This window comes from Euphorbia lathyris, chromosome 5 (assembly GCF_963576675.1).
Source record: "Euphorbia lathyris chromosome 5, ddEupLath1.1, whole genome shotgun sequence".
Classification (NCBI taxonomy): Eukaryota; Viridiplantae; Streptophyta; class Magnoliopsida; order Malpighiales; family Euphorbiaceae; genus Euphorbia; species Euphorbia lathyris.
Window position 1 is genome coordinate 43,312,580 of NC_088914.1, and position 72,089 is coordinate 43,384,668.

The following is a 72,089-nucleotide window of genomic DNA, read 5'->3' on the forward strand; positions in this document are numbered from 1 at the left end:
CCCTTTATTTTGCATTTTGTTTTTGTTTTCTTTTTATTTTCCGACGTCTTTGGAATAAACGCCGTTTTAATCACGCGGATGGTCGTGCAACCTCGCACTTACAGTTTGTTTTGCACTAACAAAAAAAATAAAAATAAAATAAACAAACTTAATTAAACTAATTTATTGGCTCTTAAAATTTTTCGACACACTACCTTCCTCGGAAAATAATTAAAAGTTCTGTTATTTGTCTTCAAAAGTAAATACGTGGAAACACAAAGGATCGGTCTAATTAAGGGATTTAAGTCTTAATTTCGAAACTAGGGAATTTATGCAAAGTCGAGACTCGTACTATACAAAAGCATTGAGTCCTAACCCACGAGTTATCTCTATAATGAAATTTAAAAAGGCAATAAAGACGGGATTTTTGAAAATTTTACGAGAACTTGAAAGTACACAATTTAACCCGAAATTCATGTGAGGTATTTTTGAGCCTAAAAGAGTTCGTATGAGAACTCTATTTCTTTCATAACATTTCGAGAGCTTTGACTTCACTCAACTCATAGAGTTTGCATCTAATATCGGGTTAAGTACACTTGTTTTGGTAAGAAGGGCAATAGATGATAAAACGAACCCAATTAGGTTAATTCTTTTCTAATTAATTTTTCTCGTTTTTCATAAACCTCTAGGAAGCCCCCTTGAGCCTATTAACCGACTTCCTTGCTAACACCCTTCCTAACATATAACCCTTTTTCCTCTTGTTCGAATACCGAACTCAAATGCATCGAAAATACCCGAAATAAGCTAAGTCTCTAATAAGTAAGCATAGTAAATCTTTGAAATCGTTTTTCTGCCACTCTCAAATAAAAAGAAAAAAAATAATAAAACAGAAATGGAGAGCAAATAGAGGCATTCCCAAGCTCCACCCGAGCAATTTCAAAATATATTTTACATGCTTGCTAGGACAAGACAATGGGAAATGATGCAACAACCAAAAGTGTTATTCGGACTCGAGTTTCTAAAAATTAACCACTTGCCGCTAAAAAGCCACCCACATTACAATCCCCCTCCGGGTTCATTTTTAATGTTGCCTAACCATAACATAGGTGGAAAAACCCGGATGAACATGCAAACTCGAGTTGATTTTGAGTAAGTACAAAGAATAGCGTATAAACACCAACCCACCAAAGTTTGAGCGTTGAGAGTGAAATCCCTTGGTGAGGTATAATCGGGTTCTCAAAAGATAATCATCCCCGTTAATATTACCTATTAAGTTTGATCATGGAGGTTTCGAATAAGTTTTGGTCACTCATTTTCTTGCGTAAGTACTTGCTAAAAACTTTTCGTAAAACCTTGGTTTTAAAATCACCGCTTGGTTAAACCAACCGGAGGTTTGTTTCTTAATTGTCTCAATCCCTTGTCTTTCGACTTCTTTTACTTGAGGACAAGTAAAACTTTAAGGTCTGAGGAGGTTGATAGGGACATTTTGTCCCTATCTTTTAGCGTGATTTACGGTATAATTTCGAGCTTAATAAGTAAGTTTAATTACAAAAATAGCATGTTTTCGAATAAATTACAAAATAAAAATAAATTTTATATTTTTAGTTAATTTCCTTAGTTTTTGATTAATTTCAGAAAAATAAACGTCAAGCTAATTCGGTTTTCGAGGATCGTATTTCGCAGGTACAAGTTAGAAACAATCAAGCAATAATTCACAGGACACGCGGGGCACGGAAGCCAGCACGCGGGGCGTAGAACAATGCCCCCAACGCACGACAGTCAATTGCGCGTTCCCACATGGTCAACACCTACCACGCGGGTCGTATGTCCCAATACGCGGGGCGTCCATAGTGTGAATTGAAGACAAAAGTCCCAGGAGCTCAACCATGCGGGGCGTCCCAACGCATATGCGGGGCGTCCAAGGCACAATCTAGCATGAAAAGTTCCAGGAGCTCAACCACGTGGGGCGTACTCCAGTCTACGCAGGGCGTGGTTGAGTCAACGAGTCTGAAATTGGCCCACGCGGAAGAAATTACCAACGGAATGGGCTAAAAATGGCATAGACGCGGGGCGTAGTACCTTCCACGCGGGGCGTGCCTTGTGAAACCTGCAAAAAATAGTGTGAAATCTTACTTGTAACTTGTGTAATTACGATTATACCCCCGAGCTTGATGTGTATAAATAAGAGTGACTAGCACTCATTTCATTCATTCAGACTTTGTATAACTAAACTCTACCACTTTGAGAGCTTGTTCGCTTGTTCCTTCACTCCATCGAAGCTCCGTTCCATCCTCTTCCACCAAGCTCGAGAAGTTCCACCTCCAAGACCTAAGAGACGGCCTTGAGTCTGGTTAGCTAGTTCCAAGGGCCGATTCTTCCCTTTCTACTTGCTAATTAGCTTGCACTCTTCCTATGTACTAGGCTTGGTTGTATTTATATTCTTTTCATTCTATATTTATAATATATGATTTGCAATTCTCGTTTCTCTATACGTGTTGATGTTTACTACTTGTTTTGATATTTGTAGTTGATTATTGTGTAGGGGGACACGATACCCGGCGCCCGTAGGGACGGGTTATCCTTAGGGAACCATATAGGTGCTGCCCTATCGGAAGTAACACACCGGAAACCGTAGGAATTGACAAGCCACGGAACTTGCGGGCCCTAGTTTCTGATCCCCAGCATTAGACACACCATGACTAGGAACCACGTAGTTTAAGTACTTCACGGGTCGGTCCGTCTACACGTAGTCGTCTTTGCAAGAGTAAAGTATCAATCGTATATTTTCGGAGTCATTGCTCTTTATATTTATAACTTATCGCAACCCATAGAGTTCATTTACACAAGTCTGTCTCACCATAGTTTAGGAGTAGTTTGTACTTGTCACCCAAACCAACCTAAAGTATTCACCGCCTAGATAACGAATAGAACCGAGTAGTTTAATACTTGTGGTTATAAATCTCGTGGATTCGATACCCGGTCTTAACCGGATTATTACTTGATACGACGGGGTACACTTGCCCCTAAGTAGTCGCGTCTAGTAGAACCTTCCATTTGCACACACATCTTTTACACCACTCTAATCCACACTTTACACACCTACTAGGCTTTACGTTATCAGATGACAGGCAACATATCAGGGAGGTGGTGCGAGAAATTTACGGGCCTAACTTAAGAGAAGTTTATCGCCCCGAATCTCTTAAACTTTACCCTAGGCGGATTGACCAAAATTTCCCTTTTCCGTATAATTTTAGAATTCCAAACTTTACATTGTTTTCAGGGGAAGAAGGTCAATCCACAATGGAGCATATCACACGATTCACTTTTTAGTGCAGCGGACTTAGCTCGGAGCTCAATTTTGACATGTTTAAACTTCGGCTATTTGCTGGTTCTCTAACAGGGCCTGCATTTTCATGGTATGCTGCATTGCCTGCAGAATATATTGATAGCTAGAGGCGGATGGAGGATGCTTTTTGTGCCCACTTCTACAGGACAGAGCCTGAGGTAAGTATCGCTGAGCTGGCACGTATGGTTCAGCGCCAAGGTGAGTCGGTAGAAGCTTTTGTTAATAGATTCAAACGAATGAGGTATAGATGTCGTGTCAATTTTCCTGAAGTTAAATTTGTTAGGCTTAGCCCAAAGGGATTTAGATTTTGAGAACCGTAAGAAGTTCTAAGGAATAGAATTCCGTGACTTTTATGATCTTATTGCTAAAGTCATGGAATATGAGGAACTGATGCGAGAAGATTATAGGAGAAGAAAGAATTCAGTTGGTAGCTATCACTAGGAAACTCAAAATTATGAGGCTGTAGTGGCCGAGATGGTTGCTACAGGCTCTAAAGTCTGTCCTATGTTAGCCAAGAATTCGCAGGTACTGGAGGTGGTAAAAAGGAACACCAATGTGCAATATACATTCGACACCTCCAAAACAGAGGAAATATTTGATTACCACCTGTAGGAGGAATTCATTACCTTACCCTTCGGACATGTCATTCTGAAGAGGGAGGAGATTCATGGAAGGACTTACTGTAAGTATCACGATGCATGGAGTCATAACACATCCTCTTGTTTTATTTTCAAGAATGTTGTACAGGACAGGATCGACCGAGGAGTTCTCCAGTTTCCGGCAAAGAAAGTGAGCATGGTAATTGACGATGATCCAATGCCAGCAGCGGCAATGGTCAATGCCACCTTCGTGCAGCTCAAGTCCAGCAAACAGGAATTTACGAGCTCAATCCACCACAAGTCTAGCAAAGCTCCAGTGACGCGGCAGGTATGGATACCAAAAGGAAACATACCACCAAAGTCAGTACGGAAAAGACCAAGGAGGACTTGGGGGTAAGAATAAAAATAAAATAGAAACACCCCAACGTCCTCCTAGATTCATTGTTCCATCTGCTACAGTGCTGAAAGGCCAGTGGCAGGTGAATCAGCATAAGAAATTTCCAAGACCTCTCTCAAAAAATAAGAAAAGAAAAATAAGAAAGAGAGAGGCAGAAAAAAGAAAGAAAGAACAGATAGAAGGGTTTAGTACAAGCTTAGCCCGGAAAAAGAATATGAAAAGAAAAAGTCTGATAAAATAAAAGTAGGGGATTTTGTTATCCATATTAGATGTGCAGCTACCTTGTTAATTTTTCCCTCAAGCTTTCGAGGTGAGAGTCCCAAGAAGAGGGTACATGAATGCTCAGATGAATCAAGTGGAGTTACGATTAAGGCTTCGACTGAGGATCGTGTAAAGAGGATTTATTTTGATAAACCTACTCCTAAGATGACACGTGGTGCTCGCAAAGTATATAGCAATTAATAGGACAAGTGTATCCTATCGCAACAAGTAGTATAGTGCTTAAGCACAAGATCGAACCACAGAGACTATTTGTTGCAACTAATTGGTCTCAGGAAGGAAACGTAATCGTTTGGAAGGTTGAATATGTTGTGGAGTGATTAAAGAGATAAATTTCTAAAACAAAAGATGAAAGCGGTTGAAAGGTAGGATTCGAATTAATTGATGAAATGATCTAAGATGGGGATGCTCTTAATTGGATTCCATGTATGACTAACTGGGATTCGGGTGTATATCCTAATGATAATTGACGGCAATCACCTAATTAACCACATGGATATGGTCAATCACATGTAGTCTATTCGCATGCAATCGGTTGACGGCTTGATTAGGCATATAACCTAGGGCATGCCAAGCATTAGGGTTTGTGGTGATTGAGGCTAAAGTCGTAGCCCAGCCATTAATCTGCACTCCTAGTGGTCTCTAGCGAGGTTAGATCATGCTAGTTCCGATTAGACAGTTCCTTGGCCAGGTAACTCCCTATCTGCGATCCTAAATTCATCAGATTCAAGGCATTAGGTTCATTAATTTCAGGCTAGTTGGTCGTCATCGAGTCTCATTCTAGCAATGATCCTATTTCTAATAAACCTAGGACATTAAGTATGCACAATCTGATCAATCGGAAGTGATTCCATACCCTTAAAACCCCAATTATACAAGGTTACACAATCAATTTCATCCCCATCCCAGATAGGATGGGGATTAGTTCACTAACCAAATAATTGATACACAATTCATCAACAAGAATCTCCATTAATTAAAGCAAGCAAAGAGTAAAAGACAGATTTAGGGATTAGAAATCTAAAACCCGGAGTGTCTGATTCTGATTACAACAATGGGGAGAGAACTCTCTCCTCTACCAGTCTTCAATGAATTCCCAATAAAATATGCTAAAACAAAACTATGGTGAAAATATGCTAAAAAGGAAGAGAGAGTGGAGAAGGAAAAGAGAAGGAAAAGGGAAAAAGAAGCCAACCCTAACAAAGGAGGCAAAATGTTCTATTTATAGCCCTCCGAATGTTTGGGGGCGATTTGGGAATTTTATAAGCTAAAATTCGTGCCTGGTTGATGAGAAATCGCTGGGAAATGACTCCCCAGCGTCTCATCTCGTCGAGACATGAGGTGTCTCGACGAGACACTGTGTGTCTCGTCGAGACACCACGCGATGGTTCCCTTTTGGGAACTATCGGCCCGCCTCGTCTCGCCGAGACAGGTGCTAGGGGTCAAAAAACCCTATCTTTGGGTACGGTTTTAGGACGGCTTTTAGCGTTATTTCATGAATAAGCGAGCAATTCCCGCATTTATATGCTTTTGTGTGAGTTAGTTAGAAATTGGATATGTTCTATTTACTTTTCGTTGTTTAGGCTCGTTTTTTTGTTATTTTAGGCAAATATGGCCAAATTGGCATGTACGTTAAATTTTCATTATCTTTTATAGCTAATTGATCTGCCAAAAGTCGCACCAAACGGAGTGTTTACTCAAAATAAGCGATTGGCGGGTCAATTTAGCCTCGGAACTAATGTTATTTGGAGTTTTCGTGCACGTGCAGGCTAAAACAGGAACGGGTTCGGATGAAAGTTGCGTTTCAGGACATCTAGCAGTCGCGCAAGGCGTTATGGGCAATCCCGCTCGTCGAAATGGCCTTTTTGGGGCCGGATCAACGAGCTGGCACTGCCAGCCCGTCGAGCTGGCCCTCGCCGAGCTAGCTCGCCCAGCTCGCTGAGCTGCCCTGCAGGAATCAATCAAAAGAATGATTCCCGATCCCACGAAGTCACGATTGACCCCACGACTTCCCACCTGTAAAAAGAGGGCCCGAACCGCGTCTATAAATAGGAATTTCCAATTGTAAAATAAATATCTTTCATTCTTGTAATTACTTTAGCCTTCACCCTTGAAGAATCCTCTCCACCTCCTCCATCTCCTTCAACCTCCATTGAAGCACCTTCGAAGCTCCGTCCACCGAGGATTATTCAAGGTCCGTCCTTAAGACCTAGGAAGCTGGCTGCAGGGTAGACAGGTTCCCTGAAAGGGATTTTCTTATCACCTTTCATCTAATTATGTTTGTACCCTTTGATACAGTCTATGAATCCTAGGCTAATTGTATCCCGTGACAATGTTCTTCATCTTTAATAATATTTTAGCTCTTATTTTGTTCTATGATTTATCTATTTAATATTTGTCTTACGCTTTATTCAATTGGTTTAACTCATTCAAAAGCCCCAAAATCTAGTTGGCATATATTATGAGCTGAATCTGACCTAGTCAGAGCCTAGGAGATTGACGACCTCTTAGTTGATTAAGCCCAAATTGATGAGCCTTAGACCTAGGTTCGGCCTTACAACGGAATCACGCACTAGGGACTTCAGGAGGGTAAGTAGGGTTAATTGCCTTGAATACAAGTGACTTAGATTAGGTTTTTAATCTATTGACCTAATAATCTATCTTCATTATTATCGTTCATACCATGTTCCTTCGGATAATTGCATTAGTGAAAGATCACCTAGGAGTAGTTTAACTTAGATAGGAGTAGAATAACTTAATTAGGAGTAGAATAACTTAGTTCGAATTAGTATAACTTAACTAAGAGTAGAATAATTCAACTAGGAGTAGATTAACTTAATCAAAACAACTCAAAACCCACATAGCCTAGATAACACCTGAGACCAAGTAGCTCGATACTTGCAGGAATAAATCCTGTGGATTCGATACCTGGACTTTCCAGATTTTATTACTTGATAACGACGGGGTACACTTATCCCTTAGTCAGCCTCGCGGTACCGAACGCCGCGAGGCGCGTCAAGTTTTTGGCGCCGTTGCCGGGGATTTATTTCTTCTGCAATATCGAACCAAAGGTCGATTTGTTAGTTTAGGCATTCCTTTGTGAATATCCTTTGTTTATATCGTTTATACCTGTTATATATAATTCTTTATAACTTCTATACTTGTTCATATCTTTTGTATTTGTTCATAACTGTATACTTTTACTTATTAACTTTTGTACTTGAACTTCACTTTTTCTCAGCATTCTCTGATCAATGAATTGGCAAGAAAGAGTCGAGTGGCAAGCTCAAAAGTTTACTATCCCATCAAGACAATACATTCATGCCCTGGAGAATGAGGCTCCCAATCCCTCCATGGCCGAGTTAAATAAGAAAATGGATATCCTGATGGCGAAACTGAGCCTCAACACCAATGAAAGTGTAAGTTTTGTGGGTAATCACCAAAGGTATAATTCTAACCCCAATTCTTACAGCTTTTATGGTAGTGATTGGAGGAGACCTCAACACTCAAATCTGTCCTACGGGAACCCTAACATGTTGAGGCCTCCAAATAGGTTTGTTAATGAGCACAGGGAAAATGAATTGGGAGTGTTTCCTTACGAACAAGCAAGCCAAGTTTCTCCATAACCCTCTAGTTCACAAGATGAGGTGCTGCCCCTTTTGAAAGGAATATCAGCCCGACTTACAATCAATGAGGAGGTTTGCAAGGACTTGAGCAACCAATTGGCTCAAATAAACCATGAGATGCAAGAGCAATCCCGAGATGCTCTCCCAAGCATAAAGGAAAACATAGAAATCCCACAAAGGGAATCAGCTCAAGCCATCTCTTTAAGGAATAACAAAAAGGTAGAACCAAGTCCACTGTCACATGCATCACTCAAGGTAAGTGAGGAACCGGAAGCGGTAAGCAACCCCGGTTCAAAATCTAAAATTCTAAATCATGTGAAAGAGATAAAAGATCAAATCAAAACTTGTGTATCTCAACTACCTTTTCCTCAAAAGTTAGAAAAGTTTAGGTTTGCTTCATACTTAGAAGTTTTCACTCTCTTCGACCTACCAAGAGAATCCAAAAGGGAGCAAACCAAAATTTTTCATAATATGTTTAAATTTGGCCGCTTATTTTCATTAAACTTATTTGAGGCCCCTAATCCGTTTTGTAGGTACGGATTATTTGTTAAGGAATTTGAGTTCCTAACGCGGATAGAAGCTTATACTTAGGAAGGAACTCTATGTCGAGCTAACCGACTATAAAAGTAGCGCTTCTTGGGAGGCAACCCAAGTTTGGATTAAACTTTTTCTAGGTTTGTTTTTCTTTTTAACTCAATTCTAGATTTCTACTTTTAACTTTGGTTAGTAAGTTGTCTTCTCCACCCTAACTTCTTTCACATGTGTTTTATTGTTTTATATGCAATGTTGGAACTTATTGCATGATTTAAGTGTGAGGAGGAGGGGTAGACAAACTTACAAAAATTTGTAATTAGGGAATGTCCTACAGTGATTTGGGCTGCCTTCGAGGATCCTCGCGGTTCTTCATTCTCGTCTCTGTGTAGGGAGCGGTCCTTGTGAACACTCCGACGATCTAGACAGTTAGACGTTCGAGAAGACTACTAAAGGAAATATTCGAAGAGCTTAGGGGTTACCCGATTTAGTAGTGAGTGTGAGAATGCCCCTTTCTTCCCTCTGTTGGGGGTATTTATAGTGAGCTGAGATGTCTTAATGGGCCTTTCTTCTTGGGCCTTTGGGGCCTGTTTGGGCCTTGAGATATTCCGAATCAAGTAGTCCCCCCCCGTGAACAGGTACTTCGAGCATTTTATGCGAGTGGCAGAGGGAGTACCATAAATCAACGTGATCGACTAGGGAAAAGGAGGCAGCGCAAAGTGTTCCGTTTTGAATTTGAAGAGATACCTCAATTTCCATGCTTGTGCTTTAAGGGCTACTGTTGTAGCATTAAATGCAACATTTCCTTATTTCACGCGCCGTCAGACGTCTTGGAGGGAGTGCTTTACCGGCTCCTTTACTTTTTGCCCTAGTATAAATATTGGTGGAATGATTGCTTCTCATCTTCTTTCTGCGATTTTTCTTGGTGATTCGTCTCTCGCAACTGGAATCCCATCTCTGTGACAATTGGGCTACCGTGCCGTGGAGTTCGACCGTCTGTAAGTTTGAGGTGTCCGATTGTTGGCGCTTCTCGTGTTGTCTGGGGAGAGCTCTTTTTTATCGTTTCATCTCTTGCTTTTCTCTCGAAGGTCAGTCACACCTTCCTATTTCTGCTTTTGTTTTGCTATTTTCTTTGGGGAGAGGGAGTATGTCAGAAGGTTCTTCCCGGGGAGCCTTCAGACGATTGTCGCCTGTTACTCCGGGTGATTTCACGCTTCGTGACGCATCACGGACCTGCTCCTCGAATCGGAAGAGGCGGCTAGAATCGGAAGGGGAAAGAAGTTCCCCTGTTGTAAAGGCGAAGAAGAAGAAGTCGGTCGTGCTACAAGCTGTACCGAGTAGGGAAAGACCTGCTCGTGGTGTACGTCTCGAGGTTCTTGAGGTTGTTGTGGTTGTTCCGGACGGTTTAATAACGCTGGCTCGCCATTTGGGTACCTTATACGAAGATATGAGGGCCAAGTTGTGGACGAGGCAAGCGGTGCGGCAAGTATCGATGGCAGGCGTTTTGAGCGGGCAGAGCGTCCGAGGAGGCCAGAGTCATTCGCTGTAGAGGACGCCCATAGTATTATCGTAACCACTGATCTAGCTTCTATCTCTGCGGTTTATCGAATAGGTCAACCGTACGAGTTGACAAGGAGGATCGTGCCCATCATGCGGGTGGGGCAAACGAACTGATGGTTTACAAGGAACAGTTTGAGTCGGGGATGCGGCTCCCTCTTCTTCCTTTCTTTGTGGAGGTCCTGAAAGAGTACGACCTTTGTCCCGGCCAAATTCACCCGAACGGATGGAGGATGATGGTCGGGTTTTATTCCCTGTGTGGGTCAGTGGGATTTCGAGCAACTGGGCTTGTGTTTCGTCAGTTCTTCCGGCCGAATAAAGGACCGCGATCACAGCATGTCACTTTTTATCACCAGAAGTTCAAGGTAATAGGGGATCTGAGGGATAAAGTTAATGAATTTAGGCATCGCTTCCTGCTTGTCCGGAAGCTAGACGGGGACTTTCCATTCCGAGTGGTCTGGAATGAGGATCCTATGGATTCTGGTCGGTGGCTGCGGCCTCGGGAGATGATGGAGTCGGAGACCCAGTTGGTGAAGTATCTGAAGGCCTTGCCTGCAGGGGAGGACCAGAAACAGGATGTGGATGAACTCGTCGGTCACTTCCTTGCCTCAGGTTATTACATCTGGAATCAGTGGCGGATGGCTCAGCTGCGGGGTTGGGTGTCGTCAGACTTTGAGAAGTGGAAAAGAGGGTATAAATTCTCATCCGGTGAGCTTGTCGAGTTGGAGTCGATAACCGTAAACGTTGCTGTTGTAGGTGAGGCGTGTGGGTGGTGTAGATGTGATGGTGATTTTGCTTTTTGTTTGGAAATGTGCTAAGTGTTTGACTGCTTTGTTGTTTCTTTGCAGGTGCTGGGAATCCTCGGATGAGCATGGATTTTGATCCGGATGAGTTCGGCATCGATATCGAGAATACTGAGGAAGCTTTTGATGGTGCTTTGGCCTCTCTGGCTTCATTCTCGTCTCTCGAGGATGCGAATCAGGTGATTCAAAGTATGGGTGGGGTACTCTCCGCAGCTGATGATGGGGATATGGCTGCAGAGGTCCCCGAGGGGCTTCCTGTGAAAGAAAACGAGCTGGTCAAGGCGGGAGAGCAGCTCGAGGTCGTGCTCGACGATAGTTTGGTGGATAAGGGTCAGATTGAGGTTGCGTCGTCTCGAAAGCAAAAAATGAGAAAGGGGAAAGAAGTAATGGGGAGTGAAAAGGAAGGGTTGGTTGCGGACGACGGTGCTGGTGGTGCTAGCGAGAGCTCGAAGCGAACACGTGCCGAGGAGGAGGCCGAATTGATGGCAGTCCTGGTCGACATGGTGGGCGATCATCCGGAGATGGTGAAGAGGATGGACGTGAAGCTGGCTAAGTTTCGCGAGTTCATCATGGGCTTATCGGTGCATGCCGATATGATGTCGTTGGACTTACCGCGGGCGATGGCCCGTGTTGCCCGGGTGCTTGGGGAGTCATTTCGGATGGATGGGGCCTCGAAGATGAATCTGGGGATAGAGACTTTGTCGGCGCTTGGTGTGGTAAGTTCTCCTTAATATGTCGACTTATTTAAAAATCAGAGTCCCACTGTGTTGTTTTGTGTGTAGGCCACCGCGAATGCTAATATGGTATTCGACATGTGCCTAAATGATGAAAAAGTGTTTCGGGAGATGGAGCAGGGTCTGCGAGGTGTTGTGGCCGAGCTAGAGACGGCGAATGCAAAGTTGGCTAGTGCTGGCGAGTTGCTCGAGCGTCATGAAGCCAAGATTGCCAGCTTGTCCGGCCAGCTGGTGGAGGAAAAGAAGAACAATGTCGGGCTGCTGCAGGCATTGTCGCATGATGCCGAAGAGCTGTGCCGCCGTAAGTTGCTGTTGAGGTTGGCCGTGCTCTAGACTCGTTGCCTCAAAGAGAGTTTGGCAGATAAAACCCGTCAGCTTGCTACGTGTCCAAGGAGAAGACGGGCGCTCAGTCAGAGAACGAGAGACTTCGTCGGGAACTTGAGTCAGCGCGGAAAGAGGCAGCTGACCTTCGTGCCTTTGCCAGGCAGCGCGAAGAGAAACTTGTCAAGATGGACCGAATGATGCTGATTGCTGCCGCTCATACTGCTGGATATGCTATTCCTCCCGAGGTGATATTCTCGCCGGACGTTTTTGACAAAGAGGCCCAGGCCAAAGCTGTCGAATTTTGTGGGCGCTTCAAGAAGAAAAAATAGACGAAGATAGTTTATCCCTTTATTGCTTTCCTTTTGCAATGATGTAATCGTACTCTTTCGGATTTTGGAAGATCTTGTTGAATTCTATTATTACATTTCTGCAATTGATCTGATGTTTACTTTTATTGAACTGTCTTTCATGTCTTGTCTTCTTGGGCTATAAATGGGAGCCGATTTTGCGTTTAATTTGGGTTGCTTCTCTTTGCTGGGATTTATTCTTGGTTGCTTTGTGACTTTTCCTTCTTGCTTCATGTCTCTTCGGGATATCGTCGACCCTGCCAGAGTGCTTGAAGTGCAAAAGGCGATATCGGCGATGCCACATCCCTATGTGTACTATCCGCCGAATGGGGATCATGATGTGAAGCGGAAAGCCCGGTATGCCTCCCCGGTGTGGATGAGACGAGGTGCTAACTGTCCAAAAAGAAATACGGAGAGTGAGAGTTCTACGCCTTATACTGGGTCGGTGACGGATTCCTGTGAAGTGGCTGTTAGTGCGTTCTCTTCGACTGAGAAGAAGATTTGGTCGCAAGATGGTATCGGCTTTCTTAACCCTAACGAGACAGTCGCGCCTGTGTTGAATCCGCATCCTTCATGGATTAAGAGGCTCCTTGCCGATGAACTAGAAAGGGTGACGAACCTTCCTCTCGAATCTGAGTATCGACGAGTGGGACGTCATGCTTCACCGTCTCGCTCATACGGCCCGACGTTTGTTGACCCCCTGAAGCCTCGAAGCGTGGTTTTTCTTGAGTTTGCTAAGCAGGGTTATCTCGGGCCTGTTCCGATGAATCCAAATCACCGTGTGACTCATGTTAGTAAGGCGTGCTTGTATCATAGGCAGAATGGACATAATACTGATGAGTGTGTGGATTGGCGAGCAGTGCATCAAGACTTGATGGATGATGAGGCTATCCCTAACCCTGATCGTGTGAATGTGTTGACCTAGTGGATGTTCGGTTTTCTGTTGATGTATTTAGATTTCTATATTCCATATGCGCTTGTGATGTATGTGTAACGTATTCCTCTGTCAATGAACTTTATGATGCTTTTCCCAGTCTTCGAAATTTGTATTCTGGCTAACGGGTTACACCATCGAGGTGTTTGTTTTAGGTGTTCGGGTTATTCGAGGGGCCTTTAAATAACATCTGGTGTTATTGAGCGAGGACCTCATCGGGTAACTCGTGTTTTGATCAATCGTTGACAACATGGGGTTGCTTACGCGATTGCGAATAGGCGTTCGAGATGCTCGAGAAGCCTTTGAATAACACTTAGTGTTATTGGGCGAGGTCCTCGTCGGGTAACTCGCGTTCTGGACAATCGGTGACAACATGGGGTTGTTTACGCGGTTGCGAAGAGGCATTCGAGAAGCTCGAGAAGCCTTTGAATAACACTTAGTGTTATTGGGCAAGGACCTCATCGGGTAACTCGCGTTCTGATCAATCGGTGACAACATGTGGTTGTTTACGTGATTGCGAAGAGGCGTTCGAGAAGCTCGAGAAACCTTTTAATAACACTTAGTGTTATTGGGCGAGGACCTCGTCGGGTAACTCGCGTTCTGATCAATCGGTGACAATATGGGGTTGTTTACGCGATTACGAAGAGGCGTTCGAGAAGCTCGAGAAGCCTTTGAATAACAATTAGTGTTATTGGGCGAGGAACTCGTCGGGTAACTCACGTTCTAATCAATCGGTGACAACATGGGGTTGTTTACACGATTGCGAAGAGGCGTTCGAGAAGCTCGAGAAGCCTTTGAATAACACTTGATTTAGTAAACACGTGATTTTATTTGTCATTGATAGGTTACATGAGCTATTGATAATATTTCTTCAATGTTTGGATGTTCCAACTATTGTCGAAGACCAACCCGTCTAAGGAGGTGATTTTTTAGGCCCCGTTGTGTAGGACCGTGTCAATTATGTAAGGCCCCTCCCATGTCTGTCCTAGCTTTCCTTTGGCGAGCAGAGATTGAGCGGCGGCTGCGTATCGGAGTACGAGGTCCCCTACTTGGAATGTGCGGGGTCATACCCGTTTGTTGTGATATTGTGCCAAACTTTGCTTATGGGCCGTAATGTGGAGCAGGGCATTAAGGCGCTCCTCCTCCAATCGCTCGCTGGCCTCAGTAAGCTCCTCATCATTACTGGCCTGCTCGTAAGTGATTTGGCGAGGAGATCGAAGGATGACTTCGGAGGGTGCCATTGCTTCCACTCCATAGGTTAGGAAGAAAGGAGTTCGTCCCATTCCGGAGTGCGGGGTTATGCGATACGACCATAACACTGCTGGGATGTGGTCGGGCCATGCTTGCCCTTTGTCAAAAAGGCGCGCTTTGATTCCTCGTAGAATCGTTCGGTTGCTGACTTCAGTGAGTCCGTTACTCTAAGGGTGTGCAACCGATGTGTAGCGTCCCCTGATGCCCCATTCGGAGCAGAAGTTGCGGAACTGACTGGAGTCAAACTGTCGCCCGTTATCTGTGATGAAAAAATGAGGGACTCCGAAGCGGTATATTATTGTTCGTTTCAGGAAGCTTATGACGTTGTCGGCGGTTATTTTCACGATGGCTTCTGCCTCAATCCATTTTGTGAAGTGATCGACCGCGACTACAACGAATCGCTTCTGTGCTAAAGCTAACGGAAAAGGGCCGAGCAGATCAACCCCCTATACGGCGAAAGGCCAAGGTGTGATGATGCCTCTGACGAGGGCCGCCTGCGCATGATGGGTATTTGCGTGCATTTGACATGCCTAGCACATGCGCACTATTCAGACCTTGCAATGGACCGAGCACCCTGATGTGAGTTGCAGACTCCCTAGTGTATCTCCTTTAGACAATGATCTCCCCCCTCCTCGAAAATGCAACGCAGCCAAGGCTGGCTGGATGATTTCCGATATAGGATGCTGCCATGCATTGCGTACCGCCAGGATCGTCGAACCACGAGGGATGCTTGAGTCCTATCTTCCGGCAGGGCTCCATCTTCTAGGTATCTGATTATTGGACTCCTCCACCCGTTTGCTGCTGTGTCGGCCGTGTCGATATGTAAAGAGCATTGCGTGGTGATTGCTGGGGCAGCGGCGGTTTCTATAAGGGTATGCGGATCACTAGACCGTTCACCTGCTGCGAGGGCGTCGATTCCATCTGCTTCTTCATTTTCTTCTCGCGGCACGAGTTTTAGGGTGAAAGTAACTCCCTTGCTTTTGAGATCCTCGAGCTGGGACTTGGCAAGCTCCAAGTATCGACACATTGTTGGGTCTTTTGCTTTGTAAGTGCCACTGACGTGGCTGACGATGAGTTTGGAGTCTGAGTACATCGTCAGGTGCCCTGTTACCATTGTCTTGGCTAGTCGGAGGGCCGCGATCAGGGCCTCACACTCTGCTTGGTTGTTTGTGGTTGGAAAATCAAGTCAGACGGTGTATCGTAAGCGGAGGTCGTTAGGTCCCTGAATGGCGATGCCCGTGCCTGCCCGTCCTGGGCCACAAGACCCGTCCACACTCATAGCCCACTGGTTGTTGTTATTAGCTTTATCTTGGGAGAGGTCGTTGGTTGATGACCCGGTGAATTCGACAAGGAAATCGGAGAGTACTTGAGCTTTGATCGTAGTGCGTGGCTCAAAGCGTACATCAAACTGCGACAGTCGGACCGACCAGTTGGTAATGCGACCGGAGACCTCGGGTTTCTAGACTGCCTTTTTGAGAGGGTAATTGGTATTGACGACAACCGTATGCGCTTGGAAATATGGTCGTAGGCGTTCGGATGCTTGTGTAATGGCGAAAAGAGCCTTCTCAACCTCAGAGTGGTACTCTGCCCCCTTGAGCACCCTGCTTAAGAAGTATATCGGATAAAGCTTTGTACCTTCGACTTGAGTGAGAACCACTGCCACGGTTTCATCGACTATGGTGAAGTAAAACTGGATGTCTCAGCCTTGTTTTTGCACTGATAGTAAAGGTAGCGTGGCGAGGAAAGTCTTAATGGAGTTGAACGCCGCCTGACAGTCTGTAGACCATTTAAAGGGATGCTCCTTTTTTATTGCTTTGTAAAAAGGAAGGCAATGCTGTGCCGAGCAGGAGATAAATCGCCCCAAGGCGATGACCCTCCCGTTAAGTCTATGAACGCCCTGTAGATTGTGTGGTGCCTTCATTTTTAAGATTGCCTCGATTTTTATGGGATTTGGCTTAATACCCTTTTCCGAAACCACACAGCCAAGGAACTTGCCACTGCGAATTCCGAAGAAGCATTTCTCCGGGTTGAGTTTGAGGTTGTAATCCCGAAAAATTTTAAACACCTCTGCCAAGTCACGCAGGTGATCGCTTTCATTGGTGCTCAGGACGACCATGTCGTCGATGTATACTTGTACCGTCTTGCCGATGAGGTGAGAAAACATCCTGTCTATCAGCCGCTAATATGTGGCTCCTGCGTTCTTCAGGCCGAAAGGCATTACGTTGTAGCAATATGTTCCTTCATGCGTTATGAAGGAGGTTTTCTCGGCATCGGCTGGGTCCAGGGGTATTTGCTGAAAACCGGCTATGGCATCAAACTGGGATAGGATTTTGCGTCCTGCTGTTTGATCGAGAAGTTGATCTATGTTAGACAGCGGGTAAGAATCTTTGGGAAATGCTTTATTAACGTCGGTAAAGTCTACACACATGCGGTACTTTCCACTGGCTTTCTTTACAAGTACAACATTAGAAAGCCAATCCGGATAGTGAACCTCGCGAATAAATTTAACAGCCAAAAGCTTCTCGATCCTGCCTTGACCGCTGCCTGTTTGTCCCTTGCTTGTACCCGCTTCTTCTATTTTAGAGGCTCGACAGAAGGATCGATATTCAACTTGTGAGTTGCCTGCTCGGGTGAAATGCCCGTGATATCTTTGGTGCACCAAGCGAACACGTCTTAGTGTTTGGTGAGAACGACCTTTATTTCATCGGCCAGCTGAGGCTGTAGCTTAGTCCCGATCTTCAGTGTCTTGCTCTCCCCAACCAGGCAGACTTCGACCGGCTCAATCGGCGTGGGATTGTACCCCCTCATATCCATCAGACCATCCTCAAGATAGAGTGTCATCCGAGGTTGAGTTTCCTCCCATTGCAGTTTCTTGGCCAAGATGCGGTCTCCCTGGATGGTGATCTTGCTGCTTTGATGCGCTAGGGTCAGGCATAGGTCAGAGATGTCAATCACAGCTTTGAGGCTAGCCAGCAGGGGTCTTCCGATGATAGCGTTGTAGGCTAAGGGGATGTCCACCACTACCCATTCGGCGGTGCTTTCTGTCTCTTCACCACCTTCACCGAGGATCGTAGGGAGAGAGATGATCCCTTTAACGGGGAATTCTATCTCCGACAAACCTACCAAGGGAAAGGTTCTCGCGCGGAGAGCAGTGTGGGTATTTTTCATAGCGCGCAGCGTTGTCCAGGTCAGCAAATTTACCGAGCTCCCCGTGTCAACTAGCACCCGGTGCACCTTAAAGCTGGCGATGTTGGCAGTCACCACGAGGGCCTCCGAGTGGCTGGTTCGGAGTGGTGGCTGTAGTGTCCGGGTCTGATCGGCTGTTTTTCTCTTCCGGGAGGTCTCCGGACGGGGGCAGAGCACCAGTGCTCCCTCTCTTATGACATGAATTTCCCCGTGGAACTTTGGCCTCTTTGGTTCCCCCGCTCGGCCAGCATCGCACTGCTTCGGGCTTTGCTCTCTTTGCCTAATGGGTCTTGGCGGGGCACCTTGCTGTGTGATCCGTTCGACTTCCTTCTACAATTGATAACAGTTCTCCGTGGAATGTCCGAAAGATTTTGAAGTTTCTGGTTTTTGCAATACTTTCCTCATGGGTATACTTGTTCGAACTATTACAGTATGAGCCTGGAAGTAGGGCCTAAGGCGGATTGCTGTGGTGACAACGGCCAGCGCCATTTTATCAAGTTTGGAATATCTGGTTTCAGCATCCTTTAATACTTTGCTCACGTAATAACTTGGATATTGCTGGCCATCCTCTTCCCTTATCATGACCGTGCAAACAGCCTTATCTATAACCGAGACATACATGTAAAGATTCTCACCTTTCAAGGGTCGACTCATCAAGGGGGGGCTTCTGCCAGAAACCGTTTGATTCCCTCAAAGGCCTTTTCGCAATCCTCGTTCCATTCAAATGCCTTTTGCTTCTTGATCACTTCATAGAAGGGTTGACATCTATGGGCTGAACAAGAGATAAACCTGCCCAAGGCCACGATCCGCCCGTTAAGACGTTGCACTTCCCTAATATTCTGTGGCGCTTTCATCTCCAGGACTGCCTTGATCTTGTCAGGGTTTGGGCTCACTCCCTTCTGGCTAATCATAAATCCCAAGAACTTTCCATACGTTGCACCAAAGGTATATTTTTCCGGGTTCAGTTTGATGTTGTAACGTCGAAGTACGCCCAGTACCTCCCTTATATCATCTGCATGCTTTTCCACAGTGGTACTCTTGATGATCATATCATCTACATAGACGGAGAAGTTATCACCTTTGCTTTCCCCCGAATATTTTATTCATCATCCATTGATATGTTGCACCCGCGTTCTTGAGTCCAAAGGGCATGACTTTGAAGCAATAGGTGGCTTGGTGAGTCACGAATGAAGTTTTGATTCTATCCGAAGGCTCCATTGGTATCTCGTGATAACTCGACTTCACATCAGTGAAAGAGTACATAGCGTGTCCTGCGGTCCAATCTACTAGGATGTCAATACATGGTAGGGGATAGTTGTCTTTGGGACAAGCTTTGTTGAGATCTGTGAAGTCAATACACATGCGGTATGATCCGCCTGCTTTTTTGACTAGAACCACATTCACCAGCCACTGTGTATAAAGTACCTCTTCGATGGTGTCCGCCCGTTTAAGCTTGGCGATCTCTTCTTCTATCACCTTCTGCCTTTCAGGGCCGTGGTTTCTCTGTTTTTGCACCACCGGTATCGCGTCCTTATCGATGTTGAGTTTGTGAGTGATCACATCTGGACTAATCCCGGGGAGAATCTCATCCTTCCACGCAAAGACATCTTCTGACTCATGGAGAACCTTGGTGATAGCTTCCTTAATTCCTCCTTTTAGCTCTTTAACCATCCGTACCTGCTTTTCATCCGCCATGAGGTACATCTCTGTTTCACCCAAGGCCATTGTGACAAGCTCTTCCTCGTCCTCATCTTTACCCTGTGGGCGAATCATTAACGAGGCTGAATACGTCTCCTGAGCCACTTTTTGGCTTCCTCTGATCATTACACCTCCCTTGGCCGTGGGGATGTAAAGAGTTAAGTGGCGTATGGAGATAAGAGCTGCTGCCTCGGAGATAAAGGGTCGCTCAAGGATTATATTGTAAGCTAACTGGCCATCCAGGATAGAGAATTCCAGATCGCCTTTCCAAAGTTGATCTTCATCTGCTAACTCACAGTCTAATGTTACTTGGCCCTTCGTTTGGATGGTGTGCCCTGTTACTCCCAGGATGTCCACTATGGTGGTTTCCACTTGGATTGGGTCAACCATAAGCTTGGCAAATGCTCCTCTTGTGATGACATTGCACGAACTTCCGGTATCGATCATCACTCTTTTCATTTCCCAGCCTTCCACCATCATAGTAACGACTAGGGCATCCGCATGAGGAGAGATCTCTGGGCCGACATCTGCAAAAGGGCGATTAAGTGATGCCCTGTCTAGAGCAGTGGTTTTTGCCTTTTTCAACATAGGTTGGTACCCAGGTCCGCCAGCTATGACATTGATGGTCCCTTTTGCCTTCTTCTTTTGATCATCTCTGGATCTGTCACCATCTCCCTTCTTGCCATCATTTTGGACGAACCGGTCCAACTTTCCTCTCTCGATAAGCCTTTCTATCTCTCTGGCCAACTCCCAGCATGCGTCTGTGTCATGGACATTTTTCCTGTGGTATTTGCAATAATTTTTGGGATTTTTCCCGGTGTTGGTGTACTCCCCCCCCCCCTTTTGGTTCGGGGTATGAAATGCTCCGCTTGTGCTGGCTGTTCTCAATCCACATTAGCACTTCGCTTTTAGAGGCATTGAGTGGTGTAAAGGACGACATAAATGCCGATTTGTTCTTAGAGCCCCTTCGCCGGTTTCTAGTGGACGAATCCTGGTGCTTGTCCTTCTCTCTATCTCGATGGTGAGATTCGCCTTTGTCTTTCCTAGGCGGAGACAGTGACTCTCGGCGAATGTCATCTACCTCCATAAAGTCCTTGCATCTTTCGATTATTCTGCCATATCTCGGGGCTTCTTTCGAATTAAATCTTCTTGCAGGCTTTTACACGTGGTGTTTTTCACTAGAGCTTCTACTGCCATGGAGACATCCACATCGACAATTCGTATACACAATTTGTTGAAATTGTCTACATATTCTCGGAGGGTTTCATTCGTCTTCTGCTTCAACTCAAAAAGCTTTCGTGATTTGACCGCTGGAGGAATACATCCGGCGAATTTAGCACAAAACTCCCTACTCAATTGATCCCAGCTGTCGATGGATCCGGGAGGTAAAGATTGGAACCAATCATAGGCGGGGCCTCCTAAGGTGGTGATAAACATCTGGCATAAGACCGCCTCACTTGCACGGTTAAGGCTGAGCAACATTCGGTACTTTCTTGCATGGGCCTCCGGGTTGTCCGCACCCATGTAAACGGGTATATTAGGTATTTTAAAATGCCTCTCTGTTTCTTCAGCTTCGATCCATGCTGTGAAGGGCGAATCACGATTAGCGAATGGATTATGTCGGGCGTTCTCTTCATTAATGCGGAGCACCGCAGCTCTAACACGATCATCAAAATTTTCCGGACCCCTAAGGCGTCCTCTTCGTGGCGATCTACTCGGAGAAGATGAAGAGCTGGAGCCGGACGACGGATCTGATGGTGAACGCCCACCTCCACCACCCTGTCCTCCAGGAGGAGCTTGACCGTTATCCCCTCCGTGGTCTCCTAGAGGAGCGCGTCTATCCTCTCCTTGGTTTGGTGGTGGCAGTGGCCTCTCCGGACGCGGCGTCTCTACTGGTCTCTTGCTTTGTCTACGACCAGTAGATGGGGGTGATCTGCCCCTACGGGAAGATCTCTGTCTCGGGGGCGAAGGTGATTTTGACCGCCTACTTTTCCCCTTTCTCTGCTTTTTGTGCCTTCGACCGTCTGGTCCGCCCTCAGGGAGACTCGATTGCGGGCGACTTGGGATACCTGATCCGCCCGGATTTATCCCCTGGCCTGCGGATCCTCTAGGGAGAGTTTGGTTATCCCTTTGACTTCCTCCTGCGCTATCAGGAAATAATTCCCGATTGATTGGCCGTTCACCAAACGGTAATGTGGTGGTCACCAAGGAGTCCGTAGTGTGAACTTGAAGAAATGAAGAGTTATGGGCATTCGATCCTATAGCCGCCTGCGGCCACTGAGATATCGTAGACGTGGGTGTCATACTCCAAAGCGGGGGAATGATCATGAATGACCATAGTCGATTACCCATCTCAGGTCCAAACTCTCTTCCTATTGCTTCCGCACATATGTCGATGAATGCGTCCGGTGGCACACTCCCTTCAGCTTGCATCGTGGGAGCACTTGAATCAGCGCGACCAGCACTGGTTACAGGTTGGCTTGATGGTGTTACCAATGGCGTTTCAACCCCTGAGGTGGGGTTCTGTTCTCCATTCGTCATATCTTTTTAACGTGAACGAAAACCCTTTATTTGATTAAGGATTCCACCTTCACCGCACCAATTGATGACTAGTGGAGAATTTCCGATAGGTTTCCGTCTCTGTGGGGCGTCGTTTGGTTCGACGGGGGGAAGCTCCGATGCCAAAGTCTGTATAGAAGAACAAGAGAACAAACTGAATTGACAAAGGGTAAGTGAATGTGTACCTTGATAGCATGAGATGCAAGCTATATATGTAGTAGTGAAGTGGTAACCATTTGTAACTAGAAAGTCTCCATTAATGCTCCATTAATGGCGGTTACTAGTTTCCTTTAAGTATGCAGGTTAGCTTATTGATAGCTTATTAATGGTCTTTATTGCGGGATCGGCTCAGCTGTTTCAATGGCGGGTTGAATGGTTATGACGATTCGCCTCAGAGGTTCACCCGCTGATCTCTGACGGTGAGGTGTTGATGATCCGCCTGTCGAATCTCTTTGCTTAATACGCTCTGATACTCCGGTATCAGATGATCAACACGTGGCGCTCTAGGCGAATATCTCTTTTGATCCTTGGGATAATATCACAACGGTATCACACCTTAAAGCTGGCGATGTTGGCAGTCACCACGAGGGCCTCCGAGTGGCTGGTTCAGAGTGGTGGCTGTAGTGTCAGGGTCTGATCGGCTGTTTTTCTCTTCCGGTAGGTCTCCGGACGGGGGTAGAGCGCCGGTGCTCCCTCTCTTATGACATGAATTTCCCCGTGGAACTTTGGCCTCTTTGGTTCCTCCGCTCGGCCAGCGTCGCACTGCTTCGGGCTTTGCTCTCTTTGCCTAATGGGTCTTGGCGGGGCACCTTGCTGTGTGATCCGTTCGACTTCCTTCTGCAATTGATAACAGTTCTCCGTGGAGTGTCCGGAAGATTTGTGGTATTTGCAGTTTTCCTTCTTGATGCGGGTCTTCTCTTTGTCCGCCTGCGGGTCAAGTGTGCGTATCGCCGAGCTGGGTTCTGAGTGACATAGTGCACATCCTTTCCTCAGGACCGGTCACCTCTGCGCTCTGAGTTCATCGACTCTACACGCGCGGGGAAAGGTAAAGGGGCCTCCCTACGGGCCCATCCTCCGTCTCGGGCCTCCCCGGTCAGCTTGCCTTTCTCTTCTCTCCGCGAGTCTCCTCTGGCTTTGTCTTTTTCCGATTCCTCGTACCCTGCAAGTCGATCACAGTCGTCGTACCGGACGAAGGTCTGTGCCATGGTCATGAGCTCTTCGAAGGATCGGGGCATCTTTCTGAAGCACTTTTGTTTAAGGGGCTCGCACGAGGTGCCTTTTGCGAGGGCATTGTGGGCCACTTCTAGATTGAGGCCTTTGACCTGAGAGGCCATGTGGTGGAACCTGGAGAGGAAATTTCGCAGCGGCTCGGTCGTCCGTTGTTTGAGCCCATTGAGGTCCGAGCTGATCTTCCTTACCTTTGCTGCTGCGGCGAACCTAGAGAGAAAAAGGTCTTTTAAGAGGTCGAAGGAATCGATTGACTCGAGAGCCAGTCCTCGATACCACTCCTGCGCACTCGCGGAAAGTGTGGTGGGAAAAACCTTGCACATGATGTCCTCGTCCATGGAGTAGAGGTTGATGGTGCTCATAAAAGAGGCCATGTGATCATTCAGGTCTTCGGTTCCCGAGTACTGGGACAAACGCGGGGCTTTCCAATCACGAGGGAACCTCGTTTCAATGATTCTCTGCACCAGTGGAGTTTTGCTGGAGGTGATGCTTCCCCCCATCACTCCCCCGAGCGCCCTCTTGTCCAAAAATCGCTGGATTTTCTGCTCCAGTAGGTCCTCGTCTCCGGTGGTTGCTGGTCCCCCGGATGTCGCACCTCTTGCTCCTAGTGAAGTCGCGGCGGGTTCGTGTTGCCTGTCGGGGAGCGCCTCCAGGGGGGTTGATCTGCCCGCAACCATGCTTGTTTGCTGTGGTGTTGCGGCCTCCTTGAGGTATTGCCAGATTTTAGCGTTCTCCTCCTGCAGGCTTTGTTGCTGCTCCATGACCTTCATCTGAGCCGCAGTGTGAATGGCCTGAGTCATCTGAAAACCTCGTATGGCGCTGAGGAGTTGCGAGGTGTTGTACGCTCCTTCCTCCTCGGGATCCACTTCCTCCATCAGCGGAGCCAGGTTCCTGGGAGAAATTAGGGTGGACAGCGTGGGACGTGCTTCGCTGGTCATGGAACTAGTGGCAGCGACGTTTTGTACTCTGGTCGGAGTGGACTCAGTTGGCGTCTGCATCTTGCTGAACACTTTGAAAATCACTTGTAGTCCACGATCACCGCACCAAATAATTAGGGAATGTCCTACAGTGATTCGGGCTGCCTTCGAGGATCCTCGCGGTTCTTCATCCTCGTCTCTATGCGGGGAGCTGTCCCTGTGAACACTCAGACGATCTAGACAGTTAGACTTTTGAGAAGACTACTAAAGGAAATATTCGAAGAGCTTAGGGGTTACCCGATTTAGTAGTGAGTGTGAGAATGCCCCTTTCTTCCCTCTGTTGGGGGTATTTATAGTGAGCTGAGATGTCTTAATGGACCTTTCTTCTTGGGCCTTGAGATATTCCGAATCAATTTGTAACAAAAATTTGTATAATTTTTAAATTTTTATTGCGTCGTGTCTAGTTTAGTTTAACGTTTTTGGGTTTTATTTATGCTTCTTTTATGTTTTTGCATGTTTAGGACCTAAAACCGTGAACCTCCTTCGAATCTAAACTTCTTTATTTGTCCTTGAGGGCTGAGAACCAAATCTAAGATTGCATGACAACTAGTTTAGGTGTAGGACACAATCCTTGTATCTGTCAAAGCATGAGCTAAAGTTTGCATTTAGACCCTACTTTTGAAGAAATGCTAAAATCATTACTTAGGTAGATAACTTAAGAATTGAAGACATCTGATATTAAACTTGAGTTTGGGGAGAACTAGTAAGCACAAATTTGAAACCCAAGAACTGTGAGTTGAATTTGAGCCCAAGAGCGAACATCAAAAAGCTCTTTTTCTTGACATTTTTGTGTGAATGCTTTGACTTGTGGAAAGATTACAGATTTTGCACCTAATACTGAGTTGAACCTACATGCGATGATTTGAGATGTTAAACGATGAATCAGCCTCATTAGAATTAACCTTTTCTTTACCTTATTTTCTCTTTTTCATCTACTCTAGGAAGCCCCTTTGAGCCTGTATTTTTGTATCTTGTAGTTTTTTTCTTTCATTCTAACCCAATTTTTGCAAACCATCACTTGGTTTGTTACTTAACCCGAGTTTTTGCAAAGCTGGCATTGAGCATTTGTTTTCTTCTAGCGCTTTTATCTTTGTTTATGGCACCATAGTAGCAAGCCAAAAGGCTAAGAAGTGAATGAACATTACTATTGATAGGGGCGTTTCATCCCTATCTTTTAGCGTGATTTACGGTTTAATTTTAGATGAAATAAATAAGTTTAATTGCAAAAATAGAATGTTTTAATAAAATAATGAAATAAAAATAAAATCCGTACTTTCGGTTAATTATCTTTATTTTTTATTAATTTAGAAAATAAAAACGTCAAGCTAACTCGGCTCTCGAGAATTGTATTTCAGGTACGAGTAAGGAGCAAAAATCCACCGACATACGCGGGGCGTATCACTCTTCACGCGGGGCGTGGAACACTTAGTCAGAGATAATTGCTCAATCCGCAGGCACCACGTGGGATTCAACAACTGATACGCGGGACGTACCCCAATCTACGCGGGGCGTAAATGCAATGATAAGGCCCAATCATGAATGTCAGACTGCATGGCCTCCTAAATCAACCATCGACACGCGAGGCGTGTTTTAGGATACGCAGGGCGTAAATGGTGTATTTCGAGCTCTTTAAAGCCAGGAGCTCAAACACACGCGGCGTATATCAATATACACGGGGCGTGGTTGAGACAAAAAAATCCGAATTAGGTCCACATGCAGGAAATTATTGAAGGAATGGGTCATTACGCGGGACGTCTTCTACCCCACGTGAGGCATGTCATGGGAAATCTGCAGAAAATCATGTTCCTCCATGCTTGCACCTTGTGAACTTACAATTTTACCCCTAGCTTGATGTGTATAAATAAGAGTGACTAGAACTCATTTAGATAGCTTTGGACATACAATTCTTGTTATAGATTAAGCTCTTGCTACATAGTTTTAGATTTTATTTTTAGATTTTACATAGCAAAACTCCCTCACCTTGAGAGCTTGTTCGTTGATTCCGGCATTCCGTTCGTTCCATCTCCGTTCACCAAGCTCGAGAGTTCCACCTCCAAGTCCTAAGAGATGGCCTTGAGTCCGGTTAGCTAGTTCCGAGGGTGGATTCTTCCCTTTTCAATTGCTAATTAGCTTGTACTCTTCCTATGTACTAGGCTTGGTTGTATTCCATATTTACATTCTCCATATTTATAATTTATGATTCATAATCTCTTTTTCTATATATGTGTTGATGTTTATTGCTTGTTTTGATATTCGTAATTGATTATTGTGTAGGGGAACGCGATTTTCGACGCCATTCGGGCTATCTTTAGGGATTCATATAGGTGTTGCCTTACCGGAAGTGACGCTCCGAAAACCGTAGGAATTGACAAGCCACGGAACTTACGGGCCCTAATTTCTAATCCCAAGCATTAGACACGCCTTGACTGGGAACCACATAGTCTAAGTACTTCACGGGTCGGTCACACTACACGTAGTCGTCATTGCAAGAGTAAATCATTAATTGTATATATTGGGAGTCATTGTTTATCGTATTTATAACTTATCACCATCAATACCACTTCGTAGAGTTTTTGTTATGTAAATTTGTCTCACCCGTAGTTAGGAGTAGTTTGTAGTTGTTCCCCGAATCAACTCAAAGTATTCACCGCTTAGATAACGTATAAAACCGAGTCGTTTAATACTTGTAGTTATAAATCCCGTGGATTCGATACCCGGTCTTAACCGGATTATTACTTGATACGACGGGGTACACTTTCCTCTAAGTAGTAGCGTCTAGTAGAGATAGAGCATTTAGAAAGATCACATCCATAGTCATAACGAACTTATCATAATATACATTTCATAAGCTCTACCTAGGCGCCGCGCACATCAACTATCCAAAAGAAAAAAAAGAGAAAAGAAAAAGAAAAGAGATGAACAAAAGAAGGAGAACCCTAGCTCCCAGTTCTTAAAATTAGAACGTCTCAGAAAAATATATGTGAATAAAAAGCTCAATCACTTCGCAATTTGCTAAAGCCATTTTTAAACTTTGTTTTTCTAGTGCTAGAACTCCTAACCTTTGTTGTACCGTTAACCCTCTAACCACATTACAACCCCAATTCGAGGTTGTTTTTTATACCATCGGAGTCATATAGCATAGTAGAGGAACTCGGATGAACGTGCAAAATCAACGTAATCCTAAGCAAGAACATAAGCCGAGAGTAAACACTTTAGCCACCAAAATTGTGTGAATTGAGTGAACTACCTATGGTGAGGTGTTTTACTTAGCTATCCCCTTAAGCTCGTTTACTTGAACATGTGTCCTTTCTCTTAAACATATGACCTGTGATAATTGAAATGCGGCTTTTGGATATCGTGTCTCTACTTTGTAATTCCGAATGCATGTAATTACAGATGCTCGAAATTGTGTCAAGCACCTAGTCAAACCAGGAGGTTTTCTAGCTTGCTTGTGATTGCGGGTTTAGTTTTTTAGTTTACTTGGGGACAAGTAAAGTTTTAAGTGCGAGGAGGTTTGATAGGGGTCAAAAACCCCTATCTTTGGGTACGGTTTTAGGACGGTTTTTAGCGTTATTTCATGAATAAGTGAGCAATTCTCGCATTTATATGCTTTTGTGTGAGTTAGTTAGAAATTGGATATGTTCTATTTACTTTTCGTTGTTTAGGCTCGTTTTTTGGATATTTTAGGCAAATATGGCCAAATTGGCATGTACGTTAAATTTCCATTATCTTTTATAGCTAATTGATCCGCCAAAAGTCGCACCAAACGGAGTGTTTACTCAAAATAAGCGATTGGCGGGTCAATTTAGCCTCGGAACTAATGTTATTTGGAGTTTTCGTGCACGTGCAGGCTAAAACAAGAACGAGTTCGAATGAAAGTTGCGTTTTGGGACATCCAGCAGTCGCGCAAGGCGTTCTGGGCAATCCCGCTCGTCGAAATGGCCTTTTTGGGGCCGGATCAGCGAGCTGGCTCGCCCAGCTCGGCGAGCTACCCTGCGAGAATCAGTCAAAAGACTGATTCCTGATCCCACGAAGTCAGGATTGACCCCACGGCTTCCCACTTACAAAAGGATACGAATTATGTCAGAAAGAGGGCCCGAACCGCGTCTATAAATAGGAATTTCCAATTGTAAAATAAATATCTTTCATTCTTGTAATTACTTTAGCCTTCACCCTTGAAGAATCCTCTCCACCTCCTCCATCTCCTTCAACCTCCATTGAAGCACCTTCGAAGCTCCGTCCACCAAGGATTATTCAAGGTCCGTCCTTAAGACCTAGGAAGCCGGCTGCAGGGTAGACAGGTTCCCCTTTCAGGGATTTTCTTATCACCTTTCATCTAATTATGTTTGTACCCTTTGATACAGTCTATGAATCTTAGGCTAATTGTATCCCGTGACAATGTTCTTCATCTTTAATAATATTTTAGCTCTTATTTTGTTCTATGATTTATCTATTTAATCTTTGTCTTACGCTTTATTCAATTGGTTTAACTCATTCAAAAGCCCCAAAATCTAGTTGGCACATATTGTGAGCTGAATCTGACCTAGTCAGAGCCTAGGAGATTGACGACCTCTTAGTTGATTAAGCCCAAATTGCTGAGCCTTAGACCTAGTTTCGACCTTACAATGGAATCACGCACTAGGGACTTCAGGAGGGTAAGTAGGGTTAATCGCCTTGAATACAAGTGACTTAGATTAGGTTTTTAATCTATTGACCTAATAATCTATCTTCATTATTATCGTTCATACCATGTTCCTTCGGATAATTGCATTAGTGAAAGATCACCTAGGAGTAGTTTAACTTAAATAGGAGTAGAATAACTTAGTTCGAATTAGTATAACTTAGCTAGGAGTAGATTAACTTAATCAAAACAACTCAAAACCCACACAGCCTAGATAACACCTGAGACCAAGTAGCTCAATACTTGCAGGAATAAATCATGTGGATTCGATACCTGGACTTTCCAGATTTTATTACTTGATAACGACGGGGTACACTTATCCCTTAGTGAGCCTCGCGGTACCGTACGCCGTGAGGGGCGTCAACAGGCTATGTCTCGAAGAGACGAGGGCCTGTCTCGATGAGACAGGTAGTGTCTCAGCGAGACAGCGCTGAAATTGGCAGCTCCTCTTTGGAAAGTAACTGTTTCGATCCCTAGACTTCCGAAATTCGCTCCAATAGGCCCTGAATTGTCCTGAAATGCTTCAAAAGGCACGGGCCTAGTTCGGAAATGCTCAAATAGCCCTGGAAACACCTAAAAATACCGAAAAGACTATAAATAACTGAAATTACTAGTTTTAATTAAAAGATAACAAAATGATACTGAAATTAAAAGGAAATAAAGCAAAAACGAACTAAAAGGATCCTGAAAACCCTATACAAATGGGACCTATCAGCCTCCCCACACTTGAATCTTGCTTGTCCTCAAGCAAGAAAGAACCAAAAGCAGCGAAAAATCAACAAATAGCTCACGTACACGGACAAGGATCCATTGCACTTTTATTATCATACGGTTTCAGACTACTCAAGTTGCAATTAAAAACAAAGTGAACCTCAAAATAATCTCCAAAACTGATCAAGTAATTTTACCAACCAACGCTTTGCAAAAACGAAAGGCGAGGACTAAGATTGCTAGCTCACAGGTGGTCGCTCTTGCACTCAAGTGTTTAGGTAAAATATACATACGGTAAACGCTCTATAGTTCATTGCACAAAATGGTCACGTTGGGATTGCATCATCCATCCGGTCGAAATTACGCATCATAACTAAACAAGATTATAGGTCTTTACAGGGTTGTAACAGGGCTAAAGGTTCGGGGGTAGGAAAAAGGGAATTTAGGCAAAAAGTTAATGACTCAACTAGCTAGAATTTTGGCAAATTGGCACTTTTCCACTATGTGCGAGATAAAAGCTCAAGGTTGTTTTTATTTTCCAGTTTGGGAAGCAACTAAAGAATATCTTTTATGCTTTCCTCTACAATTTATTCGGTTCCCTTTTTTTTCATAGAGGGGACAAAGAGTCAATGTCGTTGGGTTACTTTTTCTGTATAGGATTACAACCTTTCTATTGTAGCTAACGGAAATTTTAAGGGTGTGTGCCCAAGGATTTTCGAAATTGAGTCAAATAACTAGGGTGAGAAAGGGTATTTAGGAAGGCTAAGGGCTTGTAACTAGGTTGATCAAAGAAAAGGGGTAAATAAGGCTCAAAGGGGCTTATCTAGTGGAATTGGTAAGGGATTTTGGCTAATCAAAGAAAAGGCTAAGTTCACAAGGGGTTATACCTAGATTGCCTAATCATTTCAAGTTCAATTATAACACAACATTCAACTAGTATTGGATGCAATTCCTATCAGCATAATGACGATAACTGTATCCCACACCTAAGAGATCAATTGTTCCTAAAAATGAGTCTAAAATATTGACCTTTAGGCTCTAACTCACAATTTAAGGATTATTTGTAACAATCCTAGCCTCACCTAACGAATCGTTCCATGTCAATCTTAGTTAAATGACACTCTTTGGAGACTCAAATGTTGTTCACAAGTTTTTGCATGCATCAATTTCAACTGAGCTTTCAGACTTTTAGGGCACAATTTCAACTTTAATGTCAGGATTACTAGATGCATCAAAATCAACTGCCTAGGATTCTTTTTATTCCAAAACACTAAAAGAAAATACAAGAAAAAACACAAAACTCAGAAATCCTAAAGGCTAACAAGGAAAACAAAAAGTAGGAAAAATCCTAAGAAAAACATGCATATTTGTACATGTACATAATGCCCTATCATATTGTCTCCTCCCCCACACTAAATCATGCATGTAATTCCAACAGATGCATATTTATAAGAGTGAACCATAAGTGAAAGAAAAGAGATAGGATAGGAAAACTCCCTCAAGGGGCGTCTATGTAACGCAGTGTCTCCACTGCGCCCAAGTTATCTTCATAAATTTTCAGACGTTGCCCGTTGACCTTGAAAGGGGCATTATGGCCATCCGTGATCTCAACTACGCCGGAAGAGAATAACTGGGTGACCTCGAAAGGTCCATACCACCTCGACTTCAGCTTACTGGGGAATAATCGCTGCCTGGAGTTGTACAATAAAACCTTATCCCCTACATCAAAATGGCGTTTGGTTATTCTCTTGTCATGCCATCTTTTCGTCTTCTCCTTGTAGATTCATGAATTCTCATAGGCACCAAGCCTGAACTCTTCCAAGGCATCCAGCTGCAATAACCGTTTCTCACCTGCAGCTCTTGTATCAAAATTTAGAAAACGGGTAGCCCAGTAGGCTCTATGTGCGATTCTACAGGAAGATGGCATGCCTTACCGTAAACTAGCCTGAATGGGGACATGCCAATTGGCGTTTTAAACGCGGTCCTGTATGCCCACAAGGCATCATCTAATTTGAGAGACCAATTATTTATAGAGGAATTAACAGTTTTTTCAAGAATAGCTTTGATCTCTGTTGGACACTTCAACTTGACCACTGGTCTGGGGATGATACGGGGTAGCCACTTTATGGGTGACCCCATATTTATGCAGGACCTGTTTAAAAGCCTGGTTACAAAAATGAGACCCGCTATCGCTAATAATGGTGCGAGGGGTGCCAAACCGGGTGAAGATATTCTTTTGCAAGAATCGGATGACAGTTCGTGCATCATTACTAGGCAAGGCAACAGCCTCCACCCATTTAGAAACGTAGTCCACGACTACAAGGATGTACTCGTTATTAAACGATTTCGGGAAGGGTCCCATGAAGTCTATCCCCAAACATCAAAGATTTCACAGACTAGAATTGGTTTCATAGGCATGGCATGTCTCTGTGAAATGTTACCAGTTCTCTGACATTTATCACAATTTTTAACAAAATTAAAAGCGTCATGGAAGATGGTGGGCCAATAGAGCCCACTCTGGAGTACCTTAGCTATAGTTCTGTCTGCGCCATGATGGCCACCTACCTCTTTGGAGTGACAGAATGCAAGGACAGAAGCTATCTCTTCTTTAGGAATGCACCGGTGGATGATGTTGTCGCCACAGACTTTGAATAGGTAGGGGTCGTCCTAAAAGTACTGCTTCGCGTCGTGCAGGAATTTTCTCCTCTGCTGGTAGGAGAACTCTAGAGGGATCAGCTTTCCTACAAGGAAATTAGCAAAATCAGCGAACCAAGGGACATGTCTTATTGACAATAAGTGTTCGTCTGGGAATGTCTCTTGGATGTCTGCATTTGTTTCAGCATCCACCTCCTCTTGTTCTAATCTGGAGAGATGATCAGCAACCACATTCTCGACTCCTTTCTTATCTCGTATCTCCAGATCAAATTCCTGCAGCAACAGGATCCACCTAAGGAGTCTAGGTTTGACATCCTGTTTAGAAAACAAATACCTCAGTGCAGCATGGTCAGTGTAAACAATAACTTTTGAAAGCACCAAATATGAACGAAACTTGTCAAGTGCGAAAATCACAGCCAATAACTCCTTTTCTGTGGTAGTATAATTTAATTGAGCATCATTAAGGGTTTTACTAGCATATGAAATTGGTTGGCAAATTTTATCCACATTTTGACCTAAGCATGCACCTACAGCTGTGTCACTGGCATCACACATGAGCTCGAATGGTAAATCCCAATTGGGACTAACCATTATGGGAGCTTTAATCAATTTATCTTTTAAAGTGTTAAAAGATTCAAGACATTCAGGTGTGAAAACAAAATTGGCATCCTTCAGTAGCAATTGGGTCATAGGCCTGGCAATTTTACAGTCTCATGATCTCCTAATTTTCTCTTTTTAGAGATCAATTCTTTCAAAAAAATTCCATACACAGGCATATTCTCAAGAAGTTCAAGAAACGGAAGGTTAATCTCTATTTTCTTAAACACATTCAACATCTTGGAATAATCCTTGTCTAACTTAGCTCTCCTGGAAGTAGGATAAGGCAAGGTCACCTGTGTTGGTGGTACATCAGTGTCAGTTATCGAAGCTGGATGAGAAACACTTACTTGTGGAGCAGACGGGGTAGACGAGATATTACCAGGAATGGGGTCTGAGGACTCATCTCGTTGAGGCACAAAATCTGGTCCACTTACCTGTGTTCCGCTCCTAAGCGTGATTGCTCGTGCTTCCTCTTCTACCAATTCACTGACCTGTGTTTGAAGTCTTTGGCAGAAAGCTTCATTGTGTGCCAACCTACCTTCTATGGCACTCAGGATCTCTATCAGAACATCTATACTTCTCTCCAATTCAGTCTCAGAACCTGAACCTCGGTATCTGTCCTGCAGCCAATGCGTGCTATTTGACCCATACTGTTTCCGATAATGGATCTGTTCAAGTACCATTGGGCACTCCACGCTCTTGTGCCCTCCGCTGCAAACCTCACAGCTTGCTACTGGTTCTGGTGATTTCAGGTGACTTCCCAGCAGATCCACTTTTTCTGTAAGTGCTGCTATCTGAGGATTTGATTCTGAAGATGTTCTAGGGAACTCCTCGGCTGTTGTACCTCTTCTCGGAGCTGGCTTCTCAACTTGCCAATATGCACTCCGTTCAGCTAATTCTTTCACCAGATTGTTAGCCTGAACTGCAGTCTTGTTGAATAGATTTCCTCCCGTTGCTGCATCAAGAAAGGCACGGCTGACAGGAGATATTCCTGAATAGAACATGTCAACAAGCTGGTACCGCTGGTAACCATTGTGGGGGCACCGTCTTAACAACCTTTGGAACCTCTCCCAGGCTAGATGCAGGTTCTCACTGTCGGACTGCCTAAACAAAGTGATTTCACTTCTGAATTGTGCAGTCTTTGATGGAGGGAAGTACTTTGCTAGGAACGCTGATACTGTAGTGTCCCAGTCAGTGAGAGAGCCTGGCTCGACGGATTGTAGCCATTCTGCAGCTTCTTCTTTCAAAGAAAATTTGAACAGCTTCTGGAAGATTTGTTCAGATGTGACGTCTTCGCACTTGAAGGTGCTGCAATATTCCACGAATTTGTCAAGATGTGAGTTAGGATCTTCGTAGTAATCCCCACCGAACTGTCTCGAGTTCTGAATCATCTGAATCATTGCTGGTCTGATTTCAAATGACGTTGCTGTTATTGCTGGGTCGAGGATGCCAGAGGTGCTTGTAGGCCGCTTTGCCTTCAATAACTCCATGACTGAAAGATCTTCGGCCATTGTGTCCTCCTTTTATGTCCTGCAAGAACAGTTTCAGCTTAAGAGTCAAGATGCAATGACGAGTGATCCGTAGATCCTCGGTCCTAGGAATTCCAAACAATTATATAAACCTCCCACTAAGAGTAAACTAGTTATAAACAAAAATAGTCCCTGACAACCGCGTCAAAAACTTGGTGCTCGCAAAGTATATAGCAATAAATAGGACAAGTGTATCCTATCGCAACAAGTAGTATAGTGCTTAAGCACAAGATCGAACCACAGAGACTATTTGTCGCAACTAATTGGTCTTAGGAAGGAAACGTAATCGTTTGGAAGGTTGAATATGTTGTGGAGTGATTAAAGAGATAAATTTCTAAAACAAAAGATGAAAGCGGTTGAAAGGTAGGATTCGAATTAATTGATGAAATAATCTAAGATGGGGATGCTCTTAATTGGATTCCATGTATGACTAACTGGGATTCGGGTGTATATCCTAATGATAATTGACGGCAATCACCTAATTAACCACATGGATATGGTTAATCACATGTAGTCTATTCGCATTCAATCGGTTGACGGCTTGATTAGGCATATAACCTAGGGCATACCAAGCATTAGGGTCTGTGGTGATTGAGGCTAAAGCCATAGCGCAGCCATTAATCCGCACTCCTAGTGGTCTCTAGCGAGGTTAGATCATGCTAGTTCCGATTAGACAGTTCCTTGGCCAGGTAACTCCCTATCTGCGATCCTAAATTCATCAGATTCAAGGCATTATTAGGTTCATTAATTTCAAGCTAGTTGGTCGTCATCGAGTCTCATTCTAGCAATGATCCTATTTCTGATAAACATAGGACATTAAGCATGCACAATCTGATCAATCGGAAGTGATTCCATACCCTTAAAACCCCAATTATACATGGTTACACAATCAATTTCATCCCCATCCCAGATAGGATGGGGATTAGTTCATAACTAGACTAACCAAATAATTGATACACAATTCATCAACAAGAATCTCCATTAATTAAAGCAAGCAAAGAGTAAAAGACAGATTTAGGGATTAGAAATCTAAAACCCGTAGTGTCTGATTCTGATTACAACAATGGGGAGAGAACTCTCTCCTCTACTAGTCTTCAATGAATTCCCAATAAAATATGCTAAAACAAAACTATGGTGAAAATATGCTAAAAAGGAAGAGAGAGTGGAGAAGGAAAAGGGAAGGAAAAGAGAAAAAGAAGCCAACCCTAACAAAGGAGGCAAAATGTTCTATTTATAGCCCTTCGGATGAGAAATCGCTGGGAAATCACTCCCCATCGTCTCGTCTCGTCGAGACATGAGGTGTCTCGGCGAGACGAGTTGGTGTCTCGACGAGACACTGGGTGTCTCGTGGAGACACCACGCGATGGTTCCCTTTGGGGAACCATCGGCCCGCCTCGTCTCGCCGAGACAGTTTATGTCTCGACGAGACGAGGGCCTGTCTCGACGAGACGGACAGTGTCTCGGCGAGAGAGGCGCTGAAATTGGCAGCTCCTCTCTGGAAAGTAACCGTTTCGATCCCTGGACTTCCGAAATTCGCTCCAATGGGCCTTGAATTGTCCGGAAATGCTTCAAAAGGCACGGGCCTGGTTTGGAAACGCTCAAATAGCCCTGGAAACACCTGAAAATACCGAAAAGACTATAAATAACTGAAATTACTAGTTTTAATTAAAAGATAACAAAATGATACTGAAATTAAAAGGAAATAAAGCAAAAACGAACTAAAAGGATCCTGAAAACCCTATACAAATGGGAGCTATCAACGCGCCATATCAGACCATTATATGTGAAAGCTCACATAGATGGCAAACTAGTTTCTAGAGTGCTGATTGACAATGGATCCGATGTCAACATAATGCCACTGAAAATGGTGTTAGCATTGGGAAAATCAGAAGAGGATATCATGACTTCTGAGATTGCATTGTCAGCCTTTACTGGGGAAGTTGCTAGGACATACGGAGTTCTATCGGCAGAGCTGACCGTCGGTTCTAAGACTTTAGCCATTGCCTTCTTCGTAGTAAATTCATCAGCCAGTTATCAAGCTTTGCTGGGAAGAGATTGGATTCACTCGAATGCTTGCATCCCATCATCCCTACACCAACTGATGTTGTTCTGGAAAGGAGACGACGTGGAAGTAATATGGGCTAACAACTAGCCATTCGATGCCCGATCCAACATGGAAGAATCCAAACTGTATGAGCTTGGCATTGGTCCAATCAAGGCGGGACCTAAGCAAAAGAAGACACAAGCCGAACATATTAAGCATATGTTCGAGTCAACCGCTGTCGTGCCTCTCGAGAGGCAGACAATAACCATACCCATCATCGAGGAAGTCCAATGATTAGGTCGCGATCAGAACAAATAGCAGTAGCATCAGACGCTATAGCAAAATTGAATGCACATAAGACGATCGAAAAATTGCATGGTGAGGAGTACATGGAGGTTGCGGATATAGAAGTACCAGAGGAACCAGAATCAATGGCGTGGTCACCAGAAAAGGAAATCCAAATGGAGGACCTAGAAAAGGCTAATCCGAAGTTAGAAGATGAGGGTACAATGGCCGTTGACCCCCTCGAGGAAGTAAATCTAGGGACGGAGAATGAACCTCGGCTAACTTATGTTAGTAATCTGCTGCAACCCGTTCTAAAAGAAAGCATCATCAAGCTGCTCCGTGAGTATAAGGACTGTTTCGCATCGAACTATGATGAGATGCTCAGACTTGGTCGAAACATAATCGAGCATAAGCTACCTATCAAGCCAGATTTTAAGTCATTCAAACAAGCTTCTAGGAGAATGAGCAAGGAAGTCGAGGCGAAAGTCAATGTAGAAATTGAAAGATTGCTGAAAGCAGGTTTCATTCAACCAGCTAAAAATATGCAGAGTGGCTCTCTAACGTGGTCCCAGTAGTCAAGAAGAATGGGAAGATACGAGTCTGTATAGATTTCCGCGATTTCAACCAAGCAACACCGAAGGACATCTATGTCATGCCCATCGCAGACATGCTGGTAGATGTATCTAAAAATGCAATTATTTCATGCGCTGATTGTTTTGCAGGGTATAATCAGATTAAGATAGCTGAGAACAATATCTCGAAGATGGTATTCCGGTGCCCAGGGTCAATCGGAACATTCAAGCGGGGAATTTCCTTGGTTATCTAGTGCACCAACGAGGCATAGAAATCGACGGAAACAAGACCAAGGCGATCCAAGAAGCTCGACCGCCGAAGAATAAGAAAGAGTTGCAGCGGTTCTTGTGCCAAGTGAATTTTCTCAGAAGATTAATCTCAAACTTAGCAGGGAAATCGAAGGTGTTTTCTGAGCTCTTGAGACTCAAAGACGAAGAAGAATTCAAATGGGAAGACAAACACCAAGCTGCGTTCGAGGAAATCAAGAAATACGTGTGCAGTCTGCCGGTGTTAGCTCCCCCAAAGGACCACTCAAACTGTACATTGTAGCAGCTGAGGAGTCGATTGGCTGTCTATTGGCTTAAGATAATGATAGCAAGCACGAACAAGCTATTTATTATCTCATCCGTTCCTTACTGCCTGTTGAGACGCGTTACAGCTTGATTGAGAAAATGTGTCTCTCATTGTATTTTGCATATACAAAATTACGACATTACTTGCTTAGGTCGAGAGTGTATGTAATTTCTAGTACAGACTTATTGAAATACATGTTGAATCAGCCCATTATGTCTGGAAGAATTGGGAAGTGGTCGTTGGCGTTGACAGAGTTTTCTTTAGTCTATTTGCCGCAGTCGTCGGTAAAAGGGAAGGCTATTGCCGAGTTCGTGGCGGATCACCCAACTAGCTTCCAATATCCAGAAGAACAAGAGCTACCGATCTACCTAACTCGAAAGGAACCTTGGACTTTGAAGTTCGATGGTTCAAGTACAGAGAGTTCTAGCGGAGTAGGAGTGGTAATCACTTCCCCGTCCGGAGCTAAGACAATCATGCGGTCAATCTGGACTTCGAGTGCACCAACAACCAAGCAGAGTACGAAGCTTTGATTATTGGACTCGAGATCCTAATTGATTTAGGCGCAAAGGAAATCAAGGTGTTTGGAGATTCGCAACTGGTAATCTGACACCTGACGGGAGAGTACAAATGTGCAAGCATGTCTCTAGTGCCATACTTTGCTTTCGCCGTACAACCGCTCGACGAATTCGACGATGTTGACCTTATTCATACACCTAGAAGTGAAAACTGGGAAGCTGACGAGTTAGCCCAAATCGCTTCAGGAATGAGAATATCAAGGGAGACAATGTACAAGTTGGTAGTCATCAAAAGACAAGGGCACCCATCAGTTGCAGAAAGAGGAGTTCAATCGGAGTCATTCAACATCGACGCTAATATTCCACAAGATTGGAGAAAGCCGTTCATCGAATATCTCGAAGATCCAGCCCAGAAAGTGAAGTACTCACTCCATGTTCAGGCCAGGAATTACATGATACTTGCAGGAGAATTGTACAGAAAAAGCTACGACGGCATGTTGTTGAAATGTCTCAGTTTTCCGAAGGCAATGGAGGTGATGAGACAAGTACACGAGGGTATTTGTGGCGCACACCAGTCTGGGAGAAGAATGAGATGGGTTATCAATAGACATGGTTATTTCTGGCCAATGGTTCTCAAGGATTGTATGACTTATGCCAAGGGGTGTAAGAAATGCCAGATGTATAGGACAATTCAGCGAGTACCTTCAGAATAACTACATACTATTGTCAAACCTTGGCCTTTTAGGGGTTGGACGATTTATCTAATCGGAAAGATCTTCCCAACATCCTCGAAAGGACACTGCTTCATTATTGTCACAACTGACTACTTCTCGAAATGGGTAGAAGCGGCTCCGATGAAGAAAGTAGGCCAAGAGAATGTCATCAGGTTCATCAAGGAACATCTGATCCACAAGTTCGAAATTCCGGAGTCAATCACAACTGACCAGGGGACAATGTTCACCAGGGAAGACATGAAGGAATTCATGGACGAATACCGAATCAAGTTGATTCACTCAACGCCTTTCTATGCTCAGGCGAACGCACAAGCGGAAGCTTCTAACAAGATTCTCATTGGTATTTTAGAAAAAATGCTAAAAGAGAATCCAAGGGAATGGCATACGAGCCTGTTAGAGACTCTATGGGCAATGCGAATGACTAAAACCAAAGCTACTAGGGTAAGTCCTTGTTTCTTAACGTTTGGTCATGATGCAGTGCTGCCGATGGAGGTCGTCGTCCCATCTTTGCGAGTAGTCTGGCAGAACGAATTGGAGCCCGACAATTACTTGCAGGCGATGATAATGGAGTTAGAAGACCTGGACTATGAAAGGCAGAAAGCTTTGGACTGTATACTGGTCCAAAAGAAGAAAGTAAAGAGGATTTACAACAAGAAGGTCAAAAAGAAAGTCTTTCAGGAAGGTGACTTGGTTTGGAAGTTAATCCTACCAATTGGTCTAAAGAGTCACGAGCTTGGAAAGTGGTCACCTAACTGGGAAGGACCCTTTCAAGTTCACAAGGCACTTCCAAGAAATGCTTACCGGCTAAAAAGTATAGAAGGAGAATTACACCCATGGTATATCAACGGTAAATATTTGAAAAAATATTACCAAATGATTTGGGATGTGGTTAATCCAAGGCAATAAAAGCACTGAAATTGACCAGTATAATCGCACTCTAGCTTAAAACGCTAGGGGGGTAGTTATACGGGGTTGATTTCTGTTCACAATGGAAGGTGAAAATGAAGCATATGGAGAACCTAACCTATTTTCACGTGAAATAAGGAGACTGCAAAACCAGGTTCTATCATATTGCTTTAATTCATTGCTTTTTGTGATGTACATGTGTGATTAAAATCTTGGGTAAATTCCAAAAACAACCCATGTGGTTTGATGTTGTTCAAAAAAACCCTTGTGGTTTGTTATTACCAAAAAAAAGGACTGTGGTTTGCGCCGTTACCCAAAAAACAGAAAAGGGCTTAACGGTGTTAAAATGCTGACGTGGCACAAGGGTAAGGTTGGAAAAAAAAAATTATTTTTCTTTTTTTTTATTTTTCTTTTTTCTTTTTTCTTTTTCTTTTTCTTCTTTTCCTTTCCCTTCTCCCTTCTTCTTCCTTCTCTCCTCCTCCTTCTTCATTCTCTTCTTCTTCTTCTTCTTCTTTTTTTAAATTTCTGAAATTTATTTTTTTTTATTTTTCTTTTTCTTTTTCTTTTTCTTCTTTTCCTTTCCCTTCTTCTTCCTTCTCTCCTCCTTCTTCTTCTTTCTTCTTCCTCCTTCTTTCTTCTTCCTCCTTCTTCTTCTTCTTTTTTTCTATTCTTTTTTTTTAAATCCCTTACTCGAAGAAATTTGGAATTTTCCCGAAATCTGGAATTTCCAGATTTCGGGAAAATTCCAGATTTCCGAAGAAATCTGGAAATTCCGAAACTTAAAAAAAAAAGAAAAAAATAAAGGAAGAAGAAGAGGGATGAAGAAGAAGAAGAATGAAGGAGGGGAGAAGAAGGAAGAAGAAAGAGAGAAAGAGGAGAAGGAGGAGGAGGAGGAGAAGAAAAAGAAAAATTAAAAAAAATAAAATTTCAGAAATTTAAAAAAAAAAAAGAAGAAGAGAAGAAGAAGAAGGAGAAGAGAAGGAATGAGGAGGAGAGAAGGGAGAAGAAGGGAGAAGGAGAAGAGAATGAAGAAGGAGGATGAGAGAAGGAAGAAGAAGGGAGAAGAAAAAGAAAAATTAAAAAAAATAAAAAAAATCGAATTTCCAACCTTACCCCTGTGCCACGTCAGCATTTTAACACCGTTAAGCCCTTTTCCGTTTTTTGGGTAACGGCGCAAACCACAGTCCTTTTTTTTTGTAATAACAAACCACAAGGGTTTTTTTTGAACAACATCAAACCACATGGGTTGTTTTTGGAATTTACCCTAAAATCTTTTACAAGGCTTTAATTACATCATTTATATTTTCTATGCTACTAAAATATATATATATATATTCGAAAAGTATATAGTAGCTCAAAAAACTTTTTCTATATATATATATATATTCGAAAAGTATATAGTAGCTCAAAAAACTTTTTCTTAATTTTGGGCAAGATTAGTTAATTGTCGTTGCTTATCAATTGCAATTTATTAATTAAGTCCTAGTTTTACTTTGCTGTAGTATCCTTAGTCATTCTTACTTTTCAGTCATGCATAAGTTAGAATTAGCTTGTCAGTTTTCATTCACTAGCTAGTTATCCTGTTTATATACATAGACTAAGACTACAGTGCTGAAAGTGATTACATATATCATGAGCTTATGCTCTACACTTCCCAAATATTAGCAAAAGAATAAAAGAATAGGTAAGAAATGTACCGGTCAAGGGAAAGTAGAGCAAGGCGTGCTCTAGACTGGGCCAACCAGGCTGCACAAATGTCATCTGCTAGCCGTTGCTGCTGTAAGCCTTCTGCATGCTTCTTCTCCAAATCCTTGTACTGGGCCATCAGACGAATCTTCTCTGCCTCTAACTCCCGGTGCTCGAGCGGAAACCAATGTCTGAACTCAGCTGCAGCTCTCAAAAGACTCCCACGCTTTGTCCTCAACATGCTCAACTCAGTCTCCAGCTCTCGGATCCATGCATCTCTAGCCTCAATCTCCTGAAGGCACTGCTAATCCTGCTCCTTGTTCGCCTTCCACGAGGCATATCTAGCCTTGAAGTGATCAAAAGCAGTGGTGCCAGATCTCGCCTCTACGACCAGCTTATCAGCAGTCTCTCTAGCTGCAAAGTAATCCACCCAAATATCCTCAAAATACGCCCTAAAATCTGTGACAATCTTCTTCATAGCTTCATCATCGGTGCTATCAAGGATAACTTGGAAGTTTCTCTCCATGTCCCCTATCCCATCTATATCCCAAGTATCCGGAGAAGATTTAACCAATTTGGCAATGGCGTTCTAGGCTTTCATTACTGGGTCGGAGCTAGAAAGAGAAGTAGAAAGCACATCCTTGGAGAAGGAGAAATCCAGGCCCTCAAGTGGATTATCAAGATGCAAATCCAGTGGTCTTAGGCGAGAGTTGGGAAGGACGGATTCCTGCATAAATTTCAAGTAAAAACAAAGCTAGAATCAAAGTTTGAAAGCTTCCATTTTGCACAAACACTAAAAGCAAAATCGGGGCAGCAACAAATTAAAGGTTTAAAAGCAATATAATCAGCTTGAAAATGCATGGAAAGAGCGAAAATCAAGCACACTTTGCATAACACATGTCCTGGGAACAAGTTCAAGTCATTAGCAAGTGTTGAAGTCGAAAGAAAAGCATTGAAATGACAAAAATAAAAGCCGGGCAGCAGCTATATCATGCGGAAAATGAGCAGAAAACAAGTCTAAAGTCATGCCAAGAAGCTAAACGAAGGCACATTGACGATACTAATTTGACTAGCAACAAGTTGGGACATTTACAACGTCAAAAAGCCAAGTTTAAAGGATGTCAAACATCAAGTTCTATCAAGGTATGTGATACGAAAAGTTTATGCATTATTAGCTTTATTGTTTTATTGTGTGCAGGTTTGGCCTCGTGTTTAAGGGGTAAATTTCATCAATGGTGTATAACATTTGCCCAGTTTCACACTTTGGTGTACAACCTTCAATTTGTCTCACTAATATATACGAACTTATAGGTGACCTCCCACTATGGTGTACATCAGGTAAAAATGACCGGTCAATGATCAGTCAACGCGCCACCTCAGCTTTGACCGGTCAAAAAGTCAAAAAAATTCAACAATTTAATATAAAATTAATTCTATGCCCTATCTTTACATCTATTCATCTTCTTCCCTTCCTTTCTTCTATATCTTCAAATTTCTCTAAGTAACAGAGCCTTAGTTGGAAAACTGGTAAATCTTCAAACTTGTGATGGTGTTTATGCTGGAGAATTAGGGATTGCTAAAGAATTGGGGAAATTAACCCAATTGCGAAAACTTGTTGTAAAACGAGTTACTGAAGATCATGCTTCTGAGCTTTCTGCAGCTATTATGAAAATGGAGAATCTTGTTTCCCTTTCATTAGAAGCAGAGGAAGCAGATCAAGTTCGAGTCTTTTGCCAGAATTTGAAGCTTTTTCTCCTCCGCCTCTTATTGAAGAGGTGATTTTATCAGGTGGGTTAATTGAAATCCTAATTGGGTTTTCGCCATTAGAGAACTGAAAATACTGAGTTTATCGGATTCTAATTTGTTGAATTCGATTTCAATGCTTCAATTTCTTGGGAAGCATCTTGCTCTCTACAATGCCTGCAAGACCAAGATCATTGGTAGAGAATTTTGCGAGAATGGTGGTTTTCCGAAGCTGGAAAGTCTGAATGTTTTAACACTTGAAGGATTGAGCTTGATGCCATCGTATAATAATTTAGGAAGAAGATTGAAAGGTGAAGAGAATTACAAGATCAAGCACATTCCCAATGTTATAATTGGTGATCTATATTGAACACTTTCACCATTTTCTTTTCTTTTTTATTTTGAGTTTTTGATTTTTTTTTTTTTTTTTTTTTACTTTTTGACCGGTCAAAGCTGAGTTGGCGCGTTGACCGAGCGTTAACCGGTCATTTTTACCTACTGTACACCATAGTGGGAGGTCACCTATAAGTTCGTACATATTAGTGAGACAAATTGAAGGTTATACACCAAAGTGTGAAATGAGGCAAATGTTATACACCATTGATGAAATTTACCCCGTGTTTAAGCAACATAAATCAAACAAATAGGGTCGAATTATTGGGTGATCAAGTGCGTGAGCTACCATGTGCTTAAGAGTTGCAGATTTCACATACAAACTAGTCCTAAAATTCAGAAATGCAAGGCACGAGGATTGAAGCCTAAAAAAGCAAGGTTCGGATCAAATCTTGATCAAATGGTGTTCGAGTTTCTAGCAAATCAAGGTCTCGGTTTTTGGCTCAAGCAAAACAGAATTTTAAGCAGCAAGCAATGTCAAACTGAAGCCTAAAACATCATGGATCTAATGAAATTTCAGTAGCATTCCGGCGTAAATTGGATTAAGCCCAAAATGCACGAGTGCTAATTCACAAACAAATCACCATTTTGCATCACTTGCAATCATATGCAGACCTCAAACATCAAAGTTAATTACATAAATTAACTTCTCGGGTGCCTCATCCGGCCAAGCCCAAGAAGGATCCCAAAAGAGAAGAAAACATACCTGAGAATGAAAGCCTCAGACGATAATCTCCAGTGAAAAGGATGCAGGAAGCAGCTCACGTGCAGGAGGATCTCGTGCAACATCCGGTGCACTCACCGAGGCATCAACATCAGACCTCTCAAAGGAGAAGGTTGGGAGACTCGCTGAAGCAATAGGAAGAGGACACTGCGCAGGTGTAGGAGCATGGCGGAGCACCACCTCAATCTCATCATCCGCAGCACGAGGATCCTCTCCAACGAACATATCCTCGGAAGGATCAGTCTCCTCCTCACTAACCTCAAATTCATTAACTTGTACTGCATCTTCAGAATCACCAGAGGCCTCATCCTCCGTCTCTATGAACATAATCGGATCAGAGGGGAGATTGTGATAGCCAAATCCAATCTGGCATATCCGAGAAGATCGTCGGGTTCCACAGTTAAAAACAGGTTGTTTACCTCTCAGCGGCTCAACAGCTTGCGGCTTCTTACTCACAGGCTCAGGGATGGAGCTTCCACTTGAAGCTGCAAGAGCAAAGTCCTAGTTTAGTTCTTTATAAAAAAAAACAAATAAAAAGTTTGCACAAAAAGAAAAAGAAAAAGACAAAATATATATACAAGTGCAATCAAGAAAAATGAAAAGTAAAAAATAGAAAACAAAAGAAAATAAAAGTAAAGAAAAGCGAAGCTAATACCCACAGGAGGTACAAGTACAGCAAAGATAGGCTGCCACCACGCATCAAAGGACAGCTGAGCAGAATCAAGAACCATGGGAAGATACCCGATGATATGAGACTATTGGGACTTATCAATATCATCATCTGAGGCATTCGCCTTCTGATCTGCTGTAGGGAACGGAAGAGGAGAAGGAACGCTCTGAAAGAAGCCTAGCTGCCTTGCCCACAAGCACGGGGCATAGAGGACTAATCCTATAACCGGAGCCTTCGAATTCCTATTCTTCGGGAATCCATGTACTAGATGATGAGTGGTGCAGAACTCACTCCAGCAGAATCTATCATGATGGTCTTGAGCCTCAAAGTAACCGGTAGCCCATCTCGGTAGAAAAGACTCTCCAAGTGTACTGAATAAAAACAATCTGGTGGTATTCGGCATCGCCATCCGAAAGAAACGAACCATATCCTCCTGGGATAGCTCTAAAGAAGCATAACAAGCATCAATCCCAACTGAGGCTCTAGACCGGGTTGGCACAAACTGTCGCCAACTCAGGGAAGTAGCAGAATATCCACAGCTGAAAGAACCACAGCCCACCTCTGATCATCGATAAAGGCTTCTCCTTTATCGTCTTCTCTAATCTGTGGTACACATTAGCAAGCAGCATGGAGCACAAGTTCAGACTCTGCCCTGCAACTAAAGCCTTGGCTATCTGGAAGATGCTAGGAGTAGGTCTACCTCCCAGAGGCTCAAAGAGGAATTGGCTCAGCAGAAGCCAGATGAAATAGACATGCCCAACACCACTGGCAGTCCGCAGCTCGGGAAACTGTGTCATCACAGTACAATACTTGCCAGCTGACTGGACAGACAAAGGCTGCAACTCAGGAAATAACTCAATATGGATCTGCCCAGGAACCTCAGCCTCACCCCCTAGGAAAGACAGGATATGTGCTCTTCTTGGAGCCAAGAGGAAACAAGGAGCTGTCCAGAAGCAATGCTTCATCTCCTGAAATCAAGTCAGCTGTAGGCTCGCCAGAAAGAGCCACAGGTCTTATGCCAAAATAGGAAGCCTGGAAAAGAAATTAAGAGAATTCAATTGATTTTTCAAGCAAATTCAAGGCAAAAATTGACTCAAAGGCGCAGTTTTTACCTTCTTCAAGCATAATCACTGTCCGATGTATGAGGAAGGCTCAATGAGATGAGAATAGTCAGTATTAACTCTGCAAATTTATTCAGACACGGAGGACAAAAGCTCAGGTACGCGTTTCTTACTTTAAAAAAAAGAATGCAAAAAATGTAAACCGAATCTGCCTAAAAAAGGGAAAAAACCAAAAGTATATAAATAAGGCAAGAAAAAGATGTTCGGTGTGAAAAAGAAAATAAAATTTGCTGTAAACAAAAAGAAAAACACAAAAGACAGCAATTCACATGTTCAAAAAACAAGCTACAAGCTTGAAATTACGCGGGAAAATCAAAATTATAGGCATTCATGGTATTTCCCTAGCCGTAATTCAGTTTTTTTTTTTTTTTTTTGGTAGAACGTAATTTCAGTTTTTTAATTTAAACGATTAAGTTGTTTTTACACCTGCTGTATTCCAGCCTGCCAACATGTTCAAAACAAAATTCTACAGAAAATTCAAAAACCATAAAGAAAGCCAAAATGCCAAATTGACCCTTTCCTTAGCCTAAAACTTCACTAATTTCGCTTAAAAAAGCCTCAAATTCCAATCCCTAACATCCTAGAACTTCAATTTCACATCTCCTAAACCTAATTTATATCCATTTTCCACCATATTCAAAGCTCCATCACAACAATCATGCCAATTTCGATCCTAACCTTCACAAAGTATGATTTTAAGCATGCCCTAGGTCCTAATTAGGCAAGAAAAACGAAATTAAATCAAAGTTCAGTCATGGCTAAACCTGTAAAATCATGTAAAATCGTGCAAAACCAAGGGAAGAGACGAAATTGGAATGGAAGAGAACTTACCCGTGGAGGAGGAAGCCGACATTGTCCCCGGCGGAAGGAAGCGGCGGTCACGGCGGAAGGAGGCAGCCGCGATGGGTGGCGGCAGAAACTGATTCTGGCGTGAGGGAAGTGGAAAGCGGCGACGTCACAGGGGAAGAAGAAGTTGAAGAAGAAAGAGAAGCGGCAGCAATGGCAGCAGACGCCGACTCTGGTGCGGAGGGAGGAGAGAACTTCGATGTCGCGGGGAAGAATAAGAAATCGAAAAGGAAAGAAGAGGGAAGGGGGAAATTTGGGTTTTTAATTTGGATTTGGGTGTAGTGTAAGTTTGGGTTTTAGTTCAAGCCATTTTTAATTGGGTTAGTTACATAATAGTCAGATTTGGTTAACTATTTACAACAAACCATTGTCTTTGTTAGGCCTTTAATTTCATAAGATTTATACAATTAAATTTTATAGGACATGAGTTAGAATTAGAAAAGTTAGGGGTAAATAAAAACTTTCTCTTATTACGTAATTCCATTACATAAAAGAGAAGGAGGTAATTGTTAGAGGTAAATATAATTTTTACATTTATTTACATTTTTACCATAGGTTATAATGATAACCCATAATTCATAATTTTTACATTTATTCACATTCAAACCATAGGTTATAATTATAACCTATAGTTTGTCATTTTTATTATTTTTTGGTGTAAGAATAAAGAAAAACAAAATAAAAATAAAAGAATATAAAAGAAAAGAAATAAAAAAATATAAAATCAAAAAAAGAAATAGTCAAAAAAAGATGAAAACATGGGTTAGTGGGTGACAAAGTGGCAAAATGCCATTAAACTAACTTAAGTGTGCAGGAAAATCCGAAATAGCTCACTGGCCACTTTTGATTAAATTATTCGGGAGGCTAAACGTTCAAGATCATCAGAAGTGAGCTCCGATCCAAAAAATAGACGTCCCCAACTTTCTGGATCCATCCTTAGCATCATCACATGACGAACACACAGAGAGCATGAATTTTTCGAAGTCAGCTGTAGAAACACAATACAATTTCGGGTGAAAGCTACACAAACCAAGTTGAGACTTATAATCAAAGAAGCACAACTACATTTTGATCAAGGTGGAATCATGACATGAGTAGTGGGTAAGTGTGTGCTTAGTGGGCACAAATCTCACCTATAAATAACCTTCTCCATCTTCATTCAACCCCCCCCCCCCCCCCAAACCAATCAACAGCAACAAATAATCAATCAACAAATCAAATACAACAAATACACAACACATATCAATATTTCTCTCTCAAATATATTCATCCTATTCATATCTTTCTAGCCAATTCAGTCCCTTTTCGGTCCAAATTCATCACTAAATACAATTCTCAAGCTTCCAATCCAATTCCAATCATTAATCTTTCATTCTTATCATCAATTTTAGCTACAATCTCTACAATTTTAAGCTTTTGTTCATCAATTTGAACACCAACTTTCAGCAGCCCCCTTTGTCCGATTTTAGCCACTAAAATTGTCCCTCTAGGTCCCTGATTCGGTATAATTTGCTCTCTTTCTGACCAAACACAAATCCGATTCATTTCTCTACTCAAATTCACACCTAAAAACTCAATTTCCTAGCCAAAATATCAGTTTCATCACGTCAATTCTGATTTAACTATACTCACGTCCAATGTATTAGACGCTTAAAATCTCTTTATCTAAAGAACTGGAAAAAAAATAACTTCTTGATAATAATAATATAATATAACATAATTTATAATTGAAATAAACTTCATTGTAAGTATAATATTTTAATGCCTCTTTAATATTTTCTTCAATATGTCTCCAACTTCAATGAACAACTATTATGTAAAACTTTATATCTATTTGTACCAAAATGCATAAAAATAAAAATAAATACAATCCATATCAGTTAGAAAAACTCAAACTAAAAAAAATTAGTGGATTTCAACAGGTTTCGAATTAGAAAAATTAATCTAACTTCAATTAAAGCTAACAATTGAGTTCATAAAGCCGAAAATCTAAATTTTAGTAAGAGTTAAAAATCAAAACGATAACACCTAGCAACATATACTAAAAAAGAATGCAAATATACAAAATCTTTATTTTAGTCCTTTTGAGAAAAAAAAAATACAAATAAAAAAAGAAAACATGGATTAGGTAGCGAGAGGTATGGAACTGGGTAAAGACAATGGAATTTCATCTCTAAAAGATGAAACTATAACAACCATTGTTTAATAAAAATAAAATAATGTCACAATTGTGAATAAAAATAACTACAATATATGAAAAAAAATCGAATAATTACCTTGAGAAACATAATAATTTCTTGTAATTTTTGACACCTTTGTGTTTTCCGATTTTAGTTATCTATGCATCTTCTATTTCTATCGGATTTCTTCAATTGGAGATATCAGTTTGAAAAAAAAAAGACAAATAAAAAAGAAAAATGGATAATGTAGTGAGAGATATAGAACCTGGGTAATGACAGAAATAGATCTGAAAGATGAAACTATAACAACTATTGTTTAATAAAAATAAAACAACACAATTGAAAATAAAATAACTACAACATATGAAAAAAAATGAATAATTATCTTCAGGAATATAATATTGTTTAATAAAAATAAAACAACAACACAATAGAGAACAAAATAACTACAACATATAAAAAAAATCGAATAATTACCTTCAGAAATATAATACTATCTATCATGGCCAATGAATGTAATGGTGGAATATTATCTATCATGCTTTATATAGAAGTTTATTTGTGATTTTTGGATTTCTTTTGCTTTGTGTTTTTTGTCTTCCTGTAACTCTTACTCTCTTTTATTATTTTAATTAATGGACTAATAATTAGTTAATATATTATAAATATAAATCTATTATTTTTAATTAATTAAATTTTTTTAATTTTAATTTTTTACTACGTTGATAACTAATAAAAAGATCTCTAAAATATTATATTTTCCCCCATTCCTAACTGCTTCCGCTATTATATATATATATATATATATATATATATATATATATAGTAAATAATACCAATAGTACCTGAACTTTACCCTAATTCACACTTTGGTACCTAGATTACATTTTGTCCCGAAAATATACCTGAACTAACGACGATCGGACAATTTAGTACATTTTACCGGTCAATAACCGGTCAATGCGGGTTTGATGAGTAAATTACACTGATGGTACCTAAACTTTACCTTAATTCACATTTTGGTACCTAAATTTCATTTTGTCCAAAAAATACAGTTCAAGTAAAGATGAATCGATAATTTAGTATATTTGGCCAGTCAATGTGAGTTTGACCATTTTAAATTAGAAATTTAGACCCATCATATACTCAATTAACATATACAATATTACCCTTTAGCTCTACATATATATTAAAGGGTAGTATTATAATTTAATGTTAATTGGATGTATTATAGGTCCTATTTTTTAATTCAAAATGGTCAAACTCTCGTTGATTGGTCACTAACCGATCAGATGTACTAAATTATCCGGTCACCTTCACTTGAGTTATATTTTTAGGACAAAAAAAATCCAGGTACCAAAGTGTGAATTAGGAAAAGTTCAGGTACCATTGATGTAATTTACTCAGACAAACTTGCATTGACCGGTCATTTACCGGTAAAATTTACTAAATTATCCGGTCATTGTTACTTCGGGTATATTTTTGGGACAAAATGTAATCTAGGTATCAAAGTGTGAAATAGGTAAAGTTCAGATACTATTGGTGTAATTTACCATATATATATATATATATATATATATATATATATATAAATATAGAGCGCGCGCATAGTATAGATATGAGTAACAATGAGAAAAGAAAAGTCAAATCAAATAATTTAATGCTCCATATTGACTATTTTGAGCAATAAAAGCAAAATAAATAGTAGTATCATGCAGACTTGAGCAGTGCATCAGCTGCTTCTATTATCAAATTCCACGCGGCAACGACGTGGCGTTCCTCTGTAAGAGTTGCCCCTACAGCAAATCTGAGCACGTATTCTCCTCCGACTTTGGTATGAGTCATGTAAAGCCGACCCGTGGAGTTTACCCACTCGAGCAATTTCCGGTTTAGCATCTCTTTCTGACCCGGCTTGTTCCCTTTCAATTGAAAACACACGAGTGCGAATCTTCTGGGCACCACCATTTGGAATCTCCGGTCGGATCTGACAAAGCCTTCAAATATGTTGGCTAGCTCGATATCCGACCGAATGTGGCTCTGAAGGTTTGCTAAGCCATAACTCCGCAGTATCATCCATAAGCGGAGAGACTTGAATCTCCGACCCGTACCCACTTGCCAGTCCTTGTAATCGACAACCGAGTCGAACTCGCTTTGCTTGTTTTTTAAGTACTCAGGGTTTGTGCTCAATGCTTGGAGTAACAAAGTGGGGGATTTGACCCAGAGGCAGCAGCAGTCGAGGTAAGTGAGTAGCCACTTATGAGGGCTAACACTGAGAGAGTCAACTCGTTCGATCCCGTTGAGGTAATGTCTGAACTCGGGACATATGCATGCACTCCCAGCGTAAGCAGCATCGACATGCATCCAGATGTGGTAGTGATTAGCCACGTCAGCAAGAGAGCTGATAGGATCAATGGCTGTGGTAGAAGTAGTACCGAGTGTAGCACAAATGTAAAGTGGGACCATACCTGATTCTAAATCAGCTTTGACAGCAGCTTGGAGAGTGGAAGGAGAAAGAGAAAAGGAATTAGGAAGTGAAGTTGGTAATAATCTAACATTATGGGGACTAATACCAGCTAGTTTGGATGCTTTAAAGAAAGTAGAATGGGTCTGATCTGAACCGTAAACAACAAGATTTGAGAGATTATGTGAACCAATTTTTGAAAGAACTCGGTCTCTTGCTGCAATCAGTGTTACAAGAATTGCTTCGCTACTTGTGTTTTGAATCACTCCTCCACCTGAACCTGAAATTGTAAATGTAAATCAATTAATCACTTTTCACACCATGTAACCAGTAGTAAAGAAATAATAATCAAACCTGAAAACATGAAGGTTGTGGGTAGGTTAAACATATGAGCAAGCCAATCCATAACAACCATCTCAAGCTCAGTAGAAGCAGGCGAAGCAAGCCAATTAAACCCAACAGAATTGAAACAAGTACAAAGCATTTCACCAAGAAAAGCAGCACTACTTACAGTAGCGGGAAAGAAGCCAAAGAAGTTAGGACTCACCCAATGGGTAAGGCCAGGGATAATATGTTTTTCAATGTCTTTCAGGATATTATCAAATGATTCTGGATGATTTGGTGGAATTTTAGGAAGCTCAGAATGGAGATACCCAGGCTCAACTCGAGGGAGAACCGGGTATGATTCAATATTCTTGTAATAATCTGCAATGAAATCAACCATTCTATGAGCTTCTTCTCGGAATTCTTCCGGGTCAAGGGGTTTAAATTGCCTTCTATTACTATTTACGTTTGAGTTTGATTCAAGACTACCCATTTTCCTTCCTTGACGCTGCAGCTCGATAAATCCACTGCAATTTATAACGTTTGGAGGTTGCCAAGTACAATGACTTTACTATTATTGAATATTATTAATAAATTAAAATGTTATGATGTGCGGGATCCATTGAAACGTTATAAAAGTATGTTTTCGTAAGGAGAGTGTTTTGATACGGAATATGTTTTGTAATAATGTTATTTGATGATCAGTCAATGGTTGGAATACTCAACCATTAGGGATACTCTAAGATAAGATGGTAGTTGTAAAGTGGATTTAACTATTAATTTTCTTGTTATCAAAAACACTATTATAATTAAAAAAAAAGGAAAAAGAATTAACTTCATGGTTTTTGTTTATCATTTTTTTTTTGTAAACTACGGCGTGCCTAGGCCCTCAAGAAACAAAAACGAAAAGGAAAAGAAAAAAAATTAAGTAGAGACGACCCTACTTCTAGAGTCATTATTATCTTCAAGCATAATGTATTGGATGTCTGTAGTAATATCATCATACTCATGATAACCCAAAAGAAGGGACTCTGCGAAATTCGATAACCAATCAATCACTATGTTGTCTTTCCTATAAAAGTGAACGAAACAAATCCTTCGATTCTTGTCCTGCAACTCCTTGCATTTACTAATCAACCACGAAAATGAGTGCGTTGGCGTCGTTCTAACCTTCATGAAACCCATAACAACCTCTGAGTCTAACTCCACTCTTTTAGCCCAAGCAGGAAACAAACCATGGTGAAGCTCAAAAATCTTTGCCATTTAGGGATGAGAAATCTCACGATTGATGGTAAAACCCCTTTCCAACTACCAAAACTATCTCTCAAGTCACCCTATTTGAAGCAAACCCATTTTTCTAACTTATAGGAAATGTGAGTGTTTAATTTGATCCATCCTGGTTCCAAGGGGTGCCAAGAAATCTAGAGGAGCGATGAGTGCCAGATATGACTATTGCCCTGGTCATGGAAGGCTCTGATAAAATTTGCCCTGGTCATGGAAGGCTTTGATAAAATCTAATGCATAGGATAAAATCCCATTTCTATCATTTCGAACGTGCATTTCTCCCTAAAAAATCATATAGTTTCCACAATATCCAAACATAGGCAGCGAAGAGGACATTCCAAGGGATGTCATTCATAGGACTTATCATCTGCAGATTGCGGAGCAGTCGTGCGTGAAGATCCAAACCGAAAAACCCCTTGATGGTTACTAGGCACTAGACTTTGCCAAACATGTTTCGTATGATGGCAATCCCGTAGAAGGTGAATCTCCGATTTGGGGTTCCTGTAAAAAAAGCAATTAGCAAATGCATCAATATGTTTGCATTTCCGATTCACATTACACATTAGCCCCCCATTCCCTAGGGTCCAGAGGAAGGTGCAAATTCTTTCCGGAACCTTGAGCTTCCATATACACTTCTAAGGCTCGTCATAGGAAGTAGAAGGTTGAGGGCGCTGAAGTTGTTAGATGCAATAGTATACAAACCTTTTTTTGAGCCCGTCGAAAACTAGGTGGTCGTAGAAGTATCATCTAGAAAATGACATACGCAGCGATTGTGAGGACCCAAAACTCTAGGGCTTATCCTAGAACTCTGACTAATGCAAAACACCATCATCTGAAAAATAAGAACACACCGACCGATGCATATCAACATCAGAAATTACTTTGGTGGCATATCGAATAAGTGGGCTCTCAGCACATAGTGTATTGGATATGGACTTCTAGCGAGTGTACTAGGTCATGTGTAGTCGGATAAAACCAAGTGTCATTTCCACAGGGATTGAGTTTTAAGTCTAAAGAACAGTTACCTTAAAAGCTAGAGTTCAATAATTTGAGGTTGTTTTAGTGACCATACATGAACATATAAATAACCAGGTATGCAAATAGGGTGAATATCAAATTTGAACAAGTGCAGGTCTAGCACTGCACCAAACATGCAATTGCAAGCACAAATATTCCATATAATGAAGAATAACCAAGTTTCATGGTTTGAGTATCTCTCTCTAATTTCACTAAGGTCCAGTGTCCAATTTATAGAGATTCTAAGAATAGAGCTTAACCAAGTGTCCTTGCATTAAGGGTATTCCAACATTAAGTAGAAGAGAACATTCACAAGTGAAACCTCAATATATGGTCATTTCCGTGTCCGTCCACAACAATATATATCAAATGGTTGTTTCCATAACTTTGGAGCATTGTTGTGCCATCCATTATTACTAACCCATAGATTTGATCTTAATCTAAGCATTCACGCATACCATTGATAACCATTCATGGATAGAAATACTTTATTGATGAAAAAGTAATACTTACAATCACCATTTATGGCTGGCTAGACCTACAAAAGATAACTACTCAGTCATATTCATGAGTGAACCATGATGTTCAGACCAAAATATATTTAAAAACAGAAACTTTAAAGTTAGTTGAGTGTCCTGCATTATCTACTCTCTATTGTATTTCTCTTCTCACCTAAATCTCTTCAAGTTAGTTGAAGTATTCTAAAGTAGTATAGAAATTAAATATTGTTGAAAATCAAGGCGCCAAGAAAAAGACGGAGGACTTGAAGGATAAATATGTAATAGTTAGTATTTACCCTAGGGTGACCTTTTATTCCGTTTCTGGCTCAACGGAATAAATTTAGATAATATGTCCATAACCGCCAATGTTGAATGTATGGTCTGATGTATGCTAAAGCAAATCAAGACTAGGTTAGATTATGAGACTTAAAATAAAAATCCCTCACTAAATAAAAGTTAAGTCAATAAACAAGTTATAAAATCGGTTGCCCCCCTAATATTATAATTCAGCCGATAGTATCTGGGGGCCTTTAGGTGTCTGAGAGTCTCAGGGCTCGGGGTCTTATGGATAACACCTGAATTACTGAAAAATGTTTTCACGAATATATAAGGTTAATGACTTAAAGTGGCTGAGAGTAATTGGGCGAGTCGTCTAGATTATTTAAAGCTATTGGGCAATATGGTTAGGATTAATATTAAAACATATTAGTTACTAATAAGGTTAGTAACCCAACAACCTAGGAATCACATAGTTGATGTGATTGATTACATGAATCTACCTATTAAGAGGAGTGAACTTGTTTGAGTCATTCAAGGTAAGCTTCACGAAATAGGATCCTAGCTCACTAAAGAGTTTGTGAAATTCTTCGAATTAATATAGAGGGTTATTAATTTGGCAAAATAGTGGGAGCAATTTAAACAACTAAAGTCCTATATTTAAATTGAATATGTTAAAACAAATTAATAACATTCGTCACTCTATCTCACTCTCAAGTTAAAGTAAATACTCTAAATCATCATATCTAAAATGGATCTACGCAATATTTTAATCGATAACAAATTGAATAGTTCAAAATTCACTGACTATTTTGGCAAACTCAAAATTGTTTTGAAGTTTCAAAATTATTGGGTATGTATTAAGATACACTGATACGCATTATCAAAATTTTTTTGAAGTTCGAAAAGATTGGGTATGTATTAAGATACATCGATGCCCAATGTCCTTGTTGATGATGCTCCTGTCAAGAAGATTGATGTTTACCGAAAGCACCAATCAGATGACGAACGTACAAGATGTATCATACTTGCAACTATGGCACTAGAGCTACAAAGGCAACATGAGAACATGGATGTGTATTCCATGGTTATGCACTTGGAGGAGGTGTTTTGAGAAACAGACTCAATGCGAAAGCTATGAGATGGCGAAGTTGTTGTTTTGCTCCAAGATGCAATAAGGTTCTTCTGTTGTGGCACATTGTGTCAAGATGATTGGTTACATCACCAAGCTTTCTAGTATTGGATTTATGATGGATAATGAATTAAGTGTCGACTTAGTTCTATGATCCCTTCTGGAGATTTATTCGTAAGTTCATCATGAACTATCAGATGAATAACTTAGAGACCTCTAAAGAAGAGCTCTTGAATATGCTCAAGTCAGTTGAGCCCAAATCTTAAGAAAGTGATGTCAGCACTTGTTATTGAGGGATCTCACGAGAGAAAAGGGAAGTTTCCCAATTCTAAAGATTCCAAGAAGAATAAATGCATTAAACCCAAGTCAATAAAAGCAAGAAGTCGAAAGGGAATGCCACCAATATGGTAAAGAAGGGAAGTGGAAAAGGATCTGTATGAAGTACTTAGACTCTCTCGAGAAGAAGGGTCATGATGGTGCTTTTACATTTGAAATGATAGATAATTCAACTTACTTGTGTTAATGTCACATAGGCCATATAAGTAAGAAACTCATGTCTAAGCTACATCAAGATGGGCTTATAGACTCAGTTGATTTTAAATCAACACGCACATGTAAGTCTTGTATAAAGGAAAGATGACAAAGACACCCTTTAGCAATAAAGGAGAACGTGTATCAGACACCCTAGGACTAATACATTCAGATGTATATAGTCATATGTCAACACAAGCAAGGGAAAGGTTCAGTTACTTCATTAGCTTCATAGGATGATCATATCAGATGTGGATTCATCTGCTTGATGAAGCATAAGTTAGAAGCTTTTGAGAAAGTTAAAATTATTTAAGAATGAAGTAAGAAAAACAAACAAGAAAGAATATTATAGTTCTTTGATCAGATCGCTGTGGAGAATATCTTTCTGGTGATTTTTAAATTATCTAAATGAATATGGGATTCGCTCATAATGGACTCCTTCGTATACATTACAGCACAATGGTGCATCTGAAAGGAGAAATCGAAGTCTATTAGATATGGTACGATCTATGATGAGCACAACCTCTCTTTCAAAGATGTTCTAGAGCTACGCCTTAAAAATCACCTTATTTACCTTGAACCGAGTATCCATAAAATCCGCCAGTTCTATTCCATCTGAATTTTTCACTGGAAATAAACCCAGTTTCTCTTTTATGAGAAGTTAGGGGTGTTCATCATATGTTAAACACATAATATCAAATAAGTTAGATCCTAAATCTAATAAATACTTCTTCATTGGATATCCGAAAGAAATGTAGGATATTACTTCTATCATCCAAATGATCAAAAGTAATAGTATCCAAAGACGTTGTAGTTCTAGAGAAAGAGTTTCATCTAGAAACACAAGTACAAAGCGTGATTGAACTTGACGAAGTTCAAGAAGAAGGATTGGCTGAAATAGTGGAAGCGATGGTGGAACCCGAATCTGTCTCACAAGATGAGACATTGATGACACTACTAACTCATAGGTCTGGTCGAGTTCATCAAATCCTAAAGAGATTTGAATTTCTAGTGGGAGCCGATGAAATCCCAAAGAGATTTGGATTTCTAGTGGGAGACGACGAAGAGGTTCCCGTGTTAGACGATGAACCTACAACTTATGAGGAGGCTCTTGTAAACCTATATATGTAAGCTAGTGGGAGCTCGTATGAGCCTTTACATGTAAACTAGTGGGAGCTTAGTCATTTACTTAGTATTATATATCAATGATATTCTACTAATGGGAACGACATAGCTATGCTGCAATCGGTGAAAATTTTGGTTATCGGATAAAATTCTCTATAACAGACTTAGGAGAATCAGCTTGCATCTTAAGGATTAAAATCTATGGAGATAGATTTAGAAGACTGTTTGACCCCTCCCAGTCTAAATACGTTGACAAAGTACTCAAAGCGTTTTGCATTAGACCTAACATCACTTTTGTTTTAAGCATGACAAAGTCGATTATAGGTCAATCCGAGTGATGGTCATTGGATTGTTGTCAAGGACATTCTTAAGTATTTAAAATGACTAAACACATGTTCCAAGTATATGGAGATGATAATTTGAAAGTTGGAGACTTTCAGATACGAGTCATCAAACAGATCAAGATGATTTCATAGAATACAGTTTATTCTGAAAAAGGTACGATTGCTGGAATAGTTCCGAGCAGGAAACCGTAACCGAGCCAAAGATCAAATCAGAGTATATAGCAGCTTCTGAAGTAGCTAAAAGGAAGTTTGGAATGGAAGTTCATTAATGAACTGGGCATGATACCTGACATTGTTAATGAGATTAACAAAAGAGTCGTTGCTCTTGCTAAGTCTCATAATACGTCCAAGCGCTACCTCAGTTGTTACTATCTGCACCGAGAGATAACAACAAAAGTAGATGTGAGAATTAAAAGAGTGCCCATGAAGGGACAATCTTATAGATCCATTTAAAGAATGCCTTACCCCAAAAGGTTCATGATCGTCATGCGAATGCTTATGGGAATGTTTTAGAAACAGTTGGCTTTAGTCCAAGTGGGAGAATGTTGGGGTTTATGTCCTATAGACAATTGTTTTAGGATATAAATATTAATGAATAAATTGTTTATTTAATCATTTGTTTTAATAAGATATAGTATGATTAAAACTATATATGAAAAGCATTAATCTTTTGTAAGTAAAAGTAATCCTAAGTTTATTTAAGTAGTTATAAAGTGTTCATACAAGCATGAAGTGAGACTAGACTTTATAATAAACCAATAAACTTAAAATCAACCCATGTCAAGTAATATGTTAAAGGGGTTGGCATATTACTATTGAGACTTGCATGTAACAGTGTTTTCTGTCGAGACAAAAAGCTGATCTCACAAGCTTTAGATATGAAGATATCTAGACAGTTACATGGATCCAGTGAAAGAGTTCATTAGGATTGGGACCCGATTTGAGATAACAGTATGGATAGATTTATCTAAGTGTTAGTTGTTCATTTCATTAGTGTTAGTAGGTATAAGTAATCCTCAGACTCAAATAATCATTAATTAGTGATTCTGGATTGTGGAGTGTGTGATGCTTTGATTCTGTGCGAGCACGATCCACTACAGGGGAGGCCCTGGGGTGTGTGTGAACAGGGTTGGGTATCATATAAAGTAATTACATGATAGTTAATGTTAGATTGAGCATTCATCACTCTTGATATATAGGAGATATATCGAAAGGGCCGCTTGTGGTGAATTGACTGAAATCATTGCAAGGTGATAGAGTTAAGAGTAGAAATTGAGATTTCACTTAACTTATCTTTCAGAGTAAATTCAACCTAGACAAGTATAAACAGACTATTCATTATATGTAACTTGACACGTTCCATGGTTATAAGAATAGGCTAAAGGATATAATTGATGAAGGATCGAATTATAGTGGACCTAATGCGGAAAGGTAAACGTCAGTATTCAACCTGGCTTCTTATTGCACTAGGGGAATGTCTAAGGTTCTGCCAGTAACAGCTCTCGAAGTCATTCTATTATATATAAGTTGAAATTAATCAGGATGAATTAATTCCAAAGGATATATACGACTAGCAGTAATAAGAACCTAATGGGTCGCACATGGGACTTGGAACCAGAGGACGGAACTGTAATTTAGAGGGACTTAGTATATGGGCCGAAATTCATAATGTATTTAGGGATAAAATATTTTGATTTATAATTATAATTGGATTATAATTATAATTGTAAATTAAATTATATGATTATCTTATAATATTAATTAGAAGTTTTAATGTGATTATAACTCTAATTAATTATCCCTAACCTAATTTAATATCTAATTGGATTAGAATTATTATCTAAATATATTATGATATTATTAAGATAATAATAAGCATTTATTTAATTATCTAATTAGTAATTCTATTCCGAAATGGATTCTAATTGATTAATTAAATAATATAAATAGGATTAGGATTTGGAAGTCTATAAATAGACCCTACCCCCTGTAAATTTCGGCCAATACATTGTTCCGAAATCATCCCGTCTAAATTACTTTCTTCTTTACTCTCTCTTTGATCTCGTGTCAAATCCTTTAGAGGCAATCAATTTAGATTGCTATTCATTGGTTGATTACTAATAGCTTTTCTTTTTTGTGTTGATTATTGTTTGTGATACACAGATTAAGAGTTGTGGGCACTTCGTTTGCAACTGTGGATAATTCGTCAGAAAAATGTATTTCGTTCTATCCCTCTTCATATGAAATAACGATTAACGGATCTTGGAAAAGGGAAATAGATAAAATTTTATTATTCCGTTGTGCCTAGGCTTGTCTATTTTCCTTTATATTCCAGAACCAATGCCTACGAAATATGGCACATCAGCAGACCCACCTTTAGCTTAGCCTTAAATACCCCCTTTATATGCCGATGATTGTCATCATAGGTCCTGATTATGGTCTCAGAAGCTGTAAGATCTCTTCTCTCCACCCCGAGCTTAGATAGAAGCTTTAGGGGGGCATATATTGATGGCGAAACCATCATCCACCATCATACAACTAGTTCTCTTGCCATTGATCTCTGCTCTTATATATAGTGGGTTGTTGTGTGCCTTCCCCTCTTCTAGGAGGTCCTTATCAGTAAAACTAATCTTAGTGCTCTTCCGGGGCATGATCGCCCCTACTAGCTCCGTCGACTCGGTATCTGTTGAAATAACCAGATTATGTAGCTCTCAAATCAAATTTTCTCGGTGATACTTGGAGTGACATAGAATCTCCCAAATGGTGGATTTCGACTGAGTCTTTTTCAACTGCTCCAAGACTTGGTTGTCCGGCTTAGGGGCCGACCCATCTTCACTTTTGGGTTCCACGACAGGAGCTTTCTTTTCTACTACTCTTCCCGATCGGGTCATCACTGCCACTTCAGCCTCTTTATCAGAATCTGCCCATATATCTATAGGAGCTTTCTTCTTGGTGTCTTCTTCATCCGATGAACTCTCCCATATATCAACAACCATTACGTCCATCATATAATGTGTGTCATTGTTAGCATAGGGCACATCTGGGCCGTAGTAGCGGGCCTATCCTAGTACCTCCTTAAAGTTCATCAGAAGCACCTTTCTTAACCTCCTCTTAATATGTGGGAGAGAGTTCCTCTTGATAATAGCAACTTAATCTAGGTCACTTATTTCCCCCTGCCACTTGGTATACTTGTATCTCCACCTCTTCAAGTAATCCTCAAAGGATTCATCCTGTGACTGTGTTACCAATTCCACATCTCTTAGAGTCATTATCTGTGGTATATATGCTTTATACATCTTAACAAAAGAATTCGTGAGTGAACCCCATATGCCCTTCACTTCCGTTGGGAGTACGATGTACCATATCATAGCTTCTCCAGTTAAGGACTTGAAGAATAAGTCTGTCATTTCTTCTACATTGAACCCGGTTCCTTGCATGAGGATTAGATAGTGGCGTACATGCTCTAGGGGGTTTTCACTCCCCGTATCCTTCTTCCACTTATTCGGGAATACCCTTGGGGCGTATCCTTCTTCCACTTATTGTACTTCTCATGGGTAGCACATTCAGCGTACTTCCTCATAAACATTTTGGTCATTGCCCCCCAAACCATTTTGGTCTTCATTAGGAGTGACATGTACCAGAACAATGGCTCTCCCTCTAGTGAGTTATAGAACAAGCTCATAATTTCTTCTTCCCTGAAGCCCACTAGGCCCATGGCTAACAAATAAAAATGCAGGTGCTCTATAGGGTCTTGATCACCTTTAAACTTCACAATCAGTGGTAATGGTTGTTTAATCAATCCAATCTACATAGCATTTGATAAGCCCAAAATATACCTAAAATAACATACATAATTATATCAATTTCGTGTAAAGAATATGTTAATTATATTCATTTAGAAGGATTTTACGTTGGTATTTGTTTCTATCGTGTAAGGTATTAAATTATTTGGAAAAATCCAAATAGGAGCTAAAATGGAGCAAAAACGAGTACGAAATCAAGTTTTCAGTGAAAGACGCATTCGAGATTCAGAAGCCGCGTCAGAGATTCAACAAACAAACTAAGGAAGATAGGGAAAGTCTCTATCGCGACCGAGATTCCTATGATCTCGATCACGACACGCGTTTTCATGCTTCAGAAACGTGAATTTCAGACACTTCTCCCTTACTCCAAACCACGACAGAGATAATCAGAATCTCTACAGAAACAGCAACTTGTTAAGACATATTTTACATGTTTTAATTCCGAAACGACGCATCATTTCATCCGGATAAAGATGACTCTTCACCTACAAACATGTTCCTTCGACACACCTCTTGAACAACTATAAATAGAGGAGACGTTTCAGATTAAAAAGAGTTAGAGATTTTTAGTTTCAATTTTGTAAGAAGCATACTTGTTAAACAAGTTGTTAAAATAGTTAGACACAAGACACAGTTCTTATAGTTTACGTTAGAGTTTTGTTCGAAGATGAGTTTATGCTTTGTAGTGACCGAGTAGGTACTATTTCGAGGATTCAGCGAGAGGAACCAGTGTAGGAAGCACCCTAGGGTCTGACAAACCTACGAAGTTGAGGAAAGGATTGACAACCCAGAACTCAATTAGTTAAAATGCTATCCAAGCTTCTTCTTCTCTGTTAACTTGTGACGTTTCAAATCAAACTAATGAATTATCTTTTCAATATAATTCTTTCTTTACTGTTGTTATCTTAAGTCTGATCTAGGCGATATTCTTAAGTAATTTAACTGATGTTTTCATAAAAACATTTATAAACAAATCTGATATTTTCCATGAAAACTTTGTTGAACACTTAAGCAAATTCGAATTTATATTTGGTCATTGCGATAGGTCGATTAATCGGATATAAACATCGAATTTGATTAAGGTTTTCAGTCTTAGACCGAGAGGAAAGATTGATTACAGTTCAAAGCCTATTAAATTGAATTAATTGATAAATTGTTACATCTTAATAATCAGATCAAAGTTATAAGTTGTTTTCTTGCTTAGTATAAATAAGCCTTGAATGTTACTTTAATTTAAACATAATTTCTATAAATTGTAATCTAAACTATTGAAAAAATTAGAATCAGAATCCATACCATTTAAATCATTTAATGATTTTTCTATTAACCTCGAGAAAACGAATTTAATCAAAATTATAAGTTTTTTTATTTATCAAAATGTTCCTTGTGGGATCGATATCTTTTTATTACTACAAGCGAAAGCCGTGCACTTGCGGAAATCGCTCAGCAAGTTTTTGGCGCCGTTGCCGGGGAACGCCAATTTTTTTTTAATTTTAATTTTTGTATTTTATTCCGAATCTTGGTTTATAGATACTTATACTTATATTTATATATTATATATTATATTTACTTATAATTTTATTTTTCAATTTTTTAAGGCAATTTTAGTTCGTGCGTGTAATTTCTATTCATGCGCAGTATTAGAAGTTCGGGCATTCAACCGGAATCACTTGATCCAAAAATTGAAAGAAAAATAAAAATAAAAAGAAAAAGAACAAAGAGACGCAAAATCAAGAACCACAAGCAGTAGAAATGGGAGAACACCCTAGACTTATGGATTACGCTACACCACCAAGGGTTAACGGTGTTACCAATAGTGTAGTTGGACACCAATTTGAGATTAAACCAGCATTATTGAATATGCTGCAAAATAGTGTTACATTTTATGGATTGCCTAACGAAAATCCTAATGCCCATTTGACTAACTTTCTTGAGATTTGTGACACCCTTAAAACTACAGACGTTTCTGCTGAAGCAGTCAAACTTCGCCTTTTTCCTTTTACATTGAAGGACAATGCTAAGGTTTGGTTGAATTCTATGCCGGCCGGAACATTCAAACTTGGAACCAATTAGCCCAAGCATTTTTATCCAAATATTTTCCCCTAGCCAAAACAGCAAAAATCATAAAAAAATTACATCATTTACACAACATGAAAATGAAACCTTATATGAAGCATGGGAACGCTTCAAAGAACTTCAACGTTTATGCCCACGCCATCATCTACCTGATGAACTTTTAATGCAAACCTTTTACAATGGTATAAATCCCACCACAAGAGGTTCACTAGATGCTATGTCGGGAGGGTTATTTATAAAGAAGACATCTGCCGAAGCAAAAGAACTTTTAGAGGAAATGGCTATTAACAGTAGCATGTGGCCTGCAGAATGTGCACATACACCGGTTACTCCAAAACCATCGACCTCAACTTCGTCATCTATTAAAGGTATAGTTAATCTTGACCTTATAGCGATGTTACAAGCACAATTTTCTGCACTTTCGCATAAAATTGATAAGCTTATGACACCGTGTGATGTTAATGGAAACCCCATCTAAGATGAAATGGATTGTAGTGGTACGGATGCGGTAGAACATGTAAATTTTGTCCAAGGACATAATCAAATCAATAACCCGTATTCGAATACCTATAATCCCAGATGGAGAAATAACCCAAATTTTTAGTTGGGAAGAGAATAATAATACTAGTGCGAATCAAGGTAGAACTAATAATTATCAAAATCAATCAAGAGATTCTATTGGCACACTATCTTCTAAGATTGATAAGTTTATAGATGCTATTGGTGGTAAGATGAACAATCATGATGAAAGTTTTAAACGTATTGAAAATAAGTTTGATCAATTGTTTAAGAACCACTCGTCTAGCATCCATAATTTGGAAGTACAAAGTGGACAAATTGCCAAGTCAATTCCATCCCGCAAGGAGGGTAGCCTTCCTAGCCATACAGAAGAAAATCCTAAAGAGCAAGTTAAGGCTATGACTCTTAGATCGGGAAAACATTATTTAGGTCCGGAAATGCTCGGAAATGCTACTAACATTTTGCAGGAAAAAGATTTGACGACAAAGTCCAAGTAAATGAATGAAAATTCAAAGAGTTCGCCCAAAGAAGCAAATGCAAGTGCATTTTCACCAAAACCCCCTTTTCCACAAAAAGTCTGAAACAAGGGCTATGATAAACAACTTTTAACATTTTTAGATAAACTTAAGAATTTGCATATTAATTTAACGTTTATGGATGCAATAACCCAAATTCCTAACTATGGTAAGTTTTTGAAAGATTTGATTTCTAAGAAAATAAGTTGGGAATGTATTTCATCCATAGTTTTAACCGAAGATTCTAGTTCAATTGTGTCGAGTCATTTGCCGACTAAGTCGAAAGACCCTGGATGTTTTACGATTCCTTGTAAATTGGGAGATATTGAATTCTCAAGTTGTCTTTGTGACTTAGGTGCGAGCATTAACTTAATGCCATTGTCAATATTTAAAAAGTTAGGTCTAGAATAAGACATTAAACGCACTAATATGGTTTTGCAATTAGCGGATCAAACCACTAAGAAGCCATATGGTATAATTGAAGATGTTTTAGTAAAAGTCAATAAATTTATTTTTCCTACCGACTTTGTGATACTCGACTTTGCATATGACGTTAATTGTCCATTAATTTTTGATAGACCATTTATGAATACGGGACGTGCATTAGTCGGTGTGTCCGAGGGAAAATTAATTTTGAGAATAGGAGAAGATGAAATTGAGTTTAATATGAATATAGCTATGAAATATCATTTAGAAGAGTTCGTTTGTATGAAACTTGATTTGGTTGACGAATGTGTTAGTGATATTGCTAAAGAGGAAAATGTTATAGAACCAATAATTGAAGAAGAAATGGAAGATAAGGCTCCAGAGTCTTTGATTCGTGACGATGGACCAATACCACCCTCACTTTTAAAACCACCGAAATTAGAGTTAAAAGAATTGCCCAGCCATTTGAGATACGCTTTTCTAGGTGAAGGTGATACTCTACCTATTATTATCTCTAACAAATTGACTAATGAATAAGAAATAAGTTTGAAAGAAGTTGTTAGAAATAGGATAGGAAGTATAGGTTGGCAAATTTCAGACCTTAGGGGAATTAATCCCAGCATTGTTATGCACATGATACATTTAGAAGAAGGAAAACCTCCTAAAGCGGATAGGCAAAGATGCTTAAATCCGAACATGAAAGAAGTAGTTAAAAACGAAATCACAAAACTTTTGGATAACAGAATTATCTATCCAATTTCGGATAGTGAATGGGTTAGTCCGATCCATTGTGTACCTAAGAAATGAGGTATGATTGTAGTAAGAAATGATGAAGGCGAGTTGATACCTACACGAACCACCATAGGTTGGAGGGTGTGTATAGATTATAGAAACCTAAATATGGCAACTAGGAAAGATCATTTTCCTATTCCTTTCATTGATAGAATTATAGAAAGGATAGCCGGACATGCGTTTTATTGTTTCCTAGATGGGTATTCCGGATTCTTTCAAATTTATATTTACCCGGATGACCAAGATAAAACTACCTTCACATGTCCCTATGGAACTTTTGCTTATAGAAGAATGCACTTTGGTCTATGTAATGCACCCGCAACGTTTCAACATTGTATGACTGTTATTTTTAATGATTTTATTGAAGATATCATGGAAGTATTCATGGATGATTTTTCTGTATATGGTGATTCTTTTGATGCATGTTTACAAAACTTAGATAAAGTGTTGTCTAGATGTGAAGAGACTAACCTAGTACTTAATTGGGAAAAATGTCATTTCATGGTAGATGAAGGAATAGTTTTAGGACATAAAATTTCTGAAAAAGGAGTGGAAGTGGATAGAGCGAAGACTTCAGTAATTGAAAATCTACCCCCACCAACCACGGAGTAAGGTCATTTTTAGGACACGCAGGTTTTTATAGAAGGTTTATAAAGATCTTTTCTGTAATTGCCAAGCCACTTACTAATTTACTTATGAAAGATGCTCCTTTCGATTTTAACAAGGATTGTTTGCAAGCCTTTAATACATTGAAAACTGCTTTAGTCAGTGCACCCATAATTGCTAAGCCCGATTGGGATTTACCTTTCGAAATTATGTGCGATGCAAGTGATTTAGCCGTAGGATGTGTATTAGGTCAAAGGAAAGATAAGAAACTTCATGTCATATATTATGCAATTCCTACTTTATCCGGTGCTCAATTAAATTATACAACAACCGAAAAGGAAATGCTAGCGGTAGTTTTTGCATGTGATAAGTTTAGATCATACTTGTTAGGGTCTAAAGTCATCATTTACACCGATCATGCTGCTTTGAGGTATTTGTTTGCTAAGAAAGATGTAAAACCACGTCTTATTAGGTTGGTCTTATTGTTGCAAGAGTTTGATATAGAAATTAAAGATAAAAAGGGAGTCAAGAATCTTGTCGCCGATCATCTATCAAGACTTGAAGATGAAAATGGTCCTATTGGTGAGACCGTAGGCATACGAGATGATTTCCCTGATGAAGATCTCATGCAAGTAAAGAGTTTAATAGCACCATGTTATGCGGATATAGCTAATTACCTTGTTGCAAATATAGTTCCTGATGGGTTGAATTTCCAGCAAAAGAAGAAATTCTTTTCAGATGTTAAAAGATACTTTTGGGAAGATCCATTCTTGTTCAAAACATGTGGTGATGTAATGCTTAGGAGATGTGTTAGTGAGTCAGAGTATAATTCTATTATGTTTGAATATCATGCAAGCCCTTATGGAGGTCATAATGGTGTAAGTAAAACGGTTGCAAAGGTATTAGAATGTGGATTCTTTTGGCTTACTCTATTTAAAGACGTTCGTTAGTTTATTAATCATTGTGATAAGTGTCAAAGAGCAGGAAATTTAGGTAAGAAAGATGAAATGCCCCTTACGAGCATGTCGGAGGTTGAAATCTTCGATGTGTGGGGAATCGACTTTATGGGTCCTTTTCCTCCTTCTTTTGGCAAAAATTATATTTTAGTAGCCATAGATTATGTTTTAAAGTGGGTTGAAGCAATTGCAACCCCGACTAATGATGCTAAGGTAGTTGTTAAGTTTTTAAACGAAATATTTTATCGATTTGGAGTTCCTAGAGCAATGATAAGCGATGGAGGTACTCATTTCATTAATAGAATGTTTGAATCGCTTATGGAGAAATACGGAGTACATCACCGTGTATCTACTCCATACCATCCTTAAACGAATGGTCAAGTAGAAATTTCAAATAGAGAACTCAAGTGGATATTAGCGAAAATAGTTTCGTCTTCTAGGAGAGACTGGTTTCACAAACTTAATGATGCGCTATGGGCATACTGTACCGCATTTAAAACACCTATAGGAATGATGTCATATAGATTAGTCTATGGTAAAGCTTGTCATTTACTGGTAGAATTAGAGCATAAGGCGTTTTGGGCAAATAAAACCCTTAATTATTATTTACAAAGTGCAGGTAAAAAGCGTTTGTTCGACTTAAATGAATTGGATGAGTTACGTTACTTGTCCTATGAAAACGCTAAGGTGTACAAAGAGAAAGTGAAAAAATGGCATGATGCCAGAATTACGGTCAAAACTTTCAAAATTGGGGATAAAGTTTTACTTTTCAATCCTCAATTGAGGTTATTTCTAGGTAAGCTTAAGTCTAGATGGATAGGACCACATTTAGTTATTAATACATTTGTTCATGGAGCTTTGGAATTAGAAAATTCTATGAGAGAACGATTCAAGGTTAATGGTAATCGTTGTAAGATTTATTATGATGGAGCTCCAATCCAGGTGATTGAATTTATGAAATTTCTAAGTACCCCTTGAGGTTTCTTAAGGGATTATTTTCATAGTTTCGTTCTTAGTTCTTAGTGTTTAGTTTTTTTTTTTTTGCTTTTTAACATTTTATTTTAGTTTAGTAATTTCATTAGAAACTAATAGTTAGATTAGAAAAAATAAATTCTGATCATTAAAAATGATATTAAGAAAATATGTTTTGTATCTTACTTGTAAAAAAAAGTTTTTAAGTCCCAATTGAAGTTTTTATTAAAATCTCTACAGAGATTATTAAAATCTCAACTGAGATTTTTGTTTTTCAGCTTTTAAGAAGTTTCTGCTCGTGTAGAGATTTTGATAATCTCTACCGCGACTTGGGGAGGTTCGGGACACAGTCCTTTGCTCATGAGCAAAGTGTGTCGTGACCGAGATTCTAAGAATCTCGATCGCGACACGGTCTTTTCTGTGTTGGTGAAGTAATTTTCTTCTCCTTCCTATTTTTCACATGGTATTAATTCGAATTTTTTAGGTAATTTTTCACCAAAAGGTACCAATTGGCACCTTTGCATTTTTAAAAGTCATAATTTTGGGATTAGAAACCTATAAATTTAAATTTTCTACAGAATTTTCATATCTTTTCATCTCATTTCAGAAATTCTGAATTCTCTGTCTTAAATTTCTTAAGTTTTCAAACACCAAAAATTATTTAATCATGACTTCTTCTCTAAAACAAATGAAGAAACGTAATCCCATTCGCGGAAAACATGTTGACATCTCAGCATGTTATGGTGCGTGGTTCCCTATTTTCACCGAATATGAGGGACGACGATATTTGCACTTCCGCTATGTCATGTTCTGTGGCATGATGTACATGAATGAGTTCTTGAATGATGAACTCGGTATCAGCGGAGATATTAATCGTTACCTTAATAACTTAGGATGGGCTAAATTTTCATCCATGCGGTTCCCAATTATAAGAAATTGGGCAGTGGAGTTCTTTTCAACAGTTCGATTCGTCGACAAGCGGCGAGTTCGTCTTAGTTTTCGCAACAATGGAAAGGAATTTACATGCAGTTATCCCAAATTGCATCCATGGTTTGGTTTTCCACCACGTGATACGTCACAAATCCATCCTGGTAGAGATATGACATCTCGAGATATCTGGAGGATGTTGACAGGATTTTGGAGATTTAATCCACGTCTTGCATTCAAGAAGTCTTTTAATTCCAACTCCATATTGTATCTCCATAAATATCTCTGGTATAGTTTATTTGGTCGTGTTTATGGAAGTATAGTTCATGACACGGATTTATATGTTTCAGGAGACGTACTTCAAGGTAATATTGTGGATTCATCAAAAAAATTGATGGAAGGTTTGATATCTACTTCACGTTCGAAGAACAAGAAAGTCGGGTATGAGAATTTAGTGTGTGGAATTATTCTACGTGCCAAGGGCACAATTTCCATTCCTTGGAGCAAGAATGAACCATTTCCCGTCCTTGACTTTGAATTCTTGAAAGCGAAGGACTTGTCAAACGAGAATTTCGTCTTTGTCCACGGTTTCTTTCTTCACAAAAAAGATAAGTAACAGTTCAAACAAAAATAAATCGGGCTCAAGCACGAAGAATTACCATCAATAGGGATGAAGATCAGATTTTGTTTTGATTATGTTTAAGTATCTTTATGCATAATTATTTGTAAATATGTTTTGATGTTTTGTTTTTATAAGCAATGTATATATTTCCTGAATTAATGAAATTCTCAATTCCATTATTTCTTATGAATTTTTAGTTCAAGGGACGTCCTCAAGGCTAACCTGTAATTTAATTTTTCAATTTTGATTTTTACGTTTTTCAGGGATTAAATATCATTAATGGAACATAAGTGCAAGAAGAAATTAATTTATCAAAGTTGAAATTGTCAAAAAATGCAGATTTTTGTGTACATGTCAAAAATCTCGGTAGAGATTTTGAAAATCTCTGGACGGCCAGCAAGCAGGCAAGTCATGAAGAAAATTTCTTCTTTAAAATTTGTCTGTCGCGACCGAGATTCAAGGAATCTCGATCGCGACACGCGGGTTATAGACCGAAAATTGCCTGAATTTTGCACCCTTTTCTTATTCCTACTTACAATTACAAACCTTTTCTTCTTCCACATGAATTACACATCAATCACATTTATATTCACCTCACTTTTTCACCAACCAATACACTTTTTCTCTTCCCCAATACAAGATTTTGTTCTTACCCATATATTTTTTTTTCCTATTCACCTTCTTCCCCAAACACAAACTCTAACTCAAACACTTCATTGTTCTTATTTTCTCTCATCTCTCTCTATTTTCTCACACCAAAAATCAAACACCATGCTTAGATAAAAGAGAGTTGCACACAAAACTCCCGCAACTTCAGCTAACAGATTACGGGTCCAGTATGGAGTGCCCTTTGATATCCAGCCGGATGCGGAAGGACGACGCTATAGACACTTTTCCGGTTCCAAGATCAAGTTCACCGACATGCCTTTCTTGGATTTCCAAACGTTCTTGGTTGGGAGCAATTTGCTAGTATACGTTTCCCTCATAGTGAAACAGATATTATCGAGTTTTTGGTAACTTTGGCCTATGATAAGAGAAATGGTAGAATTTCCTTAGGAATTTAAGTAGGAGTTTTGATGTTGGCTATGAAGAAATGGATAGATGGTTCGGATTCCCTACGAAAAAATTTTATGCTAAACCTAAGAATTTTCAAACCAACCCGGTTTGGCAATCTTTGACGGATTTGGATAATTTTCGTCCAAAAAATACTTCAAGCAAATTAATTAAGGATAATTGTGTTTTTGTTATGAATAAATTGATGGATGTCCATTAGTATAACCATTGTAACTCCTCATTCCTTTTTCTCACAAAAACCCATTTATGTCCCACTGGTTTTACACCCTTAGGTGTACGGACTA

At 40.6% G+C, this 72,089-nt stretch overlaps 2 protein-coding genes and 2 non-coding genes across 6 annotated transcripts; 1 reads left to right on the top strand and 3 right to left on the bottom strand.

Moving 5' to 3' along the window:
* Positions 1 to 34,027: 34,027 nt before the first annotated feature.
* On the top strand, positions 34,028 to 34,134 carry LOC136231652 (small nucleolar RNA R71). Its single transcript, XR_010690021.1, has one exon. It is a non-coding gene; the product is annotated as a small nucleolar RNA R71 (small nucleolar RNA).
* Positions 34,135 to 35,512: 1,378 nt separating this feature from the next.
* LOC136228600 (uncharacterized) lies at positions 35,513 to 47,707 on the bottom strand. 3 transcript variants are annotated; one of them, XR_010688766.1, is made up of 6 exons: positions 47,329 to 47,704; positions 46,489 to 46,558; positions 45,366 to 46,408; positions 44,689 to 45,191; positions 41,858 to 42,573; positions 35,513 to 36,148 (listed from the first exon to the last, which is right to left on the bottom strand). XR_010688766.1 is itself a non-coding variant. In XM_066017028.1 (5 exons), the coding sequence occupies exons 3-4, from the start codon at positions 45,435 to 45,437 to the stop codon at positions 44,704 to 44,706; spliced, it is 564 nt and encodes a 187-aa protein (XP_065873100.1). In that variant the 5' UTR covers positions 45,438 to 46,408; positions 46,489 to 46,558; positions 47,329 to 47,706; the 3' UTR covers positions 41,705 to 42,573; positions 44,689 to 44,703. The 3 variants fall into 3 exon arrangements, 1 of the variants encoding a protein (XP_065873100.1); XR_010688765.1 differs by lacking the exon at positions 35,513 to 36,148 and having other exon boundaries at positions 41,705 to 42,573; positions 47,329 to 47,707; XM_066017028.1 differs by lacking the exon at positions 35,513 to 36,148 and having other exon boundaries at positions 41,705 to 42,573; positions 45,362 to 46,408; positions 47,329 to 47,706.
* A 3,422-nt stretch (positions 47,708 to 51,129) lies between these two features.
* On the bottom strand, positions 51,130 to 52,801 carry LOC136230444 (tryptophan decarboxylase TDC1-like). The gene is made up of 2 exons (XM_066019505.1): positions 52,339 to 52,801; positions 51,130 to 52,264 (listed from the first exon to the last, which is right to left on the bottom strand). Exons 1-2 carry the CDS (start codon positions 52,799 to 52,801, stop codon positions 51,234 to 51,236), a joined length of 1,494 nt encoding a protein of 497 aa, XP_065875577.1. The 3' UTR covers positions 51,130 to 51,233.
* Positions 52,802 to 64,437: 11,636 nt separating this feature from the next.
* LOC136231449 (small nucleolar RNA R71) lies at positions 64,438 to 64,543 on the bottom strand. Its single transcript, XR_010689832.1, has one exon. It is a non-coding gene; the product is annotated as a small nucleolar RNA R71 (small nucleolar RNA).
* Positions 64,544 to 72,089: the final 7,546 nt, after the last annotated feature.

Excerpts from the sequence above, each read along its gene's own strand:
- LOC136228600 (XM_066017028.1), bottom strand. The coding sequence starts at position 45,437 with ATGGTTCTTGATTCTGCTCAGCTGTCCTTTGATGCGTGGTGGCAGCCT. Across the intron at positions 45,192-45,361 it reads TGTACTTGTACCTCCTGTGG|CTTCAAGTGGAAGCTCCATC; the intron begins GTATTAGCTTCG and ends TTGCTCTTGCAG.
- LOC136230444 (XM_066019505.1), bottom strand. The coding sequence starts at position 52,801 with ATGGGTAGTCTTGAATCAAACTCAAACGTAAATAGTAATAGAAGGCAA. Across the intron at positions 52,265-52,338 it reads CACAACCTTCATGTTTTCAG|GTTCAGGTGGAGGAGTGATT; the intron begins GTTTGATTATTA and ends TTACAATTTCAG.